Source organism: Branchiostoma belcheri, unplaced genomic scaffold, assembly GCF_001625305.1.
Source record: "Branchiostoma belcheri isolate BF01 breed outbred unplaced genomic scaffold, Haploidv18h27 scaffold130, whole genome shotgun sequence".
NCBI lineage: Eukaryota > Metazoa > Chordata > Leptocardii > Amphioxiformes > Branchiostomatidae > Branchiostoma > Branchiostoma belcheri.
Window position 1 is genome coordinate 1 of NW_017802714.1, and position 63,520 is coordinate 63,520.

At 39.7% G+C, this 63,520-nt stretch overlaps 2 protein-coding genes across 3 annotated transcripts; both read left to right on the plus strand.

Moving 5' to 3' along the window:
* Positions 1-755: 755 nt before the first annotated feature.
* LOC109463997 lies at positions 756-34,824 on the plus strand. The gene is made up of 39 exons (XM_019760920.1): positions 756-847; positions 1,226-1,341; positions 2,220-2,405; positions 6,213-6,423; positions 6,638-6,753; positions 6,903-7,088; positions 14,627-15,977; positions 16,314-16,999; positions 17,525-17,701; positions 17,980-18,096; positions 18,266-18,412; positions 18,861-18,977; positions 19,251-19,361; positions 19,738-19,851; positions 20,377-20,493; positions 21,121-21,234; positions 21,767-21,898; positions 22,505-22,647; positions 23,134-23,316; positions 24,615-24,779; positions 25,110-25,530; positions 26,012-26,155; positions 26,553-26,672; positions 26,993-27,201; positions 27,521-27,608; positions 27,919-28,092; positions 28,384-28,497; positions 28,848-29,105; positions 29,323-29,478; positions 29,868-30,058; positions 30,316-30,496; positions 30,853-30,978; positions 31,507-31,629; positions 31,962-32,081; positions 32,516-32,761; positions 33,432-33,560; positions 33,976-34,098; positions 34,492-34,620; positions 34,805-34,824. The coding sequence occupies exons 2-39, from the start codon at positions 1,278-1,280 to the stop codon at positions 34,822-34,824; spliced, it is 7,509 nt and encodes a 2,502-aa protein (XP_019616479.1). The 5' UTR covers positions 756-847; positions 1,226-1,277.
* A 51-nt stretch (positions 34,825-34,875) lies between these two features.
* LOC109464019 (latent-transforming growth factor beta-binding protein 4-like) lies at positions 34,876-46,720 on the plus strand. Of its 2 annotated transcripts, XM_019760938.1 has the most exons (22): positions 34,876-34,970; positions 35,492-35,608; positions 35,927-36,046; positions 36,316-36,441; positions 36,694-36,819; positions 37,356-37,484; positions 37,928-38,050; positions 38,455-38,577; positions 38,933-39,055; positions 39,567-39,806; positions 40,165-40,287; positions 41,468-41,590; positions 42,300-42,371; positions 42,602-42,717; positions 42,966-43,024; positions 43,245-43,426; positions 43,733-43,904; positions 44,160-44,327; positions 44,654-44,781; positions 45,747-45,812; positions 46,026-46,097; positions 46,250-46,720. In XM_019760938.1, exons 1-20 carry the CDS (start codon positions 34,886-34,888, stop codon positions 45,779-45,781), a joined length of 2,490 nt encoding a protein of 829 aa, XP_019616497.1. In that variant the 5' UTR covers positions 34,876-34,885; the 3' UTR covers positions 45,782-45,812; positions 46,026-46,097; positions 46,250-46,720. The 2 variants fall into 2 exon arrangements, with proteins under 2 accessions (XP_019616497.1, XP_019616498.1); XM_019760939.1 differs by lacking the exons at positions 40,165-40,287; positions 41,468-41,590 and having other exon boundaries at positions 46,250-46,719.
* Positions 46,721-63,520: the final 16,800 nt, after the last annotated feature.

Consider the following 63,520-nt stretch of genomic DNA (forward strand, 5'->3'; position numbering starts at 1 on the left):
AGCACATACATACATAATGAAAAATTATACAAAATAATACAAAAGAAATGTGCAAGGGTAGGACGAAAAGCCGCAATGTTTTATTTAAAGTCCCTCCCCTTTATGTTTTACAATCTCTACAGTTTGTTGAATGAAATATAAATAACAATGAAGAAGTAATAAAAGGATAATAAACAAGCACAATGAAAATAAGAATCAAATTAACAAAATAATTATGTTTAGCATAAGCAATGAAGCAATACGGTGGGCCAAACTAGATAAGTAGGGGAGGGTACAAAAAGATGAAAATGTAACAACTCATTAGGTTTGTCAATACATATATCAAACAATATGATGAGAAAAATATAAAAACGCTGTATAGAAGGATATAATTTGAATATTAACCAGACCTAGGGAAGTGTGGGTTATTTATAAAATCAACTTTGGCGTGAGTTTAAATATTAACTTTCACTTTCCCATGTTAGGTTGACAAAATTCACCTAAAGAAATTCAAACGGCTTTCTTTGTTAACCTTGACCAATGTTTCAAAAGGCACTGGATAAAAGGTTTAGATTTTGGTAACGCTCAATAAACCATGACGTTACCTGCCCCCTGTTGATGTTATTTCTCATTCCTCAGTAACCAGTGTGACCGGATGTGGAGGTAGCCTGACTGGTCCCTCTGGGGGCCCTGTGACGTCACCCAACTACCCTAGTAACTATGGCAATTATGAAAACTGCACGTGGTTGGTCACTGTACCAGAGGGAAGCATCATTCGTCTCGCGTTCGACAGTTTCGACATTGAGTACAGTTACGACTTTCTAACCATCTACGACGGAAGCAGTGATAGTGCTCCAGTGTTACAGAGGTAATACCATAGACCCAAATTGCAGTTTACTGTGCACGTATCATAACAATAAGATCAATGGATGTGGCTTCAAATCCACATACATGTATAAGGGTATGTAGTGTTCAACCTTACTGGATATTTAGACACGATGATGATGATGATGATTTAGACACGGAGAATTTGGCATCATCATCAGCACATGCACAATAACGATTATTGCACAAAAATAGCTATTACAATTAAAGGAATTTAATAGATGTAATGGTGAGGACCAATCGTTGTTAGATATTCAAGGTACCAGTCTAAAATGTTAAACTCATTTAGGATAACGGAACGAAAGTAGGCTACAAGTCGTGAATAACACAATAACCTGTGTGATAATTTCTAAATGTCCAGGTTATCAGGTTACCAGAGATCAATCAGCCCCATTATCAGCACATCCAACACGATGTTTCTGAGGTTTACATCTGACGGAAGTGTCACCCGTCAGGGGTTCCAGTTCTCCTACACAAGTAAGGTCTTTCATTACACGTCTAACAGTCTCATGTGGGTAGATCTTACAAAAGAACAGGGTCAAAGTTAAATATGGTTCTCCTTGTGGCTGATCTTCGAACTGCATGCAATAGAACTTGCAGTGTTTGCATATTTCATCCTGTATATGCTATTGTCTTGATTTTGCGATCATTATTAGGGCAGATTAACTTTTTTTAAAGTCAGAAACAAGTGGTATGGGCTTGTTCTCTAGCAGCTTGTTATGGAACTGCTTGAGGGATTTTCAAGTTCAGAAAGAATCAATGCATTATTAAGTTAAATTGAAATTATGCAAACGAAGACTTAAATGTCATTTAGCCACCAACACATGGGACAATACAATACGCATTCTCACCTGAGCGAAGTGAGGAAAGTCGTGTAAAGTGCCTTTCCCAAGGGCATGAGATCGATGGCACGTCAGGAATCGAACTCTGGACCTCTTGATTCCAAGTCGAGCACTCTGCTACTACGCCACACGACCCCACAAAAATGCATTTGTAATGACGAAGATCTTTAATTCCAGTATTTTACATAATTAGATATTAGAGGTTACTTTCATAATCAACGATTAAATGTTGAAATGAAAAAAAATGCCAATGGGAAGGTATTTCACTTCTGAATATTTGTAATTTCAGTTGAAAAATAATGAATTCGAATGGTTAATTCTAATAACAACACCGATTCCATGATAAATTATGCAAATTAAAAAAAAATACAAAACCTTTACGTATTTCCTCGATGTAGTAGGTTTTCAAATTGTTATTTTGGTCGGTACTCAGGATTTGCACGTGTTTTATTTAAATGATTCAGCATTATCTGCAAGGGAGGACATTGACACAGTCGTCTTTCGTTTATTCAGGTCGTACACCAGACGAATGCTGGGATCCCGGTGTGCCGACCAATGGGACAAGAGATAACAACAGTAACTTTACATCAGGACAGACAGTCAGGTACACCTGTATGGCCGGGTATCATCTGTGGGGAACTGCCAATATAACCTGCCAGTCTAACTTGACATGGAGTGATGCTACACCAACTTGTGAAGGTATTAAAACACATTATTGACGTCAAGGTTGGATTGTCTGGTTTACTGTATGTTTCCATCACCTTTCCAGGCAATATTCTTATCTAATCATAAGAAAATCAGCTTTAAATCGCATGGTGTCACAGGAAGTATAGGAAAGTCATGTGTTATGTGAAGCTGTCTTACCTTAACCCTAAACAGTACACCTGGGGTCCGCGCGGACCCCAGCACTATATATTCTGTAGTATCTTTTTTGTTTCTAAAGATTTTTTTCTGAAATTCTAGGTAATTGTCACCCACAAAGTTTTTCTCAATACAGTGCAGAAAACTCCGTTTCTACCATTTATAAAAAAAATTATATCTGATTTTCTTTTGGGGTCCGCGCGGACCCTAGCCGGCTTTCGATCATAATGGATACATTGGCGTTCTTATACATTACCTTATTTCCGTTTTTATATGTTTTTAAGTTTTCATCCTATGTCTACCAAATTTTCAGAGAATGGTGTAGTAATAGAATTAAATTTTAATAACTTTGGTGTAATTATGACGTCATATGACGTCAGAGCTAATAATATAGTCCGCCATATTGGATTTTGACCAATGACGTCATCAAATTAGCATATTCTATGCATATTAAATTATTTAACTTATATTTAATTATGTAAGATGTTATTAATGTTGGAAAAGAAGTGTAATTTAATATAAAACTCAGAAAATTTTTATGTTTAAACCAAAATTACTTCTATTTTGAAAAATAGAAACCCGTTGCCATGGCAACACAAAAAAACATCAACCTACTAGTATCAAACTAATATGAACTTTTTTCCAGAGACAGTTAAGGAAAGGTCTCCAAATTTGATACTTCTAACGCAAGCCGTTTAGCCGCTCTCTGAGATCAAAGTTGGGCCTCAAAAGCCCCTTCAGTCTGAAATGGATTTAAAAATAGGGTATTTCTTCTTGTCTTCTTTTCTTCACCAAAAAATAGAAAAAGTTCAAAATGTATGATATTTGTTTGTAATGTGGACACAGAGGTTCCCACATCAGTTTGCAAAACAATTGAGCTGGTAGCATGTTAATAATTTCTAAAAATTAGCAAAAAACTGCTCTGGGGTCCGCGCGGACCCCAGGTGTACAGATTAATCAGTCCGGGAAGGTGTACTGTTGAGGGTTAATGTTATAAAAGGCCAAACAAATTTGTCACCACATTGTCTACGATTGAAAAAAAAGGGCAGTTTTCAATCTCAATGTAGAGCGCTTATATTGCTGAAGTGTGAACAATAAAAGTAAAGTGTTATAAAATGTGCTTCATGCACACAATTAGGCTAACCTTAGCTTGTCACCAAAGAAAAAAGTACCTGTTAAAATCCACAAGTTTTGCAGCAGTAGCAAGGACAGTTGTAGGTGGTAACTTTCTTTTGTGCACAATGTCACTGACGATACGTGTAAATTTACGTTAAATTCAACCAAAAGAATTAATCTCCGGGTTTATTGAGGTATAGTATTAAAAAAAAACTGTTTACGATATGATATCCTTATATAGTAGAAAACACCGTTAGTTGAATTTTAACATTATCATTAAAACAAAAACATCATATACATCCCTTTCACCAGTAAGATTATAACATAAACAACACTGTCAGTTGAATGTTAACCCTATCTAGACGGGGGTGGGAGGTGGAGGTGCTAAAAGTGCCCGCGCCAACTTTGATGTTGGATAGCGCTAATAACACCAAAATTTGTGACCTTTCCAAGAATATACCCGACAACAATTTCAAATCAGTAAGGTATGTAAAAAAAATTCCGTGTTGCCAGGGCAACGGATTTCTTCTGACAGGCATTTTTTTGCGAAATTCAGAAATTTGGGGCCAAAATCCAATTCCAAGAAGGCGGGCCATATCATTAAATCAGGTATATTCTGCCTGTGTTTTCTTCATCACTACTTCGATTTTCGTACATAAAAAGTTAATTTGAAGTTATAGTCTATTTCCATTGTATCTTAGGCTTTACCTTGAAAAAAGAGATATTCAAAATTTCAAAATTAATGATCAAAGCTGGAGGATACTTTAAATAATAAAATTATGCATGACATCATTTTATGACGTCATTGGTGTTGCTCTGGGCAACATACGTTATAGTAGACATTAATATTCTGTCATTAACACTTTTTGTTAAACACGTGTTGAACATTAAATATTTAACATTTAAAAGTCAAACGAGGATAACCTATCTAGACGGTTTTTAGGCAATGACATTACATGAATGGCGCCATAGAAACGTCATATTACGTCATAATGATATAAAAATGAGCGCCCGTCCAACGTATCCACCAAAAGCCCAGTTTAGATAGGGTTAAAAGCCGTCAGCTGGATAACTTTACAACGACAAAGCCGTTATAAACAAAACATCAGCTGAATATTAAAAGCAGTCCGCTGGATAATTTGACCCCAGCAAGACCATAACATACACAACATCGTCGGCTGAAGGGTAAAAATGTTAGCAGCATGACTATACACCAGCTGGAACATTCAAATTCTAAAGCCCCGGTCACACTGGCCGAACTTTGCCGGAGCGTTCCTTTAACGGTAGGGACGGGGGCCGAATTTCGACAACGCTCGTCACCGCGCCCAATATGTGGGGGAAAAATGAAAACACGGGCGTTGGCTTAGCGGTGCACCGCTAAAGCCGGCGTTGCTTTAGCGTTGGTTTAGCGGTAGCGAGCGTTGGTTTAGCGATGACGCGAGCGTTGGTATAGCGGCGTTCTGCGCATGCGGTTTAAGGCCCGGTCATACTGGCCGAACTTTGCTGGAGCGTTCCTTTAACGGTAGGGACGGGGTCCGAATTTCGACAACGCTCTTCACCGCTCAGACACCTCTATACCAACGCAAAACCAAAGTTCATTGCCGACATGGATCGCTGCTTGAACGCCTGACACCGTTCCAGCAACCCCGTGTCCGCTCGTAAAACGCTTGCAACCACTCCAGCGAAGTTTGTGCAACGCTTAATCGCCGCCCCGGCAACGCTGGCGAAGCAGCGGTGGTCCAGCGTTCAAGATTTCTGCGTTGGCCTAGCGGCCCCAAGCGTCCACGAACTTGCGTCTAGCGATGCCAAAGTTTGACTGGGCGTTGGTGGAGCGGGTGTGAACTTTGCCGGGGCGGAAAATTGCCCCCTCCTCACCGCTCGTAATATTTTGTGCAGCTCAAAACTTTCGGAGCGGTAGGAGGGCCCCTCCAGAAACATCAGCGGTGGCCGGGCGTACACGGCGTTGCTTTAACGGGGGCCAACTTCTGTTTAACGGTGGTGAGCGGTTTTGAGCGGTGATGAATTTTATTCACCGTTCAAGGAACGCTCCAGCAAAGTTTGGCCAGTGTGACCGGGGCTTAACACCACCTGTAACAAACCTCTAAAGTCAGACGGGCGTATTAAAGCAAATATTACATCGGCCGTAAAGTTGACGTTTACAGTTTGATTACAAATAAAAACAACATATTTTAGCAGAAACGACACATGTCCAATTAGGACGATCTATTCTTACTTAAGTCACCATGTTACATAACACGATTAACCTGTCATCTCCATGTTCGGAATTAAACATGTCCTAGATTTAAGTTTTCAACCAGGAACGGTCAATTTTAAATTTTACCAGTAATTATCTTTTTCTTCAAAAGCCAATCGTAAAAAAACAGGTCAATGACACCTTCGCCAGTAGTGTGATTTTTTTTTATTTTTTTAAATCATCGTCAAACGTCACTAATAAGCCAAAGAGTACAAGCAACATCATGCAGGCAAAATCTTTGATAGAAGCTACACATTGCGTTTACCTTTCTGCAGTAGGAAGTATCATGACGGGTCCTTCCGGAGGCCCTGTGACGTCACCGAACTATCCCAGTAACTATGGCAACAATGAAAGCGTCAGGTGGTTGATTACTGCACCAGAAGGAAGCATCATTCGTCTCACGTTCGACAGTTTCGACACTCAGGGATATAATGACATTCTGACCATCTACGATGGAGCCAGCGATGATGCTGCAGAGTTACAAAGGTGATGCACTTAGCACATATCAACACTTTCCAAATGACTCTACTTTCTGATTTTCAACTATGTACATGTGGTAATGATAATGATGGATCATTGTGTGTTAGTCTAGGCACTAGTTACAAAGCTTTAATTGATTATGGATAACAAAAACATGTAGGCCCTAACATCACAATATGTTCTGCCAAATCTTGATCGTTTATTGATTATACATGTTCAGGTTATTAGGTTACCATCAGCAAATCAGCCCTATCATCAGCACATCTAACGCGATGTTCCTGAGGTTTACATCTGACGGAAGTGTCACGCGTCAGGGGTTTAACTACTCCTACATAAGTAAGGTCTTTCATTATACTTCTTACAATAACCATTTATGCTGTTCAATATAAACTACTTTGACTGTTAAATACCTGTATGAACAATGTAACATTAGCTTAAAGAAAGTAAATTCATTACCTTACATTGTTCTTTCTTAATTATTCCAGGCAGTACTGCAGGCCATTGCTGGGATCCCGGTTTGCCTTCCAATGGGACAAGAGATAACAACAGTAACTTTACATCAGGACAGACAGTCAGGTACACCTGTATGGCCGGGTATCATCTGTGGGGAACTGCCAACATAACCTGCCAGTCTAACGGGACATGGACTGATGCTACACCAACTTGTGAAGGTAAAACAAATATCAACAGGTTTGAGAATAGAGCATTTGCTTGACAGTTTACAAGTTCGCACGTCAGGTAAATTAAAGAGCTTGGGTATGTAAAGTGTCTATGAAACCTGGACTTCTCATGTAAGAAAGTATTATTTGGTATACCAACCGAGTGGTATTGAGTATGCACGGCTTTCCTGCTACATGTACATGTATATCATTTTCATGAACTAGAATGGCCTGCTATGTACAGAAGTACTCGCAGCCGAGGCCTAAAAATAGCACTTCCTGGATACGTACTTGCTCTGTTAAGAAGTCATTGCAGGCCAAAAGAGCACATCCTGGATAGTATTACGTACTTGTTCTGTCCAGAAGTAATTGCAGGCCAAAAGAGCATATCCTGGATAGTATTACGTACTTGTTCTGTCCAGAAGTAATTGCAGGCCAAAAGAGCACATCCTGGATAGTATTACGTACTTGGTCTGTTAAGAAGTCATTGCAGGCCAAAAGAGCACATCCTGGATAGTATTACGTACTTGTTCTGTCCAGAAGTAATTGCAGGCCAAAAGAGCATATCCTGGATACGTATTTGCTCTATCCAGAGAGCCAAAAGAGCACGAAATGAAGTTTGCCACCGCTTGACCTAGAATTCTGCCGATAACTCAAAGCGCACGGAGACCCTAAAATAGTTTACTTTGTGCAAACTCTGTTGATTTTAATGTACATGTAGTCTTCTAAGATAACAGTCTTACTCGGAAGTCAGTTGATAAAGTCGGTGGTTGATAGAAAAAATCGTGACGTGTGAACACAGAATTATTGCATGGTTTTTAGGCAACATGTGTTAGCGTAAGCTGGGCACAAAATGTTTTATTCTATTACTAACAAAGAACCACCATCACCAAACTACGAATCAGCTGTCATAATCTCAGCATCGAAACAGGAAGGCACAACCGCACACCTCTGGAGCAAAGGATTTGCCAATTTTGTAGCTCAAAAAAGTAGAAGATGAAGCCCACTTTGTTATTGATTGTAGTTTATATAGTAATGAAAGAAATGATCTTTTTAGATATATTACTAGTACGTTTCCATATTTCCAACACTTGCCTAATATTGAAAAATTTATCTTTCTCATGCGCTTTGATCATTCTGTACTATACAAACCCATCTCAAATTATATTTTCAACATCACAAAGAAACGAGAAGAAGCCGAACCCCTGTTTTAGAGTAGTTTTAGAACTGTTTATACTACAAACATGTATATTACCTATTTCATCTGTTGACCTGTACTTAGCCCGATAGGGCATGGATGTACAATAAAGGTTATTACTATAACCGAGGAACAAATAAATAAATTAATACCGAGGCGACATTGACTTCGCACTAAAGCTATACGGAGGGATTTTAGCACTCATACTGAAGGCCGGCCTAGCGTAGTTGAACCAAATATGGTAACGTAAGCTTATAATTTTCAATGATAACTGTACCAATCAGCGCACATGACTGCACGGGAAACAGCACGTCCGTTAGCCGACAATGCTGGATAGAGAACGTTCTGGATACACTACTTCCCATCTCGAATATATACGGGCTCCGCACACAAGACACGTACCCGGGACTCGAAGCTTAAGGGTTTTTAAACAGTATTTTTTCTTTACATGTATGGAAGGAGACTACTGCACAAAGTTCGCCACATTACTAGTCTAGGTTACGTCACTCAGATGGCTACCTTTAAGCCGGGTGAATCACAAGACAGGAAACTTAAATACCCGCACAACCTTGATCAGGTTAAATGTCAAATCTCGCGTTTTATGCATATGTTTTGTGCATGGCATTACCATATTGTGTACAACTGCTGAATATCATGTGAACATAGAATCCGATGTAGCACTTTCCTAAGAAAGTGAATATAAAACATTTTTATCATCCTCTAAACAGCGATTTTGCTGCATTGTATTCCTTTTTTTTACACACACCTGAAGTTCTAAATATTAAATCATAACTGTATGCAGAATACTCGATCAGAGTTAAGCGTCTTAGGGACTACGACCCTCACCTACTCTTCTGTCCACCAGCAAGAGTCACGCAGTGTGTGGTACTATGGACCTTACCCTTGGAATACTCTTCCGCCAAAGAAACGACAGCTCCTTCCAAACGACAGTCTCAGGACTTTTAAACAGGTCATTAAGAACAGGACTTGATTTACGCCAAAATAGCAGTTACTCAAGCAACTGGGTATGATGTTAAAAACGTCAGACGTTTCAGCTGGGCCCACTACTGTTCTGCATACATGTATATACAAACGATCCACCCACAGTTGTAAAACGCTGCGACATTGTATTGTATGCAGACGATACAACCCCGTCAGCTACTGGCCCTAGTACCGCGGATATTCAGACCATTCTTCAGACTGAATTGACGCACATCAGCGACTGGGTTCAAGCCAACAGACTAATATTAAATGTCGACAAAACCTTAGTCCATAGTCTTTGGAAGTAGACACAAATTAAAACACAAACCAACCATACAGCTTTCAATGCACATTAAGCCGATTGAACAGGTATCACTTTGGTCTTCAACTTGGCTTATGGAACTTAACCCTTTAAAGACTGAAGAAATGTGTTTTTCTTAGAAATCAAACCCTCCTGACCATCATATTCTTTTACTTCATAACTGTGTTATTAAATCTGTTAAATTCCATAAGCATATAGGCACTTTTCTCACCTCCACCATGTCATGGGAAACTCAAATTTCAAACATGATTGCCAAGGTATCAGATCGTGTGTCCTCACTTAACAAACTGAAATTCAGATTACCACGAGCTGTACTCGACACCATTTATAAATCTTTTATTCGTCCTCTTCTCGAGTATGCTGACATTATATGGCACGGATGCACTCCACATGATTCCCAAAGGCTTGAACGTGTCCAATACGAATGTGCGCTTACAGTTTCAGGAGCAGTAAGAGGTTCTTCTTACTCTTCGCTCCTTACCGAACTTCGCTGGGAGAGACTTTCGGATCGCCGCCATGTTCATTCACTGGTTATGTTTTATAAAATTGTCCGCGGCCACACTAGCCAGTATCTTAGGGACCTGATCCCTCCCGAAATCTCTGCTTCTACTTCTTATAATCTTTGCAATAAATCCAACTTACGGCTCCCGTCTTGTACCACAACTAGATACCGTAGGTCTTTTATTCCATATGCAACGCAACACTGGAATAGTCTTGATGTAGATGTTTGTTCTCTTAATCTTTCACTTTTTACAAAATATTTAGTCAAGTTAGTACGTCCTCCCCTTTATCCGCATTTTAGTCACGGCCCCCGGTACCCCTGCTCCCTCCTTACTCGACTCCGCATTGGGACCTGCAGCTTAAATCAAAGTTTATATCAACGTAATTTAGTTCTTAGCTCTGCCTGTACCTGTGGGTCTAAATGTGAAGACATTGCACATTTCCTTTTGCACTGCCCTGTACACAACTTGCATAGAGTGACCCTTCTCAGCAACCTACAGGGCCTAGTAGGCTCTACTTTTGACTTGCGCAACTTGTCTGACCAAGCCAGTATTAATCTTTTACTGAGGGGTTCGCCCCTTTTACGTCTTGATGTTAACAAGAAAAATCTGATTCTTACTCAAACCTTTATACTTAATACCCAACGGTTTACAGTTGTCTAATGATTTATATTGCCGTTAGTCTTGTATATACGAACGCTAATTTGTTGTTTTGTCATCTTCATACTTGTAATTTGTATTTTATGTCAGGGGTGTGATTAATATTAGTTTCGGCTAGAGTTTTCACCTCTGTGTCTTGTGTCATGTCTTGTACTTTGTTGTTTCAATAAATAAATTAAAAAAGGTAGAGCAGGCGAAACTGCTAGGATTATTTTTAGACCAGCAGTTAACCTTAGCCCAACACCTTGACAAGGTTAAATCCAAAATGACAAGTGCTCTAGCAGCAATTGCTAGATCACGTGACTTTCTCACGGGTGACACGTTAAATATGGCAACTCAAACACTTGTCCTGAGTCATCTGGACTACTGCTCCTGCCTTCTATCGTCCAGTTCTCAATCTAACCTCAACGGGTTACAGATTCTACAAAATAAGGCGGCTAGGCTTGTGTTAAATGCGGAGATAACTGCAGGATCGACGAACTGCACAGTAGATTGCACTGGCCCAGCGTTAACGAAAGACTTTACACAAACACACTATCCACGTTCCACAAACTCCTGACTACTGGCAAACCTGTTACTATCTACAATAAACTACGCAGAATCAACAACACACACCAACACAACACACGACTTTCACAGGCGGGAGGCTTCAGACTACCAAAACCCAGAACTTCCTCTGCTACTAGGACACTCCTGTACAGGTGCACAGAATCCTACAACACTTTTCCTCAACACATCAAATCATCCGCACCATCAGCTTTACAAAAACACGTCAAGGACAGGTTAAAAACACAAACATACACAAACAGACCCCTGCAGCATTGGTGGTAGCATAGTAATTTTTAAAATGTAAATATATACTTGTATGTATTAATGTAAATGTAAACATATAACTTGTATCCATTGACCTCTTACATCTCTAACAATCCCTTACCTCATTACTTGGTGTATATAGAATAGGATAGGTTAAACAAGTAATTAGTTACACGTTGTTGTATTTTATGTATAGCATTAAGCAAGTGTACGTCTGTGTTATAAGTCTGTAACGCGTGTTTAAGACTCCAGGAAGAATAGTGAGTATAAGTGTATACTCACCAATGGAGATCATTCAAATAAACAAATTAGTCTGAAGGCTCCTGTTATGCAGAACAGGAGCTTACGTGTTGTCTGTCCTCGGGGCTGGGAGTGCCAAATCACAAGTGCCAGAAAGATCCACCCGTAGCCCACCTTCCCTGTTGAGGGTGGGGTTGTACATTCTTTCATATATTGCCTCTTTGACACCCCGTTCCCACCAGCGTGTTTCGCGGTCTAAGATATCCGTGGACTCGAGTTTGGAAGAGTGACCCTGGTTGTGTTGTAGGTGGTGGAAAATAGCTGAGGAGTAGCCGTTGGCACTAGGTCGGCACAGTGGCGTCGGGTGGTGTAGTGGTTAGAGCAATCGACTATGAAACGAAGAGACCCGGGTTCGATTCCGAGTCGTACCCTGGACATGTCTGAACATGCGCCCGACGTTGTGCCCTTGGGAAAGGCACTTTTCACGACTTTCCTCACTCCACCCAGGTGTGAATGGGTACCTAATTTCGATTGGGGAAAGTCGTTTTGAGGTCACCTTGTGGCGCCGAATGGCAGCCGCACAGACCCTTGCGACAGTTTCACAAAAAATAATTGTGGAACAAATATGTATATCATGTGTATTATTTGATTGTTGTAATTGTTGTGATTTGTATTGATTATTATGTGATACCCTGCATCAATTCAGCCGTATAAAGGCTGCGACTGCACGGGTACTGTTTGGACAATACAAACTATAATGTTCTTTGTTTCTTACTTTGAGCGGTCGACTTGTCTCTCCGATGTAGGTGTTGTTACAATTGGGCTCCTCACATTTGAGTCTGTAAATAACATTCGCCTTGGTACCTTTGTGAGGTCGGTCCTTAGGGTGTACCAGTCTTTGTCTGAGGGTTGAGTGAGGTTTGAAGTTAGTGGCTATGTTGAAGTTTTGGAAGATCCGTCGGAGTTTCTCAGATACTCCTTGGGCATACGGAATAGTGATGTTGACCTTGTTTTTGTTGGTCAATGGTTTGCACTTCTGGGTTTTCTTAGACTGATCCGAAGGTTTGATCGCTTTGTTGAAAGTCCAGTTTTGGTAGCCACAATTAGCTAGGGCACCTCGGAGGTGTCTATGTTCGTCCGTTTTGACTTTGTCTGAAGTGATAATGTTGTCTATCAATCAATAGTTTGTGCTTATAAACGAAAGTTACCGTCTTCCTTTACGATAGTTTTGGTGTCTAGGAAAGGGAGCATGTTGTCATGGCTTGGCTCCTGTGTGAACTTGATATTGCCATCTATCTGGTTGATGTGGTCAAATAAATCAGCAGCAACCCTCTTTTTCAATCTGCACCAAGTGTCATCTACATTATCAAAACCAGTTGGCCGGGATAGTGTCATTGAAAGTGCCGAGGGCTTTGTTTTCAAACTTCTCCATGTACAGGTTGACAACAATTGGTGAAACTGGTGATCCCATAGCACAGCCGTGCATTTGTTGGTAGAACTGTCCTTTGTAGGTAAAGTATGTGCATCCTAAGCAGAGTTCTAGTAGCTCACATACCTGGTCAACGGATAGGTTTGTTCTATCTGCAAGTGTATCGTCGGCTTCCAAGGCTTCCCTGACTACTGACACTGCTTCCTTAGGTGGTATGGAGGTGAAAAGTGAGCACACGTCATACGAAATGATGGTTTCATCATCCTCTACATAAATTTCTTTGATTTTGTTGACAAAGTCGGCACTATTCTGTACATGGTGCTGAGATTTCCCCACTAGTGGTCCCAAAATCTTGGCTAGAAAACCTGCTAACTCATAGGTGACAGAGCCTATACTGGAGACTATGGGTCGTAGAGGGACACTTCGTGGATTTTGGGAAGACCGTAGAAAGCAGGGAGTTGTTCCGTTGTGGGATTGAGTTTTAGGTAGGTAGCGAAATCCAGAACTCCTTCAGTTTGCAATTTCTTGAGGGCTGTCCTAATTTTTCCTTTAAATTTGTCAGTGGGATCCTTTATCAAGAGCGTGTAGGTGTCTGGGTCTCCAAAAATTTGTCTTCACTTTATTTGCATATCAATCAATAGCTTGTGCTTATAAACCTGCATTTCCCCTCTGGTCTTTCAGTCACTGACGAAAGCTAGTGGATACTACTAGTACCTGATACGTCTGACGTTTTCAAAATCATATCCAGTTGCTTGAGTAACTGCTTTTTGGCGTATCGTATTACCTGGATGTATAACCTTCATCGATGTAGGACTTGATTTAGTTGATGTTGAATATATTGCATTTTACTAATTGTTTAATATTATGTACTGTGTATTTTTTGTGTGTATTTTTATGTGTATCCAGGATTACCTGAAAAGCAGACCAAAATGGCCTGAGCTGTAATTAGGCCACACCAAGTAAATTTTATGGATGACGTCCGCGCGCGCATTGATTTTGGCCTGTGCCTAGAAAAAAAAAAAGAATTTCCACTTCCTGTAACTATGACCAAGGAGTCACGTCAGTGCCACAAATCGTCAGATTGACGTGAAACCCGTAACGCGAAAACAGGACAGGACGACAACTGCTTGTCCACCTGATTTATTGCTGTTTTGATGATGAATAAAAGACTTCTTGCTTGTTACACTGTGTCACCTCATTCAATTTGTGTCCTTACATTTGTCATCTCTTAGTATATTTCTAATCTAGGCATCTTGTTTTTTAGGGCCTTTCTTGTTTTTTTTCGCCCTCTCGCATTAGATTTAGGGTCTCCAAAGGACGTCATCCATAAAATTTACTTGGTGTGGCCTTACCGGTAAAACAAATAAACTGAACCTGAAATTAAAATGTGACGTTGTCTCTTGTCAGTGCTGACGCCTCCGGACAACAGAGGAACAGAGTTTGTGGTCGGCTTCCTGCAGAACTATAGAGTCAGCCAAACCGAACTCGAGCTGCTCCTCACCAGCGCGAGTTCAGAACCCGCCATAGTCACCATCACTGCCCCAGGTGCCAACTACATGGAGCAGCTGGTCGTGACTGACTCAGCTGTGCGGGTGATAACCCTGCCGATTTCCGTCATGCTCAGGGGACACGAGCGGGCTCAGAAAGGCGTCCTCGTCACCGCCGACCGCGAAATCATCCTGTACGGCGTGAACAAAGGGGACAGCACCACAGACGGTTTCCTGGGTCTTCCTGTGGACGTTCTCGGCAGAGAGTATTTTGTAGCTTCCTACACTCCTCCGTATCGGGAGTATCCGTCCGAATTCGCCATCTTCGGTGTTGAAAACGACACCTTGATCAACGTCACTTTGAAGGGTACCGTTTACCATAATGGCAGGTACCACTATTCTGGAAGCGGCATCACGTTCTCGCTAGACCGTCTGGAGGCTATACAGTTTGAGGGCCAGAACCTGTCGGACCTTACAGGTACCCACATCGTATCCGATAAGCCGGTTTCCGTCATGTCTGGCGTGCGGTGTGCAAAGGTACCAAACCAGTATGCGGCATGTGATCACCTTGTCGAGCACGTCCCGCCCGTCAACACCTGGGGACGTCGCTTCGTCACCGTCCCGCTAGCCGGGCGTCGAGCAGGGGACATCTTCCGCCTCGTGGCTGCCAGAGACGGCACCACTGTCAACGTCACTGGTGTATCGCCTCGTACGCTGGACGCAGGCGAGTTCTGGGAGCTGGATTTTTCGTCCAGCACCTACAAGTCCATCACGTCATCTCAGCCGATCATGGTACTCCAGTACAGCAAGGGGCTGAATGCGGACTACACTACTGGGGATCCCTTTATGATGTACATACCGCCAGTGGAGCAGTTTGCCACCGACTACATTTTTTCCACTGTCGACTCACTGTCCTCGGCCTTCACAAGCTACGTTAACATCGTCATAAAGACGTCACAGACGTCCGGTCTGACGTATGACGGCAACCCGCTACCTTCCAACACGATCTGGTCTCCCATCCCTGACTCTAATCTGTCCGCGACGCAGCTTTACATCGGCACTGAGGGAACACACACGATCAAGCACGAATCTGCGACTATCACATTCTCTCTAATTTACTACGGCTTCTCTCGCGCTGACTCCGTCGGTTTTCCCCTGGGTCTCCGACTGGCCAACATGCCAGGTGGATGTGACGTCACAGAACCAATAGTCGGCGACGGCGTCGACAACGACTGTGACCTACTGGTGGACGAGGAGCAACTGAACGGAATGTAAGGGTTGTGTTTCACCTTTCTGATATCACAGATTTTGTCTGAAAATTCGAATTCTAATCTTTTCATCTAACGATATCTATCAATAATGTTTTTTACACTGTGCCCTTTTCCAGTCTTATTAAACATGGCGTATCAATGAACCATTTTTTCTTTCTTTTCGGAGATTCTGTTTGTGAAAACCACATTGTCCTTTCACTAGCATAGGCTCGGGGTAAACATCGGTTATTAAACACACAAATCTATAATATCTTATTACTTGTCTTGAGACGAGTTGCAGTGTCAATCAGAAACTAGACTCAGTGGTATCAACATAAGCATCATTTGAATTCCCAGAGATGATGACAGTGACGGTCTCATTGACGAAGATTTGGCTGACACTATAACAGAGACGACTAGTCTTAGTCTAGTCGACGCAACAACAAAGACGACCACTGTATCATCCAACACGACATTGGAGTCGAACACTTCATTTAATACGACAGCAGACCTGACCACTTCACTGCTCAACACGACCACAACAACAGTCACAACAACAGAGCCGACCACAACAACAGTCACAACAACAGAGCCGACCACAACAACAGTTACAACAACAGAACCGACCACAACAGTTAAAACAACAGAGCCGACCACAACAACAGTTACAACAACAGAGCCGACCACAACAACAGTTACAACAGTGCCGACCACAACAGTCACAACAACATATCCGACCACAACAACAGTCACAACAACAGAGCCGACCACAACAACAGTCACAACAACAGAGCCGACCACCACAACAGTCACAACAACAGAGCCGACCACAACAACAGTCACAACAACAGAGCCGACCACAACAACAGTCACAACAACAACAACAGTCACAACAAGGGAGCCGACAACAGTCACAACAACAGAGCTGACTACAACAACAGTCAAACCAACAGAGCCGACCACAACAACATTGTCAATAAATATCACGACAACTCAGCTTTCAACTTCACCAGACGAAAGTGGGACGATGGCTACAACAGCTGGTATGTTTGTTTTATCAATTTTGCATCAAACTATCAGATTATTTGACTGAATTGGTGAACGATTAAAAGAGTTTGTATATATATGCATTTGGGGCGATGGAGCAACTCGAATAATTTTTGTTGGCAATGCAAATATGATACACTTCGCACAAGTTGCCGACGATAATGTCAATAGGTTAATCTTGGGTTTTCGCAAAGCAGGTGTTGGGAGGATAAAATATGACATTTTCCTAGCTAATGTCACAGAGATGGAAAAACGATTTTTCTCTCCTTGTAAGCTTATAGATAACATCCATTCTAAGATAGAATGGCTTGTTTGTCCTCTGAACTGCTTTCAACAAAGAAAGGTTTGCGACTGAACTGCTCTGTCTTAGTCACGCACAACACGTGACTCATACACGTGCAATACCAGCAAAGGCCATTTAAAGTGGATATCGCCCTCGTCTCTGCAGAGAGAAGGTTGAGTTGGAGAACAGTTTAATTGTTCCGCCATGTACATCGCGTGTATTCAAAATTTCTCCTTAGTTGCGGACTGCGGATGTCCATTGCTGCCCTCCCATACTGAGGTTAGTCTGACCGCAACGACCACTGGCTCCGTGGCCACTTACCGCTGCAAGACGGGATTTCAGTCTGCGAACGGGACCACAACGCTTACCTGTGGCAGCGATGGGGAATGGAAGGGCACACTGCTGACTTGTGAAGGTATACAATGATATATAATTCATGAAAAATTGATTTTACGGGCAGTGTTTTATATCTTTTTTTTAGCATTGTATACCTTAGACCTGATGTTAGCCTTTCTTTGTTATTATTGTTGTAATTTCTTTCTAGTACACTGTACTTTGTACATCCGTGCATTTATCCCCCCGGGAATGAACATGCATTAAAGTTTCAGTATAATGAAAAAGTTTGCACAGTTTCGCTAACAATCAAATCATAGGTATTAACTTACCGGTATATCTTTTGGTCTTAATTTTCAGCCATAACCCCCTGTATCCGATTCTGTGGGTTTGGAAGCTGTTTTGTTGATGGCGACATTCAGAAGTGTGACTGCAACACAGGATACGGATTTTTTGGTCTTTCCCAGTTTTGCCGAGGTAAGCATGTGCATTTATATACATGTACTACCTTAAGTTTAAAGCAACTTACCAGTTTGTAAAATCGTATGATTTCTTTGAATATTAGGTATTTGAAGCCAAGCATCATGCCTTTTACTTTATGTCAGTTTATCAAGTTACGTACGTTACATAATCATATTCTTCTCAGATATCAATGAATGCGAAGACGGTTTGGACTATTGCTTGGGCCGGCCAGCCTGTGTGCCTAACGCGAGGTGCATCAACTCTCCGTACGGCTCGTACACGTGCCGGTGTCCCAGTGGTTATACTGGTGACGGGAGGACATCATGTGAAGGTTTGTTACATCGTCATCATCTTACACTGCAGTAAACTTGCCGGAACGTGGATGGCAGATAAATATGAAGAGAGGAAACAAGCCAAGGGTCTGATTTAATGTTTTACTTTGATGCGGCAGTGTCTTTTGTTCCTTTTATATGTGATGTTACCACTGAATCAAAACCATTTGTACAATGATGCAAAGCTTTTTTTTCCAGTGACAATTGGATGTTATAATAGTTGGCAGTAAATTAAGCACAATCACAGCAAGGTTTATGATGTCAAAATTCTAAAATGTACGTGTGAATCTTGTTTTTTTGGGGCCCGCTTTTTTGTTTTTGCCTTATCTCATTAGATTTAAAGTCTGTGGAGGATGGCATCCATAAAGCTTGCTTACTGTAGCCTAAAGTTTCTTCAGTAATGAGGATATTTTTTATTGCTGATGAAAAACTCGTTTTATTTTCCAGATGAAGACGAGTGTTTGTCGGCTCCATGTTCCGAGTTTGCCAACTGCACCAACACAGCAGGCAGCTACACCTGTCAGTGTCTGGACGGATATGTGGGGTCTGGCACGGTTTGCACAGGTCTGCATTGAGGCCTTTTAAGAATAATTATGACCATTTTGATAATTGAGATCATGCAAGGTGAAGTGCATTAAAATGCGGTCATTAGCAGTTTAATGAAGGACTGAATCATATTTCTGCTATGTTGCTGTTCGTGAATGTTCACAAATGTACATAGTATTCATAAAACCTGTCTAATGTCAGACTCAGAACCGTTGGTATCAATAATAGCAAATTGAATGTAAGGTTTTCACATGGCTAAAATTAACATTTTTTTTTTGTTTCTTGATCTAGAAATCAACGAGTGCAGCTCCAGCCCATGTATCGGTGGAACGTGTGTGGATAGGATAAATGGGTACACCTGTACCTGTCGTGAGGGGTTTGCTGGAGAGAGGTGTGAAATAAGTGAGTGTTTTTGGTATCAAATATCTTGAACGTTTCCTACAGACAAGCAAATGCACAGCGACTTTTACTAGGTCTTCTATAACTAATCTACGAATAAAAATTCAAGTTTAAGGACAAACTAGTATGAAATGTCTTTATCAGCAATATCGTAGTTTGTTTCTTAGAACATAAAATAATTCACGATATTTTGTAAAGAAGCAGTGTATCTAAATACCTTTGACACATAACGACCATGATTATTATCAGTTACGAAAAAGGTTTTATTAACATATGACGTGCAAACAACTTTTAAAGGAATTCCATGATTATACATATCGCTGAAATAAAGCAGTATCTGTTGGATTTAGAAGTATTCAGAATTCTTTTTTTTTTCTAGATGTCAACGATTGTGAACCTCCACCCTGCCTCCACAATGGGACCTGTAGTGACAGGATCAACACCTACAGCTGTGACTGTGTGGATGGGTGGGAGGGAATCAACTGTGAAGAGGGTAAGGTATTTTTCCTGTCATTAAGCGCGATATAAACTCCAGGACTGCATTCTCCGCATTGTAGCAGCGCCACCTTGCAGCAGTATACAGTAGAGTACTGCCCTGAGGAAGCTCCAAAAGGTCACAGAAATGTTGGTTACAAAGAACTTCTGTGTACAAAGAACTTTGTTATAATCAAATACATCTTGTAACATCAGGACATTTGGAGCAATATTGTCTTACATATTTCTTTGATTCGAAAGTTACATTATTAACTTATAATGTGGTATAGGACGATAACTTCAAAGTGTGACGAGCACGATGAGAAATCACTACAATCGTAATCTTTTCAATAGCCAATTTGGCAAAATTTACGGTACAGTAATCAAGTTAATTAAGTGATCAATTAATTGTCATTACTATTTTATTCACTCTCCACTTATAATAAACTGCCTCTTACAAGAAAAGCGGACAGAAGTTCAAGACTAATGCCACCCGTAGTGATGTATGACAAGGTCATGTTATTTGTCCCCTTGTTTTTTACAGACATGAATGAGTGCACGTCTGATCCTTGTCAACGGCATGCTGACTGTGGAAACACAAACGGCTCTTTCATCTGCACCTGTAAACAGGGTTTCCATGGAGACGGATTTGAATGCACCGGTAAAATAGATACTGCATTAGGCAATGTTGATTTGATTATATGGATGACATCCTCCGGGAGCCCAAAAAACTGATGCGCGCGTGCGAATAAGAAAAAAAGTTTTGCAAAAAAAAAAGTTGTTTTCATTATGAAATCTACGTGGTCATGAGGGTTGAGCAAATGGCACAGAATATGGTTTGGCGAATAATCTAGTCTTCAAGTTCATTTCTTTACAATTTCGTCTTTTTTTTCGTTTGATTTTGGCATTCTACGACATTAATATAGTTTTTATTAATTTTTTTGTAACTTATGGTATATTTTTGCTCATTTTCAACTGTTTTGTACGATTTACAGTATGGTTGAAAACTTTTTTTTTTTGGAAACGGCCTAAAATTCATGCGCGCGTGGATGTCATCCATGTAATCAAATCAACATGGCCTTATTGACACAAACTGTTGAATACTTTTGTAGGATACAATCATAAATGAAAAAAATGTGTTTTTAAAATGTGTTACAGCTTTGTTGTGTTCCATATTTTGCTATATATTGATGTTGTAGTTATTTCGCTAAGCATTCACATTCACACAGCTGTTTGTTTTATAAGTAATTGGTGTCTCTTCTTGACTTTGTGTTCTTTGCCCCAACAGAAACTGATGAGTGTGCGTCCGATCCCTGCCAAAATGGAGGAACCTGCATAGATGGACTTAATAGATATTCGTGTGACTGTCCAAGTGAATGGCAGGGCGTTAACTGTGAAAGAGGTGAGTCATTTACATTGTACCATGTGGACACAAAACCAAGGACAATGGTAACTTTTGTATGGTTATATTGAATTCAACATTCAACAAAGAGAGTCATCGAAAATCCCCCAGTAGTATGCAAAGTATGAAAAAACAACTTATGTTTTGTGCGTGCGTGCGTACGTGTGTGTGTGTGTGTGTGTGTGTGCGTACATTTATTTCTCAATAAACTTCTTTTTTATATACAATTAAGCCCCAAAATTACTAACGCCTTTGAAAAAAATCGCTTCTTTCTTTGTAGCAATATAATACTTCATAGCTATATAATTACCATTCTTGTTGTAGCGGTCGGCATGAACATTGATTTCAAATAACAAAGTCGTGTGCATCGTTTCTGCAATATACAGTTAATAAAAAAAAGCCATATGAGGTCACATCCCCCGTGAATGAGCACACTGACAGTCTTCTTCGACGACGGAGGACTACGAAGATCTAAGAATTGCATAAATATCTGCGCAGTCGATGACATGCTCCTTTATTTGTTTGCCTGCAGATGTTGATGAGTGCCTCCGAGAAAAATGCCATCAGAACTCAGCCTGTAACAACTCACCGGGAAGCTACAGCTGCACATGCAGGGAAGGTTTCTATGGAAATGGCCTCACACATGATAAACTCGTGTGTAGAGGTAACATAAGTTATGATAATCTAATTAACATTGAGACTTTAGAATTATACAAGATATGTAAGAAAGTGCCAAAGCAGGACACCTTCATCTGCATTTTGATACCATTCAGGAATAAACATTTTGTGGACAAAATAAAAAGTTATTTTTATGCGTTTCAAAAAGAAAGAAGAAGTGGTGTTTATCAGTAGATGATAAATAGGCTGTAGTATTCCTGGAATATATAACGTACTTAGTGCTAGAATGTAACGTTTCAGTGCCAATGTTTTATATCCTCTAGACCACATATGGTCACATGTGCATTTAGCCTATCTGGGCATGAATATGCAATAAACATCATTCAATCATAATTAGCTGCGAATTGGTGCTTAGCAATATTAATATTGATCTTAGGGCAAGGGGTTTGAATCATCTCAGTTTACCTGTTAAAACGGAAAATTTTGCTGATAAAGATAGAAGGCAAAAGCAGTCATCACAGCAAATTCATAGTCATGGTGTAAAAAATGATGTTAAATGGCAAACTGTCTTTAAAAAGTTAGACAAATGCCTTTTAATAAAGTAAGTTACCATATCAGTGATATAAATATTAGAATTTGTGTTTTGTTTCAGAAACCATCCTTTTCCCTTACGGTGAAGAACAAGGGGACATGTTTCTGCCTGACACAGACGACCGTAAAGACATTTCTCTACCGTCTCTGATTGACATCAGTCTAGGGTTCCCTTTCTTTGGACAGTTCTACTACAGCCTTTATGTAAGATCACTTTTCTTCTCCTAGCCTCACACCACTTAGATCTATAGAACCTTGAGTATAAATTCCTTTGCTAAATTGTTTAGTAGATTTTTAAGTTGTTATGATTATCGCGAGTTTTGTGTGTCTCTTCCATAATTCAAACGTATTTACGGTAATCTGATTAAATTTTTTAAGAAATTATTGAAATAAAGTTCAATAGTCACTATGTTCCTTAATGAGGAATAAATATATGTAAAAATGTGTATAAATTTACTAGGACTGCAAATTATGTGAACTTTGAAGACCTTGCCTTATCTTTCCATTAAGAGAAAAATTGTTTCCACACGTCCGGCCTGAGGGCAGATTTGAGCTTCACATGAATAAAGAATAGTTCAAAGAAAAACAAAAACACATGTACATGAAAGCTAGATAGAGTTGGATATAGATATAGACATAAGGATGTCCTGACATAAGGTTGTGGCAATTATTCGATCCCTTTCTTTGCAGTTCTCCGATAACGGGTTGATAATATTCCCGCCGACGGCGCAGTCCCGTGCGCGGAGAGAACCCTACCCGAACCCCAGTCTGTTCAGGAGGAACCAGACCGTACAGGCAGGATTCCCTCCTATGGTAGCAGCGTCATGGGGAGATGTGGATCTCACAACGGACGTGGGGAAAGTCTGGTATCAGGTAAATGACAAACTTAAAAAACTCTCACTGCACAAAAGTCTATCTTTAAACACATCTTAAAGCATGCGTAAAGGTACTTGTAGGAGAAGAAACGGCACCTCTACGCATTATTTATGGTGTGTTTAAAGAATGGATTAAGTGTAGTGTCTGCAGTATTGATGTAATAATAATCGTTTCATCTTACTCTTATTATTATGATATTCTTAAGATATTGGACGTGTAAATCACTAACAAACTTAAGTTTAACCCTTTCTAGACGGGGGGGGGGGCTAAAAGTGCCCGCGCCAACTTTGATGTCACATAGCATCTGAACGGCTAGAGCTAGAATGACCAAACTTGGTGACTTTTCCTAAAATATTGTTGGCAACAATTTCCTATCATTGGAATAAGATAATGATTTTTTGTGTTGCCATCGCAACGGGTTTCTGACAGGCATTTTTTGCTAAATTTAGTAATTTTTGTTTCAACAATAGAATTTTATGGGTTTTATGTCAAGTTACTCATGGTTTCTAATATTGATAACATCCCATGTAATCTTATGTAAATTTTATCATTAAATATGCATGATTTATGCTAATTTGATGACGTCATTGGCCAAAATCCAAGATGGCGGACCATATCATTAGAACAGGTATATACAGGTTATTTTCCTTAAAATTTCATCAATACTTTCATTTCTTTTTCCCAAAAAGGGTTAAATGAAGGTCTTTAGTATGTTTACAATGTATTTTAGGCTTTATCCTGAAAAAAAAACTATTTTTGAAAATTCAACATTGATGATCCAAGATGGCGGATATCTTAAATATGTATGACGTCATTTTATGAAGTCACCGGTGTTGCTATAGGCAACATAAGACTTAGTACACCTTAGTATTCTGTCATAAACACATTTGGTAAAGTTATGTTGCATACCATTTAGTTTTCAGGGAATAGCCGATCTAGATGGTTTTGGCCAATAAAATCACATTAATGACGTCATAATGACGTCATTAATGTGATTTTACTAGTACACCATCCTCTGATAATTTGGTGGTCATACGACATACCGTTAGCGAGTTCTGAGGGGGGGGGGTCAAAGACCCCCCCCGTCAAATCTTGCTCAAAAAAGCCCGGTCTGGATAGGGTTAACGTAGATATTTATCACTATACCATAGAACTATATAGACATGCTACATGTATCAATCATAGATGACCAACATTTATCATAAATATAAACTGTTGCGAGTCAAAAGATTTTTGAAAAACAGGAAACTATTGTATGTTCACCTACCATGACTGATCCTCTCTTTTTCTACCAGGTGTATTCTGATGACAACTCAGTAGACAATGCCACACAGACAGTGTTTGACATGGTTACTACGAGGATGTACCAGTCCTTCAGCGACACGTTTGTGCCCACCTGGGTACTGGTGGTGACCTGGGACGGTGTACCCTCTGTCGAGGCAATGTACACAAAACAAAACGTAAATCTAGCACCAGCAGTCTATAGTATTTTGAGCAAATTATAGAAAACAGCCCAAATTAAAAAACGGTTAAATTGACCAAGATGTTACGAATATTTGTTTTTATTTTAAACTAAAGCATGTCTTTGAGTAAAGAAATTGATTTGTTCTCTGAGACATTAGCTTTATTTAAACGTCTAAAGAGATACTTCTTATATGAGTTGTCAGTTCGCTTTTAAGTCTTGCACACCTATATCAATGTTTTAAAATTCATGTTATAATTGCATACGCAACGAAGCCAATAACATGTTCTATCACAGAATTAGATCAATGTCATGTTTCTTCTTTTAGCCAAACACATTTCAAGCCGTCCTGGCCACCGATGGATCAGAATCCGTCGCTTTCCTGACCTATAAGGAAGACGAGATGCTGTGGACCAATGAAACCCAGGACGTTCTTCTCGGGTACAACAGCGCTAACGGTGTCAACTTCGAAAACATCCGGCTGGCAGATCCGTACAGACCCGACCGAGTCAACGGGAACACGGGGCTGAAAGGACGATGGGCGTTTAAGTTGGAGAGCGATGCCACACGGAAAACGAACTACAAGAAGCTGTGTCGTGACTGGTACAAGACAGAGCCAGACCCTTCAGAGTGGATTGTAGGAGAAGGCCTGTGTCCCTGCACGCTACTTCAAGCACTAAAGGACCAACGCTTCGCCCCTGTTACATTGTCACCCTTTAACATCTCCCTATTTCTTCTGGGCAATCAAGGTGCATAAAATGTTATTTTTACATTCAGTACTGCTTAAAGGAAGAAAAAGGAAAACATAGCATACCAGACTCTCAGACCTTAGTCACTGATTTCGTAATATAATGAGTGCGCTATGCTATTGTCAAATTAAACGTATTTGTTTGATGTTGGGCATAACACAGTCGAAAATATACTGTACAGAATGGAAACTATACAAGGTATATAGGTTTATGCTGTGTGAGGACTTTTAGGTTATGTTCATATCCTTACCCGCAAAATAAGAAGTTCACACGATGTCAATGATAGCTTGGTAATTAGTGGTTAGAGTCGTTAGACCAATGAGAGTTTGGCTGAATGCTCGTTGAATCTTCAAATTTTTATGTTAAAAAATTTCCATTTTTTTCGTTTTCGTGGAGGTAAGTGGCCTATGGTATTGTGTAGCATCTGTTTAATATATGAAGGTTATCACTGCATCTTCATGATAATTGCTTTCATTCTTAGATCAGGAAGTTTGCTTCAGTCCTCTGTTTGCCAGCCCGACTGGTTCCAGTGTAGACTGTTGTTACAAGTTCCTGGCCCTGAACACTGAGATACCCCTGGCTGGAAGTCATCACAGATATCAACGGTTCTCCCAACTGCACACTGGTAATTATAAACATTTTGTTTGACTAAACTCCAATGACGGCATAATACACTGAGGAGATTTCCTGTTTGTTTGTTTGTTTGTTGCATCAACAAGATTCTATCAAATTTGATGTATAAATCTATGACAACACTGGTGCACAAAGGAACGACACCACGAGTTCTAATTAAGGAAAGGTAAAAGCTGACATCTATTACATCGGGACTGTGATTGGCTAGTGCGCAAGTATAAACCACGTGGGCATTTCGAGTCACAAAATTTCCATTAGCAATATGTTTCCACCAATGCCGGACAGCGTTTAGATCAGCCTAAACTCCCTCAAATCTGTTTCTTGTTTTTACGTGAATTCGATAGAATTGAGCAATATACGTTGACTTGAAAATAATCGTTTTCTTTCAGACTTTGACGTGAATCCCGAGTCCTGGTGCTGTAGCCTGTCTGATGATAAAGACTTCTGTAACCTGTACTATGAAAAGAGGCCTCCAAACAGCTGTTCTTTCTACAGGCCACCACGTTTAGGTATGCCTTACAGGAGCAATTGTATTTTTATAACCAGTTTTATGATGGTGTATGGTAGCTAATATTTAAGCAATCAGAACAATTGATATTTCTTTATCATAAATCTGTTCTGTTTTCCAGAACGTTTCCTATATTAATATGTTTTCAACTTTGAATCTATACATAATTAGACATAATTTTTTCTCTGCTCTTGCTTATGTGGTATTGTTATAATTATTATTATTATCTTTGTTTCACAAGGAAGGAAGCAGACAGGATTTTACATGATATTTTAGCACGTTTACCAGGTAATGTTGATGTATGACTGTTGCCTTTTTTAGCCATAACGTGGGGAGATCCTCACATGAAGACACTAGACGGTCTCGCCTACACGTTTAACGGGTTAGGAGAGTTCACCCTTGTCAAGACGAGTGGGGCCAGTGTTGAGTTCAGGCTGCAGGGGCGCACAGAGAAAGCGATCGGTACCCAGGGAGCAGCTGAGGCTACAGTCTTCACGGCATTCGCGTCAAAACAAGATGGCTCCTCGACGGTAACTCCTATACTTGTTCATACTGGTTTACGAAGGACCCGGTCTATTACGTAGTATGATCGGTATAAAACTGAAAGCATTCTTGTTATGGTCATGCTGCCTTGTTGCGAAAAGTCTGTCTTAGATTGTTTTTGGTGTTTCTTTTGGCGAAAACATTGAGCATGTACGCAACAATTCTTTGTAAATGTTGAAACGCTAACGACACGGAAATAAAGTCTCATTCATTCATTCATTCATTCACCATTCATTCATTCATACACAGTTTTAATCTTCGTTTCATCGTTCATGAATATTTACTGACTATTCTTTTTTCACTTAGGTTGAAATGGGTATGAACAAAGACCGGACAAATATGACACTAATGGTGGATAAACGGCCCATCAACATCACTGACCTACAGCAGAACGGTAAGGTGTGAGGATGGATGTATTAGAATTAGATTGGAAAGAAAAGTAGTCCATTTGTCATTAAGCCAATGACATGTTTGGTTGTTCTTACTATTGCTATGTTTTTAATTCACATTTTAATTGAAAATGGTACAATTTGAAAAGTTCTTGTAAAATTGCTCCCCTAAAGATCATAAAAAGGAAAACAATTACCTTGGAAAGGAACAAAGTTCCAAACACATTAGAAATGCAAGATGGATAATGGAAACCATCCACAAAACCTAATCAGATGGTTAATGACAATCTGTAACAATTTCTGTGTTTCATGCAGGTGCGCAGCGTTTTGCCAATCTGACTCTTCAGTACAATTTCAACTCGAACCAGACCAGTGTGGTCGCCTCCTTCTCTTCGGGAATTACAGTGACCGTCACGCTCCAGAAACTCATGCTGAATGTACAGTTCGGAGCACCGGATTCTTTCGAGAACACTACCCGAGGCATGCTGGGTATGTTGGTTACTTTCTGGTAAATATCTATATAAAGCAGTGACCTGCTGTTTTAAAGCAGATGCAATTTTTATCAGAAAGATTTCATAACAAGCAGACAAAATATATTTGCATGTTTTTGTAATGAAAAATGTAAATTGATAACTTCGGTCCAGCAAACTGACAAAAGGACAGGTCACCTTATTGTGTCCTACGAGTTACAAGTAGAAACGAAGCTATCTAATCAATGTAGGGCTCAATTAATTGTATAGTTAGTAATGAACAGTTATGTCTATTACATTACATCCACAGGTGTTTGGAACGACAACATTTTGGACGACTTCACCTATCCTAACGGCACGGTACTGCAGGCACCAGAGGACAGAAATCTAACAGAGGAAGAAATATTTCCATGGGGATTATCATGTAAGAAACATGGTCATGGCATTTATTATGTATGTTTACACTTTTGATGCGTACGGGTAATTGTCTAGTATTAGATAACAAACAGCAGAGTATAATAAGTCTTTACTACATTTCATCTTAAGTTGACCTTTATACCAGCATGCAATATCCAATACAGTCTAAGGCACTTGGTTACATACCACGCAAAGAACTGTCATACTCCCCTTGTTTTAGCTTTACCAAAGTTGGTGTGAAATTATCTTTTGAGTATATGTGGGCAGAGTCATTTCAATACAGGGCCTTCAAGGAAAGTATTTTGTGTCTTCTGTAACAATATCAATAACAACAATAATGCAGTGTTATTTTTTCAGGGCAAATCAGACAAGACGAAAGTCTATTCACCTACGAGGATGGGAAAAACGCAACTTCCTTTGCCAAACCAAATTTCAGGCCAAAGTTTCTCAACCAACTTCTAGCTGCTGTCTCCGCCGAAAAACGAAGCAAGGCTGATGTTCTGTGTGGCACAAATGTAGAATGTCTCTTTGACTTTCTCAGCACAAACGACGCAGAAGTGGGAGAACAAACCAGATCAAGTATTGTGACTTTCGATTCAGACGCAGAGACACTGGGTTAGTCTACGGTGCACTTTTTAGATACGGTTATTCTTTTACAATTTTATAGTGGACTTCTTCAAGTTTGATACAAGCAAATGCATGTATCACTAGTCAGTTGCACTGTAAAAGAAAACTAGCATAATTTGTACGGATATAGAAATATGAATAGAAATAGAAATCCTTGTAGACACCGTATTCACTAGTGACATAATCATGTTTTTTTTTCTTGCAGCCAACTTTCCACCCAACATCACAACCAACGCCACAGTCAATGGAATAGTTGGACAGCAGGTGGAACTACAGGTCATTGCTGTTGACCCTGAGGACAATCCTTTGAGGTATTCCATTGGCAACGTCAACAACATTCCTGGGGCAACCATCAACTCCGGTATGTATGTTGTCCGATGTGTGGTAACTTTTTTTTTTCATTCAGTCGCTCTCTGACGTTTTCATGGAGATCTGTCAAACTGTCTAAACGCTTTGATGTCATCATGAAGCATCCCTTTGTATTTTCTTTTCCTTAAAACCACATCTGTGTTACCGTATTACAAAGTAGTACTTCCGTGTACAGAAGAACTGTTTTATGTCAGGAATACATATAAGTTGACAGCATATTGGCGAGTGTAAGATTGACAGGCAGGATAAAAGCAGACCGAAAGTTAAGACACAGGAAATGGCTGTGTACAGGAGGTGGCAGAAAGGTATACGTAGCAAGCTTATCATTTCATGAGGGAGACACTAATACTACAAAGTCTGAAAAACCCAACTTTTTTTTAGTTAACGGTATCCTAAGGTGGACTCCCAGAAGCCTACTACCAGTGCAACTAGAGATTATTGCCCAAGACAACAAAGGAGCCTCTTCGTCGACCTACCCCATGGTGAAACTCTGCAATTGTCAACACGGTGGAATCTGTAACTTTGTCACTGTGGACTTCACTGGAGAGATCAACCCTGTGGGACAGTTCCAGGTCTGTCTTGAAATAAGTTTAGCACGTCAAGACATTTTTTTATATTATTTACTTTATCCTTTCACCTTTCTTCTATTGTAAAGGAGAATCTTTACTTTTTATTTTTATACACATGTACAAGTATAGTACAAGTGGAACATATGCAGCGATTCTACTGTACAGAGTACATTTAACACAGTGTATGAAGAACCTATCAGTTACTCCATGAAGTACCAGATTCTGTATGATATATACCTCGTCTTGTTGTTGTTAAACAGGTTGTTTCTTGCTCGTGTCCTGAAGCCTGGACAGGAGAGTTCTGTGAGACTGATAAGAATGAATGTGAGGAGGACCCGTGTTATCCAGGAGCGGCGTGTACAGATATGGTAGCACCTAAACATGGCTTCGAATGCGGACCATGTCCCAATGGTCTGGATGGGACTGGGGAGAAGTGTTATGGTCAGTAGGACCACCTTTTTACGTTTTTCCTAAGTATAATAAACACATATTGTATTATATTAGGTCTTTATGAGTGTTGAATGTGCCGAGTCTTTTTTTTTTTGTCAAGCAGCTTAGGCCAAGGACATTACAAAGCGGTAGGAAGTCAAAGAAACGTGAATGTGCACATTACTAATATCGTGATGTCGATGATTTTACGGACTATCACCAGACCAGATAAAACAAAAATGTAGTCCCCGTCCGCAAAGCTCAACCACACTAGCCATTTGCGTTCCAAAAAAATATCCGTTGACTCTTAAATGCAATGGTGTTTGCAAGTGTCTTTCTAATATTATGTGTTTTGTTTCATTTTGCAGATATCAATGAGTGTGTGCAAGGTCAGAAATGTGAACAGCCCCATAACTGTGTGAATATCCTGGGCAGCTACACCTGTGGCTGCGACCTTGGTTACACCCTAGACAGCAATGGCCTCAACTGTACTGGTAAGCTACGGAGTTGTATCTTATCTATTTATTTATTTATTTATTTCAACTTTGCCACAAGGACAGGACAGGGGGAAAAGGCGGTGCCTTTTCGAGGCCCCCTGTCCAGATAAAAACATACATAAATCTGAAATACAACTAATAAAAATACAAATAATCACTAACAAAATTCTTAAAGGTAAGTAATAAAACAAAAACAAATGTAATAACTACGATAACATAGGTATAAATAGTACAATATAGGTAGAGACAGTAATAATAATAGTAATGATAGCAGTAGTAAAATATAAATGAGATCTAAGAACCGAGGGTGTGCCAACTGTTGATGTTTTGCTGATCAAAAGAGTTGAGAGATATCATTATATCGCAATTTAGAAATTGCACCTTTGGTAGCCAGTAGAACAATGAGGTCAAAAATACTATTTACCAGATCTTTGTGGTGAGCTGAACTTTGTTTTCACTGTAAATACATTTCATTCGTTTTTCACCGGCAGAAATACCATATTAAATTGTATATTTTTTCTCTAGATATAAATGAGTGCGACATTAGCACAGCTGATTGTGCAGTTGAGGCAACATGCACCAACACAGAGGGAAGCTTTACCTGTACCTGTGCTACCGGATATACTGGCAATGGGACCTACTGCGCAGGTGATTACTTTACCTTATACTTTTCTATAAAACATTTCCTCGATGCATGATTTGACTGTGTTTGCAAGAGACTGTTGAAAGACTGTATACGATCCAGAACCAGTGATTGTTGTCTAGAAGAAGGTGACAGACTGTCACCGAAACGTTGGATGCAAAAACGTTTACTCGGTTGTTGAATACTGAACCCTTTTACACACTCAATATGAGAAATTTATTTCATTTTGACCTTTAATAAGGTCAGAATAACTCGAATGTTGGAAATGTTGGAAACAGAAACAAGCGAATACTATGTTATTTATTGTATACATCATTTCCTTTTTATCCCTTTTCAGATGTTGATGAATGTGCGACTAGTGCCTCCTGTGATCGCAATGCAGTATGTGACAACACTGTTGGATCCTACACATGCACATGTAAGGCTGGCTATGAAGGCAGTGGACGCAGATGTGAGGGTAAGTTGTATCTACTCGTTGTTACTGTCCTTCTGAAGCTGAATGTCTTACGATGCAATTTTAGGTAGAAAGCAGGCCAGTTGTGACATGATCCAACATTATTCCTTTTGACAATCTTAATAAGAATGCCGATCAACGTTGGAATATTGTGCTAGTAAAGGTAACTTATGTTAAATATTTTGACGCTAAAGTTTAATTTTGGCGGTATTTTATAATCCCTGTGTACACTATCACACATCGCCCCTTTCTTAGTATTTCAAGAAAAGGAAAGTGAGATGTACATTAAAGGTAAAGGTAATTTAGATTTAGACTCCGTCGGAGTTGGATAACCGCTATGCTTTAGGCCTCCATGTGGGAATGAATATGCAATAAAGGACCATCTCTGTAGTATTGCTAACCAGTTGTCTCCAATTCGTCTATCTTATCCTTTAAAGACAAAGACGAGTGTGTTGATCCGGACATCTGCCACACAAATGCAAGATGTACCAACTCCATCGGCTCCTACAGCTGCAGCTGCAACTCTGGTTACCGCCGCAAGGGGGCAGTGTGCACCAACGTGGATGAATGTGAAGAGCTGCTGGACAACTGTAGCCCGGGGCAGGGGATCTGTTCAGATAACCCTGGGTCCTATAGCTGTGCGTGTAGGGGTGGATATGAAGGAGACGGGATCACATGTCAAGGTATGTTACGGTTTTGGGGTTTTCTTTTAGGTACACCTGGTGCGATTTCCCTAATGATTTAATTCTCATCCCGACTGAATTAGTGTTTTGTAAGGTAGGTTAGCCTCGTGGTATATGTTTATGGTTATATAGCTGTAGGTACCAGACGCTGTAACTTGTACACATGTTGCGCAGTAACGTTGTTGCCTAATGTACCTTGTTTAGTAAACACTGTTATACATACATGTAATATGGCCATTGCGATAGACCTTCTATCTTATACCATTTCAGATTTGTTTGTGAACAGTTCACCATTAGTGGCAACAGGACATTTACTTACTTCACCTTACCTTAGACTTTATTTTCTAAAGTGCCTGATGGCATATCGAGGAGTAAACTTCAACTTCCTTTTTTTTTTAGCTCATTGACTACAAAACCCCAGAATCATCGAATAACGGGCATTATTAGTTGATATCGAGAGTATTTTTGCAATAAAAAATATCCAATATGCAACTTTATTGCTTCGACTAAATACCAGTGCTGTAGTCATATAGTTGGCATATCATGTGTTGCCATATCACTTGGTTAGTTATACAATATACAATAATCGTGTGATGAAGACAAGATGCTTTGGTAAGTGAAATTGATACCAATATTTAGATATCTAATTTACATGACGGTGCCTCTTCAGATGTTGACGAGTGTTCAGATGCTGCTCTGAACAACTGCACTGAGAACGCGGATTGCACCAATACGGAGGGCTCTTATAACTGCCTGTGTACAGATGGGTATGAAGGGATCGGTACATTCACTTGCACTGGTAAGTTTGAAAGATTTTACTCTTAAGTCAAATTTTTAAAAGAAAGAATACTTGTGATATTTGTATTGTGTCCATGTGGTGGCGCCAATCGCCAAGAGCCTAGGCTACCGGTCAGGAGATCGAGAGGTCACGGGTTCAATTACTGGCAGGACGCCGTGTCCTTGAAAAGGGTATTTCGATCTACACTACTTTCGTCACTCCACCCAGGTGTAAAAAAATTTGTACCGACTTTAGCTGGGGAGGTTGAAGGCAATGGAAGGAGAGGGATGGGCTCCACTTCCTAATATCGTGGCTTAGTCGATAAACAACCTACTGTCTCTGCGGCCTGAATAATGTGATGGTTCTACCTTTATTGTGTCCAGTCTACCGTGTGAATTATATATACATTTTTTTTTCTTTTAATTGTCTAATATAGATATAAACGAGTGTGTGAGTGCTATAGATAACTGTGCTCAGGAGGCAACCTGCACAAACTCTCCGGGATCTTACACGTGTTCGTGTAACGCGGGATTTGTCGGGAACGGAATTCAGTGTGAAGGTAAGCAGTTTACATTTCTCTTAATGGAGGAAAACAATGAACAGTGAACAATCATCATCATCTTGAGTAGATTGCAGTTACATTCTTTTAAGCAATCGTTTCATTACTTATAATTCTCTTTCATATGAAAGAAGACATCCCATGTGGCAATACCGCTAGTGATCACCTTGTATACTTATAGTAGACACTGCTTACTTATACGTTTCATTGAAAAACAGAAAGGAGTCATAGTTCCACCTGCCATTTTGCACAATATTTTTTGTAATACATAAGAAAATGTAGATAACCCTGCATATCATATGAAGCTAGATTGATTACTATGAATGATACAACAGAGATGATTTGTTGGTTAATTGGTAAACTAGTACATATAATTACATTTCGTTGCCGCAGATATTGATGAATGTGTAAGGGGAGAAGCTGACTGTGACATCGACACAAAAGCCGTCTGTACCAACCTGATTGGAGGCTACAGTTGTACATGTTATAATGGTTACGAAGGAGACGGTAGGCACTGTACAGGTAGGAACACACCAATCTTTCATCATTGGTCGCTCGAGTATAATTCAATGCCTTATGTAGCTTGTGTGTTGTGGCAGCGACAGAAAAAGATGTAATATTACAAAAAAAAATGAATTGACAAAGCCGTGTTAAAAAGGGTTAAAAGGATTGTTAAGAAAATAAAAACTATGGCCGTTTTTTTAAGAATCAGTGAGGAGGAACTGATGGGCATATCTCATTCTCCACAGATGTGAATGAGTGTATGACTGTCAACGGTAAATGCTCTATGAACTGCTCCAACACTGATGGAAGTTATACCTGTAGCTGTGAGGATGGATACAGGCTAGCGGTCGATGGTTTCAAGTGTGATGGTAAAAACATATGTTTGTACATTTTACCCTTTTACCATTTGATTGAACACGTAGATCAATGACATCCGAAATGATTTTGCGATTGTTTTAAATGCAAAATTAAAATAACATTCAGCACTTTACTTTATATTCAGATTAATTCAATTGCAAGCACGGTATCAAATTTGGCAACTTGACAAGTTGACAAATTTGATACTGTGATACTTTTCGACCTCCTTCACTATTCCTATGCAAAATTAGCTTTATCTAGCATTATTTTGGCGTTCTGTTTAACCATCTATCATTATGATTTGTTGTCTGGACAACCATTTTTCTTCCATCGCAATATTTGTTCTTCAAGATCTCTACCTATTCACTTTGCCTCAGCTTTTTCGATTGGCCTTTCTTTCGACTCCTTATTACTTTGATAAGGTTATGTACTATCATTTTAAGGTTTTGTCCCAAAAATATTGCCAAACCACCAATAGGCAATATGTTTTTTTCTGGGTAAATGAATTAACAACAGCGACGTATTGCTATAGATATTGACGAGTGTGCAGAACAGCTGGATGACTGTGAACAAGCCTGTACAAACACAGACGGCGGGTTTAACTGCTCGTGCGTCCCGGGATTCATTCAAGTCGGGGATTCCTGTGAAGGTAACGAACTTTTTCACTTTTTCTTTGACATTCAGCCTGCTAAGGTAGCTTTTTGGTAAAATGGGTAGATTAGTGGATTAGCAAAAAAAGCATTATATGTTTTCGGGTCATATATATTATTGTATTAGTTCTCCGAGTGCTTTGTATGGTTGTATGGTTGAAATGTATGTATGGTAAACGCTCCAAGTAGCATCTGCATCCACTACTGACCAACCTTAGCGGATGCTACTTGAAACGTTTGGCAGTTTTCACAAATTTTGCAATTACTTAAATAAAAAGTTTCTGTAAAAGAAAGATTCAACAAATTTTTCTTTTCAGCCTCTGTAAATTGCACCAGAACCGTCTGCACAAATGCGGATTGCTTTGTGGAGAATGGAATCGAGAGTTGCCTGTGTTTTTCTGGCTACAACTTCACCTACAATGCCACAGTTTGCACTGGTAAGCCTGATGATAGCAGAGTATAACATCTTTGCTGGGCTACGAATTCATGTCAAACATTAACCAAAACAATAATTTATGTTTACTCTCATACAAAAAGAAAAAGAAGCAAGCCCTCAAGTGTACAGTTAGTAGATGTGATTAGCAATGTTAATGTGACTATTTACTAGATTTGATTCGAATGATCATGATGATGGCAAATTTTGATTGGAAAATGATTTAGTATTAGAAAATTATACTGAGGTACATGAAGTGAAATTGTATTACAGACATCAACGAATGTTCAAGTGACACCCTGAATGCCTGCGACCAGTTGTGTAACAACACAAACGGAGGTTACACGTGTGGTTGCGACAGTGGCTACATGATTGGTACTGATGGTCGAGCATGCACTGGTGAGATATCATACTTGTATTTGTTTTCTCCAACATGCAGCTGACAATAACAGGGAGATTGATTTTTTATCTGTTTTACTGCGTGTTTTCAATGTTAGTCGTATAAAAGTTAACTACATTTTCCATATCAATAATCTTTTTCAAGGTTTAGGAGAGGTTTCTGTCTCTGATTTTTTGGCATGAGTATGATCCATTGTTGCCATATTCTGATTGCTCAGTTTTAAAAAAAAACGTTTTTCAACATTTTGATAGATATTGATGAGTGTTCAGAGAGCAGCCTGAACGATTGTGATCCCAATGCCTTCTGCAACAACAACCAGGGAGGGTACACCTGTAGCTGCAGACAGGGCTACATCGGCAATGGGACATCCTGTGAAGGTACGTTAACATTCTCTGAGCATTACGAGCAAACTCAAGATACCTTACTATGTACCATGACAATGGCGTCTGTCGGATGTTCTGATCCCTACTGTATCACAGATATATTGAATCCAACCAAAACGGTTCTAAAAACGTTTAAATTACAAAAATGAGGTACGGCCCCAGGCTGACTTTTTGACTTACCGATGCTCTCAAGCCCAACGAATTTAGCACAGCAAAATTCTAGAAGCACCACTTTAAAGGTAGATCATCGAATCGAACATTAAATAACTAAGTATCTCAGGAAAAATAAGTACTTGTACATCAGCATCAGATAGCAAAGATACAGTTGTGATATAACTGTTTTAAGCTTTGCATGATATAAACATTGAAGAAGATTTGATGCGCTCGGTGTTTCTATGAAAAGTAAAGGCGCACGGCTCAAATCTTGGAGTTACATCGCTCCAAAAATAAAAGCTGTCTTGGAGGCTGTTAAGTCATATAAATTGCTCAAGACGATGATGTATTTTGTTCTGTGTCAATTTTTTACGCAGATTACGATGAGTGTACATTCGGCAGTCGTATTGAGAATTGCAGTGCGAATGCTCAGTGTTTCAACTTCAACGGTGGTTTCAACTGCACCTGTCGGGACGGGTATACAGGAGACGGCTTCTTCTGTGCCGGTAAGGTCCTCTTTGCTTCCACCATTCATTTGTCACAAAGTGTACATTTTAAAATTCAAAAATAAGGTATATATGTATGATGTGAATGTATGTCATTTTGGCTTAAACATATATATAACAATTATCAAAAGATTTTCTAAAACCACAGCACGAAAACTTAGATTTACCGGAGCAGTATAGTTGGGTAATGTTTATTTTGTTTTTTCTTAATAAACACTTCTGAACTTTACAATGGCAGTAAATAAAGGTCAAGTACGATAATACCGGACTTTTAACGGTTGTAAAGGAAATTGCTGCAATTGACCTTTATTTACTACCATTGTAAAGCCAGATACTGTGTACATAGTAAACATTACCTGAGTTTACAACCTTTGGTAAATCCAATTTTTGGTGCGGTGAACATTTCAGACAATTGGTATAATTTTTGATGGTATTGTCCATAGATGTGGATGAGTGTACCGGTGATTCATCACATTGCCATGAGCAAGCAGTATGCACAAACGTCCTGGGCAGCTTTGAATGTACCTGCAAAGATGGGTACAACGGCACCGGAACAGCATGTGAAGGTACATAAAATAGATTAACCTCGTCCGGTACAAATACCAGGCGATCTTTAATGGTGTCGTTTAAAAACACCATGGGGGAATATAATGAGGGAACTCCAAGTGATTTCTCAGCAATCAGCTGTAACATTGTAACACCGCTGAATGATAACATTGAAAAAAACATTTGGTGTGATTTGGATGAATTCCCTTATCAAAGATCCATGTTATCCATGTAACGATATACACACACATGTATACACAGTATAGTATAGTATGTAAATGGTGATGCTGTACAGACAATGCCTAGCTGTAATGACTATCAATTTGCATCACTGAAGAATTTCCAGAATCCTTCTGTAAGGATTACCAACATGATGAGGATTATTATGTTTCAATGACTGACTATCTTGTGAATTTCGTTCAAGACATTGATGAATGTGAAGACGGAATTAGTCAGTGTGATGAAAATGCAACTTGCACCAACACTGCTGGCTCCTACACCTGCACATGTGATGATGGGTACATTGGTACGGGGAGAACCTGTACAGGTAAGCTCTCGTGGCTTGTGTGACCTTCACTCCCAGACCACGATTCAACTCTTTATAGTTGAAGAAAAAAGCGAATGCCTTTAGAAATCTTCTAAAAGCTTAAAGCGTTTTGTATTAAAAGTCAATTCTCTATCTTTAATCCTTACATCATCCCCACATCATATACTCTATTTGTCCATACTACTTGTATATGAGTCGTTACTTGAATGTAATTATAAAGTAACAGTGGAAACCTTGATCGTGTTAATATGTGTGATCTGTATGGAAAAGGGTAATTTTGTGTTATCTATAATATATTTTAACACGTTTTCAACATACATTCCGAATGCTCAAATTTATACATATTTTCTGCCAGATGTGGACGAGTGTTTAAGTGGGCAAAATAACTGCCATGAACAGGCATCATGTCTAAACACGGAGGGCAGCTATGTATGCTCCTGCAATACTGGTTTTACAGGCATCGGGACGTCTTGTGAAGGTAAGCTGGGGCAATTTTTCTGCCACACAGACGAATACTGTCTGTTGAATAACTTATACCAGTTAACATTTTTTCTCTTCTTTCATCAAGGCGTTTTTTTAGCTTTAAAATTCTAGAACACCTCACGTCTTCTCCATTCTTGTAAAACATTTTTCCAGGAGACTCATTACATAATGTTTCCCTTAACTTTTTTTATATTGACGTATGTCATTTCAATGTATAAACAATGAGAATTTTCTATGATGAATGTAATTTCCATTGTAATATTCTGTAGTAATTTTATCAGTCATAAGTTAAGTGGTGTCACAATAAAAATCAAAATGATGTTATCCTTATCTTTGCCGAAATACAACTGAATATACGTTTACTAATCCTTTAAAGATTAATATTTGCAAGTAAATATATCAATATTTGCAAGTAAATATATTATATAGGAACATGTTTTATTGACACAGAAGATATTGTATTTTTGATGACGCTGATGCTAATGAGTTGGTTTACCATATTTCAGATGAAGATGAATGTAAAAAAGGCACAGATACCTGCACAGAAAACTCGGTGTGTACGAACACTGTCGGTTCCTTTACTTGTCCCTGTAAGCCTGGTTACTTCGGGAGTAACTGTGTGGATGTCCATGAGTGTGAGGACGGCATTGACAACTGCCATGACCACGCAGACTGTACAAACACCCCTGGTTCCTACAGCTGCACGTGTCACTCTGGTTACTTTGGAGATGGAACGGTCTGTACAGGTGAGAGAATTTTCACAGTTTGATACAATATTTGCTTGGCATGACCTGAGAAGCTGTATGTCAGAAATTTCTGTGAATCACCAATTGGCACAATTTGTGTAGGGCACAGAGTTTAGGCAAGTATACATGATAACTAAAGATGTGTAAACTGTTTGAATTTACCCTATGTAGACCCCACCAGTATAGGCAGACTTTAATGACACTAACATGTAGTTGGTTCTGTAGTCATGGGAACAAAATGTAATTGTTGTAGGTTTTGCAATTGAGTCTAAAAGTTTCATGACTAGTGACTTCTTTATCCACATGGCAAGGTTGTTTAGTTTTAGTAGCTAAATACGTGATTTCTTTCTTGCATCAGATATTGATGAATGTGAAAACGGAACGACTCAGTGTGATGGAAACGCAACGTGCACCAACACTGTCGGCTCCTATACCTGTACATGCAATACTGGGTATACAGGCACAGGGAGAACATGTACGGGTAAGTAATAATCCTTGTTTTATCATCATATCATATCATAACTGATTCCTTCGTTGGTACATTTACATGCACATACTTCCAGCTTAGCCCCCGGTTATCTACTCAATACATGCATTTGCAACAACCAAATACACAACTATCACACTAGACAATCACAGTTATTACACAGATCCAACTACACATCTAAAGCAGGCCAACGTACATTTGCATATAGAGCGGCAGTAACTTACAATTCACTAAACACTTACACAAAACAAGCACCCACCCTTAAATCATTTAAAGAGAGACTGAAATATGACAAGTACTGACCTTCTGACACTTCACTCCTTTCAAACAATGACCGATTATGATTTAAGTATTTTTTTTGTTATTTACTTGATTTGTATATATGTTTTTTTACTACTATGTTCAAGTACTTTATTGCTTATGATCTACTATTCCTAAGTTGGTATTATTTGAACTTGACCTCTGATATCTCACCTTCGACTGTATTTTAATTCATGATTTCACTGCTATATTCAATTTTTATCATTTTATATTGCTTTAATTCCTGTATGGGCTCCCTATGAAATCAGTCCCAAGGGGACTGAAGGGACCACCCATGTGTCTTGAAGATTAATAAATAAATAAATAAATGTGCAACAACTACTGGGAGACGAGTACAACCAACTGACAGAGATCTCGAAGTAGATCGCCAACCTTGCTCGCGACAAGGGGCAGTGGAGGGATCTAGCAGCCGACCGATTATGATAAACAAAGACGGTTTCTGGAACATTGAGTCTGTTACAGACATTGTTGGTTTATACATTAGCAAAGTTATTTTCTCACAACCATTTTGTCAACGTGTGCCGAACTTTGGATGCCCGTCTGTCATTTTCTAATATGAAAAATTTACTTACTTATTTTACTTTGGCCGAGCTCCCGCTAGAACTAATCCCGAAGGCACTTGCCATCCCTTTCTGTCTATCATCATGGACCGGAGCTCCCTCACCTCAGTAAGGCCGGCATCTGGCTTGAGGTTGTCAATGTAGGTTATCCAGGGACTGCCCAGATTTCTTTAGTCTCTTGTAGGCTCCCAAAGAACACGTTTGGAAGCCACAGTATCGGGATGTCTGACACAGCGCGCGGCCAGCTTCATCCTGCAAGTTTTGTTGACAAATTTACCCAACTTTTTTTCTAGATGTTGATGAGTGTGCAACACAGTCTGCCAACTGCGATGACAACGCAAACTGTACGAACACTCCCGGCTCCTACAGCTGCATGTGTAATTCTGGTTACACTGGAAATGGTACTGTCTGTACGGGTGAGAAAAGATTCCAACGTCTTAATAAAATATTTGACAATGACTGTGAATGTATAAGAAAATATGTATTGCATGATTTGTCATTTTAAGTACATTCTTATCTACTTGTTCATTTTCTATTAGGCCATAGCAAGTAATTTCTACGGATGACATCAGAGCACGCATTTATTTTCGCCTGACTTTGGAAAATAAAAGCCCCGTGACAGTGATTAAAATATGACCTCAGGAGACAAGAAAAGCCTTTGATGCAGTGATGTACTTCATTATTTTGTGTGATGTTCCCACTAAATCAAAACCAGGGGTTCAGTGACAATGCATGTGATAATAGTCGGCAGTAAGCTTAGCACAATATAACAAGGTTCATGAAGTAAAAATTTGTAAAATGTAGGAATCTTGTTTTTGCCCCGCCTTGTATGATTCACCTATCGCATTAGTCTACGGAGGATATCATCCATAAAATTTACTTGCTGTGGCCTTACATTTGTACTTTGCTGACGGTCAGCCGTCTCCAGCTGCCTGCGCTGACACAAGTAATGTCATGTAGCATTGCCACTAAATACGAAAACCGAATACAAAAACAATGTCAAAGTTCTGTGAATAAACATTTAACACGAATCGTACCTTAGATACATTGTAGAAAATTGCAAATATAGTAAATAAAAATAGAAAATAATATCAAAATTATTCTTAATATAAACAACAATTAAAGCAGTGACAACAGAAATCACCCGAACTCCAACAACACCAAAACCAACATCAATGGCTGTCACTCCAGAGCCGCGTAAGTTCCAAAAAATATTTCATTTTATATCATCTCCTTATTGTGTACTTCAGTTGCTTTGATTTGGTAGGAATGGTCGGTACCTTTCATTATCATAGACATTGATAAGTTTTTTTTAATTCTTAAATTCTATATTTTCACATGAAAACCACGACATCAATTCATGTTATTATTTGTTTTATGTTTTTTTCTAAGTAACTAACGGACGTCTGAATGTTGGCATTTCATAGCAAAACCACGAAAGTTTGTACCAGCCCAAATAACAATGGAGAGGGACTTTAGGGATGAATACACTGACAGGACATCAGCAGTGTATATGAAATTATCATCACAGTTGAAAACATCAGTAAGTGAACAGGATTACTTGTTTGTGTGTCCAGCATACAACTTTCCACAAACTCTTTCAATCTGTATTGCATGTTGATTTCGTGGTACTAAATGTCGTCATATAATCGTAACGCTCTGAATTAAGGTGGTATTGTTGGCACGGCCCATTTTCAATTTATAGGTTATTTTATATAACCATAGGTCGTTTGGTTTTGATATATTTAGTATATTCATAATAACAGGTTGATCTTTTTTCATGACCGCTAGCTCTCTGCCATCTACGCCAGAATTCCTGGGTTCATCGAGATTATCATCCTTCAATTAGTGTAAGTAGGGGCAATGTTACTTTCCATTCCATTATATTGTAGTATGCAACTTTTAATTCATAGAAATTTCAGATACTAGAAACCATGCTAACTTTAGACACCTAGACCAGTTACCAGATCCAAAACATTTCTGGGCTATTATTGCATACAGTTACTCGCATGGGATGCTATGTTGCCATTTGGCAAAGTATGTTGTTACATCTTTGTTTTTAACCTTTAGCGAGGGAAGTGTAAAGGCCCGATATGCCGCTGTTTTCGCCGTGGAAGAATCTCAACCTGACAGCATCATCCAGGATATGGCTAGGACGAACCTTCAGCAGGCGATCACTAGCGGCAGGTTTGACCCCGCGCTCCAGGTCACCAGCAGTAACAGCCTGCAGCCGATTGTACTTACGGAAGAAGGTAGGTATTAATGGTAGACACCGTGAAACACAAACAGCAGCATATGGTCACGCTTATTGACAGTTTAAGTTGTTAAAAGGAGTCACGTTTCTTTATATCTCCCCATGACATTTCTAAAAGAAAATCTCTTACGGTATGTTGACAGCACATGGGTAGGAAAGATTGACAGAAGGTCAAAGGTTCTCAGAAATTGGCAATGAGCCCGTAAAAATGGGGGGGGGATAGGGGAAGTCAGAAAAACGAGGATTGCATGCTTTCATGGTGTCTGAAATCTCCGATTTCTTATTCAATTACAATCTACTGTAGAGTTGGAGCAAGTGGTTGGAGGATTCTGCCAGGATGTGCAGTGTGGGGAGGGGGGCGTGTGTTCACGGAATGAGCCGTACCCCGGAGCTGTCATAGCGGAGTGCCAATGTCAGGAAAACTTCTGCAACACGGGGACCTGTGAGTACAACGTTCAAGAGGGACCGAAATGCACGTAAGTATCAAAACTACCCTCTTTCGGATAAAATATAATAGTCGAGTTGACTTTTACGTCCAACACAACAGATGCCTGAAAATTTGTGAATTTTTAACTGATACCAGAAAGTCATAGTTTGGTCAAAGGTTGTAATGTTTTGTTGTGTTTTGCTGTAGAGAACGGAAAGTTCGAGGCTTATTTTTTTAGGCCGAACTGTTAAATTTCTGATAGTGCAACGTTTGATGATCAATTGCCGCTTGCTACAATGTACAGCTGCCCGGCAGTAGAGGGTTCTTGGTACGGAGGGGAGCGATGTCAGATCCGTTTGACCCAAGCGGACGTGATCGGTATTGCAGCAGGTTGTTTGTGTGCGTTGCTGGTGGTCGCCCTGCTGGTGGCTGTCTGTATGGCCAAGAGGTCCAGACATTCGGCAAAAATGAAGTAACGTTAACTTGGCTTCTCCGATCTGTTTTCCCGCCACGACGTACATTTCTTTAAAGCCTTTGCATATAGACTTTCTATGGGGATTGAGATTTTTTTAGATCTTTCCCTGCATATTGTATATGCCAGAAAAGCATGAATTACATAATCAAGATCAAACAAGCTGATTCCGACCTGCTCTTCTACCATGATGTAGGCATTCTTGTATCAGTCCGTATTTAGTGTTTATAGCTATGTGGCTGATTCTCTAACGACCGTTACCTTTGTTGCTGTTATTGACTGTTCATTATTACAGGGTTTACGTAAAGCGTGAACATCTATTGTAGTTACAGGATTAGCTCACCTCCCGTCACCCTACCCAACTACTACACCGCCTCAGAGTCGTGGCAACCGTTTCGTGGCCTTCCGGTCACTGACCTGAGTGAAGACCAGGACGACTACCTTTTCACCTGTGGTAAATGAACATTTTCATAAATCAAAGAGCTTCGTGAGTTAACGTTAAAAGCAGCCTCAAAGCAGCCTCCCCTCTCTCTTGATACAGAGAACTGTGAAAAGTATGTACGTATGGGCATAAACTTACAATACGTCGATGAAGGTTAGACATCCAGGTAATACGATACGCCAAAAAACAGTTACTCAAGCAACTGGATATGGTTTTGAAAACGTCAGACGTTGTACTTATAAACCTGCTTTCCCCTCTGGTCTCTCAGTCACTGACGAAAGCTAGTGGATACTAGCTGAAACGTCTGACGTTTTCAAAATCATATCCAGTTGCTTGAGTAACTGTTTTTTGGCATGAACTTACAATGTTTACAACTTTATACACACAAAACCTGATTTTTATTTTACTTGACGAAAATCAAACTTGTGTTTTTCCTTGATGTTTCTGAATTTGTGACGGTCTTATCTTCTGGTGATGTTGTCAAAGAGGATGATGATGGGAGCAGCCATGAGACTACATTGATAAACCAAACTATAAAATACAGCGGCTTCGCACTCTTGGTGTATCTTTTCGTCCCTCTGGCCTGGGAGTACTGGAGCGAGTTCCTCAGCTGCCGACCGTGCAGATCTCCCCGCGTAGGAGGAAGCCAACATCAGAAGCGAGGCGACTGTCTAACCTTTTTTTTTGCGAAGTTCAGGCAAAGATTGTGTCTGCGGTCAGAAGGAAATTCAAGTTCCAAAGTTTTCAAGGCTTCTGGGTATGAAGTGTATTGCTGTCTGTTACCAAGGCAGCAGTCCAAAATGTAACAACTATGATACTTGTTTATTTTATAATACACATGTATATTGTTTTTATTGTTTTCCGTGTTGACATCCTCGATGCCCCCTATCAAGGTGTAAGGTTATTTTAAGAAGTACTTTTGATGTTTTCCTTAGTATGTAGAATCTGATGCTGTTATGTTTCCTCCCATTGACAAGGAATCCCTGGGAACCAGAGGAGGTCCTTTCTTTAACCCAAGTGTGGAGAATATACCAACTGGAGAGGTAGGTTTTCTCATGCCTTAGTTCAGGTGGGCTAATTCAGGGACCTAGACTAAGGGACCATCGATTAAAAAATACATTTGTTTCCTATCCCTCTCATTTTCTTTAAATTATTCTTTTTCGTTCTCTCTTTGGTAGTACTTTTGTATGTTTTTATTTGCTTCGTTATCATTCTTTGACTATTCTACATTTTGAAAGTCTCTTCTCCCACTTCAGTTGAAGATCCCTCGCCCATCGGTGATGAAACCAGTTTCTCCTAAACACGATGAAGATGAAGGCTGTTTCCAGGTAGGTTATGTCATTTTACACTACAAAGTCACTACATACACACTACAAGTGGCACTATTCTTGTATTTGAAACTAACTTTGTTGACAAGTTTTCTTACATTTACTCTTTTTCATCACTGTTGTTAATTATGGTTACTTTTTTTTCTTTCAAGACCTTTGAGTTCAAGTTCTGAACATGAGAAACCGGCAGCGAGAAGCCAGTTACAAATGAACATCACGATGACTATGCATAGTTAGTCTTGCAACAAATGAAGAATTAAAAACAGCTGAGGAAACGGTAAATTTGACAAGCATAATAACACCTGTTACGTGGTGTTCCCTACACAGTCTATTTAGAAAGATTATATTTGATATCATTCTTACAGAATACGGTTACTTTTATGTATGTTTATGAATACAGCACGTTTCAAACAGCAAGGTTCCAACCATACCGGTAAAAAGAATTCGAAACTCTTTTCTCCCGCCAAGCCGTTTAAGGCAAGATGGCGGACCGAATCAATGTTACAACAACGAGGACTACTGAGTGCCGTACGGTCTGGTGAATAGGTCGGAAGATGGTAGTATTCAAATTAAACTAGATCATTCCTGCGTAGAACTGTAACCAAAGTCTTCGTGATCATTTTTTATATCGTCAGGGAAAAATTCTATCCAGGATTTCTGGAGTTACAGTCTTTATTCAGAGGTCATACCCCACAACTCTAGCCCCAGGTCATGACGGCCGATCATTCCATACCGTCGTAAGAAAACACTCACGACATGAAAACAGCTTTTAGAAGGATTGAAACGTGGCCGGGGACAGATAGCAGGGATTTCCCGGTCCCTACGTGGTACATGGTATTGGATGTGATTTAGCAAGTTTTGTTTTTGACGTTACATAAATAATTTCGTCCGTACTGAAGGATTTTGCCTGTTGCGTTAGCCAGGCTACTAGTATCTCCTTAAATATATGATATTCAAAGCTCAGCTCTATATACAAGTTATGAATGCTTTTTGTATGCGAAATTTTGTCCTGCAAGCTGTGCTGTATTTAGTTAAGTCGGGCATTCTATATGTTCTATTCGTTCGAGTCTGTGGGTACGCTCGTATATACATGTACCTTGTACAGTTTTCCACACAGGACGGACGTCCCACCCGACTATAGACTCCACTCAAGGACATTTTCTGTCTAATGTCCTTGCTCCACTGTACATGTACTTTAAAAAAGATTTTCTCATTGGAATAAAACTGTTTGTTATAGAATGAATTATACTTCGTTTGTCATTCCTGTTTTATCTTTTATTATCAGCTGTATATGATATCACACTTTACTAAGCGAAAGGTCAGCTTTTTTAAACTTTAAATGCACGTTTCTTTGATGGTCGTACTTTTTCACAACTATGAAAATATAGTACAACGTAAAGGACAAAACTGAGAACACGTACGTAAAGTTGGTAAAATGTAAAACTATGACAAACATTACGACCTAACCAATAAGTAACCACTAAAACTGACCAAGACAAAATTCATACCTGTGTAGCCTGATAAATCCGCAGCTTTACAACTAATAAAAATAAGGCTCCAAGCTTGCAAACCCGAGTCTAGTGGTACCAGTTTAGTTTAGCTGAAATCCCATTGTNTATAGAATGAATTATACTTCGTTTGTCATTCCTGTTTTATCTTTATTATCAGCTGTATATGATATCACACTTTACTAAGCGAAAGGTCAGCTTTTTAAACTTTAAATAGCACGTTTCTTTGTATGGTCGTCTTTTTCACAACTATGAAAATATGTACAACGTAAAGGACAAAACTGAGAACACGTACGTAAAGTTGGTAAAAATGTAAAACTATGACAAACATTACGACCTAACCAATAAGTAACCACTAAAACTGACCAAGACAAAATTCATACCTGTGTAGCCTGATAAATCCGCAGCTTTACAACTAATAAAAATAAGGCTCCAAGCTTGCAAACCCGAGTCTAGTGGTACCAGTTTAGTTTAGCTGAAATCCCATTGTTGTAAAGTATTAATTTTAAGTGACGAGGGCTAACTTGATATACATATGTGAGCAGGTAACTAAATCTTAACTCCTATCAGAATACGTTGGACTTTGATAAGATGAAGGTTGGAGTTTACCAAATCTACAACAGAGTCTGGAAGCAATCTCGCAAGACTCCAATCTTAGCTTTAGGCCCTCAAATATGACGTACAGCAACAACATGACAACACCCGTTGCTCCACCGGAGACAGAACAGGGATCCGAGACCTCCGCCTCTGCTGTGTATGTGGTGTGGGGAGAAGGTGATTTCCACCACCACGCGCCCAGATGAGCCTACAAACGGCAGTCCCAAAGGTTGCTCAATCGTCAACACCCGGTCGTCGTCCCAGTACCCTTGACGAGAATGAGGACCTGAGAACTGTTTCTAAACGACGACGGGGCAAAGTCATTGTAGGTACGTACATGTATTCTACCAGTTGTAGCCTGCGTTCAGCAAAACATAGAACTGTCTTTTGGAGCTCAATTTCTGCCAATTACAGACGAAAATACACCATTTACAAAAGAATCCTGTCAAAAGTGCAACATTTTCTGTTATTGACAGCGTGATCCTGTTAATAGTTATTCCATAGGCCAACTGTCACGTGCTATCATCGTCCTTTCTTCTGTGCTGTCTTTGATGCCATAGTGACTATTCATGTCACCCGTCTTTATTGTCTGCTGTTAGGACTTCCTTGACGACATGGAAATTGAAGGACGACCGATGACGTATGTAACCGGGCCCTAATAGTGACACGATGCCTCGCAACAGGCTACATAAGGCCATCTAACTATTAATTTTTATATGACTTAAAAAAAAACATATCCATAATTGATTGACAAACCGTATACAGCAGACCAAGGACTTTATTTTGAGTTTTTTTTCAAACATTCGCGGTTAAGTGCATAGTTACAGACCCACGTCAGTAAAAGACCACGCCAATCAATTCTCGTTACACTGTTACGAGCATGAAAAGGCGTTTTCATTTTTCCAGAGTAAGGCCATCTATTGTCACCTGTAGGCAATAATAATAATAATATGATATAATAAATGGTTTATTGGCCAAACATCACCCGTGTAATTGCAGCCTTATAGTGCTGAATTGATGCAGGGTTTACAATGGTACAATGATACAAATGGTAATAATACACATAATGGTACATGGTACATATTTGTTCCACATTTTTGTGGAACTGCCGTAACTGTCTGTGCGGCGCTGGCTGCCATTCGGCGCCACAAGGTGACTTCAATACGGCTTTCCCCAACCGAAGTTAGCTATAGGTACCCACTCCACCTCACACCTGGGTGGAGTGAGGAAAGTCGTGTAAAGTGCCTTTCCCAAGGACACAACGTCGGGCGCATATCGAGGCATGTCCCGGGTACGACTCGGGATCGAACCCGGGTCTCCCGGTTCACAGTGGAATAATCTACCACTACGCCACCCGAAGGCACCAGACAATATCACTAATATTTCAAATTTAATTACTTAACTTCTGCCAGGCAATGTCCCATGTCATTTGGCGTCGCCATGGTCGCAGAGCAGACTAAAAAAACTTTACCGGAACGAGGACGTGTGTCTCCCATCTATTGCTACATACACTTTGTAAATAGGATACATGTCTTGGCATTTTTGTTGTACTACAGATACAGATACTACAGATACTTTAGTTTTTTTTACTTGTGCATATGTTATACACTAAAGATGTTTGTTCTCGCTATTCACTCCTCCCCTGGTGATTGGATGACTGAAGGACGTACGTCTGATACAAACAGGAATGGGCTGGAAATGACAACAATAACAACCAATTGTGGCATAACAGTTTGGTTGTCATCATCCATATTCAGCCAGAGACAGTAGAGAGTCGGTGGTAACTACGGCGGACGGTATCCAGGCAAATATTATAAAAGTCTTGAAGCAAAATTTGACTGAGAGAAAGAGCAACAGGTTAGAATAGCCCATGAACAGTTTGTAGACGGCATAGTACTATATTTTCCCAAAATCCAATTCATGGCCAGAATTGCTTGGCCAAAAAAGTTAATTTCGACGTAGAACGGGAAAAGATAGGTTCTTGGAAACGCCATTTCATTAATGGTGAAAATAAATACCCTTTAATATTTGATGCTATGTTGCTCCGGCATTTCACCGCTTGTTTGTAACAACATCGCACATTGTACCAACTGTACCATTGTGCCCAGGTAGTTCCCTGTATTCCTCGTGACCGTTGCAAGACGAATTTTACTCTAAGATTCTGTTAGAGTGACGTAGCCTGCTTGTATGTCACCCACCAACCACGAAAAAATAGTCAGAATTCAAGTTGATCATATCGGTGACTTTTATTTGGCTTTTTGTTACGATACCCCCCTCAATTAATACTTCAATGGTTTCACCCTGATTGACAGGATAAGGACTGTCATTTTTCTGCGCTACTCCTGACTGAGTTGAGGTGTTGCTGACGTGGTTCCGCTTCTACCGAAAATATACTGTTAGGAACAGTGGGTTCGTGTTGACTCGGAACTGTATTTCCACCCATTCTTTTCTAACTGTCGGGACAACCATAATCAAACTATAAGGGCAGGCAAAGTGGTACAGTAGCGTTCGGGGAGTATTCTATGTGCCCCTTTTCTTAGTTTTCTTTTGACCTGTTTGGAAGCAAGCGAGAAAAAAACATGACAGGATTTCAACTGTGTTGTGCCGTCACGATCTGCTGCATCTTTGGCATCGCTGCACAGCCAGGTGAGTAAAAGCAACAATACTCAGAATTCCTGTTTTTTCCGAAAAGAAGTGTTATGTTTTGTTTCAGTGAGCTAGACTGGTTGTGTAGATCCCGATTACTTGGCGTCATACATATGTTTACCCTCTATTCCCAATGATTCGGACGTACATGTACTGACGCCAGATGAAAATGTAGACGTTTGATAGGTTACAGTTGGACAGTATGTCGTTTAGTATAATTCTTCAAATGGACGAAAGAAAGAGATAATAGTTCATATTTTAAACGAATTATTAGCTTTCAGAAGAGCTGGAGAAATACTCAAGGTTTAAAGGAAATAGGGGATTTTTTTTTACATAATGGCAGATTCATAGAGACCTGTTAGTCTCACCACAGAAGGCATACTGTGTTATACCTGTCACTTGTTACTCAGAACTTATTTGCTCTTTGTTTCAAAAGCCTCTGCTGGGCCTAATTTATTCATTCGATTTCTCAAGAATACCATGTCTCCATGCACGTGCTACCTGCGTCATTTCTTTTGTCCTTGTTGTCATAGTGACTACTCATGTCACTCGTCCTTATTGTTGGCATGTGTTTTTGTGACAGCCTGTTCGGAACATTTGACGACATTAGAATTGCAGGACGACCCATTGTGTATGACCAGGCCCTAACTTAGTGACGCGATAAGGCCACCAAACCATTCTATTTCATGACTTAAACAACAAATTTCTACAATGGACAATCAATTAGAAAATTGTACAACAACCTTTTCGTTCATGTTTTTGTAAGATTAAGAACGACACAGACCAGGGAAGCTATTTTTTTTTCAAAGAGTCGAGGCTATTTGCATAGTTACAGACCTACGTCAGCGGAAGACCACGCCAATCTATTCTCGTCACGCTGTTACTGGCATGAAAAGACGTTCTCATCATTCTATTGTCACCTGCAGGAAATGTCATTAATATTTAAAATCTAATGACTTAATTGCTGCCAGTGTCGTATGTTTTTCTCGTCACCATGGTGACAGAGAACCACACCGGAACGAGGACGTGTGCCTCTCATCTAATACTACATACACTTTGTAAAGTAGATGTATGATAGACAGCATAAATATAGCCATATTTTTACCTTGTACTATTGCTGTACAATACAGTCTATTGTCATTACTATTCTCTCCTCCCCTGGTGATCGGATGACTAATGTAAGTCGAAAACAAACAGGACTGGGCCGGCCAGAAATAACAAAAATAACAACCGATTGTGTCATAATAGTCTAGGTGTCATCCTCAACAGTCATTCAGTGACAGTAGGGAGTCGGCAGTAGATACAGAGGACGGTATCCTGGCTAATATCATGAAAGCCATGGAACAAACTGTGGCTGACAGACAGAGCAACAGGTTAGAACATTTTGCAGACGGCATAGTACTACATTTTCCTACAATCCGATCCGTGACCAAAAACGTTTGAAATAAATTCTGTTCTACATAGAACAGCTATAGATATGTTTTTTTGGAATGCCCCTTTTATGCCATCTAGTTCTCAGGTAAGAAAAGTAAAGACACGACAGTTGAGCAATCCTATAGACGTGTTTGACGTGCCTGCAATTAATGACCGTTTTTTTTGGCTAGTAATAATTTATCACCACTGGCATTGTTGAAAGCGGGTGTAGTCATGAATATGTCACTTTCTTTACTCATTAACAGCAAAACATCCAACATCATATTGTCACATGTCTTTTATAGGAACTGTGCACAGAAATGGGTGAGGGGCACTTTTCTCCAATTTTTGAGCGAATGTATGTTTTTTTTTACAACGGTGAACACAATCAGACCCGTTCCATAGTAGAAAACCGGTAGGGGTCATTCATTAAAAATTAATTATCGGGCGTTGTCACTGCATCCGCTGTCATGAATAATACAAACAACACATTGCCACAGGTGTCTATGTGATGTTTCGGTAGAAGTCACGTTACCACAAACCCAGTTGTATAAGTGCTTCCATCAACTCATGAGAGGTGGGGGGTTGGTTAACTCAAAACGTTTTTAGCTAAAAAGCGATGATCTTAGTTGGCTCCCGCATGCCTCACAGGCATACTTGTATGTTCCCCTCCTACCACTGAAAAAATTAGACAGAATTCAAATTGACCATATCGGTGACTTTTTCTAGGTTTTGTTACGATGTCCCCCCTCATTAATATTACAATGGTTTCACCCTACATGACATGATAATGACTGTAATTGTCTGACTGAGTTGTGTTGTTGTCGACGAGGTCTCGCTTCTACCCTGTTAGAAACAGCGGGTTCGTGTTGAATCGAAACTGCATTTTCTCCCATCTTTTTTAATTGCCAGGACAACCATAATCAAACCATAAAGGCAGGCAAGTGGTACAGTAGCGTTAGGGGAGCATTTAATGTGCCCCTTTTCTTAATTTCTTCTGACGTGTTTGAAAACAAGTAAGAGACAAACATGACAGGATTTCAACTGTGTTGTGCGTCGCAATCTGCTCCATCTATGGCATCGCTGCACAACCAGGTGAGTAAAAGCAGCAATACTCTATTTAAAAAAACAGATTTCCTGTTATTTTCCACGAAGATACTGTTTCTTTTGTTTCAGTGAGCTAGCGTGGTTGTTTAGATCCCGATGACTTGGCGTCATACATATGTTTACCCTCCATTCCCGATGATTCGGGCTGAAACTAGATGACCTCTTAGACGTTAAAAGGTTACAGGTGGATAGTACATACGTCGTTTGGTATAATTCTTCAAATGGAAGAACGAAAGAAATTCTAAGAATATCTCAAGGTTTAAAGGCAATAGGGGATATTTTTTTACATAATACCAGATTCACAGGGACCTGTTAGTCTCACCATAGAAGACATGCTGTCCTATACATAGCATTTGTTACTCAGTTCACGTGTACCACATACATGTATGTCATAAAACCATCCATACCCGGCACCTGTTTCGGTATTACATCCTTAAATAAGTACAACAGGGACTCATGATGTCAGTTTTACTAGCTCTTAAGGATGAATGCTTTCTTGATCTGGATTGTAGTAAAAAAAATTAGCCGATGATATGGCATATTTTTCTATATTTTACAGCTGTTTGATATTGTGGTCTTTGGAAGGAGCAGGAATGCCCAGAAAGCGCAATTTCCGGCAAATCATTGCATTCAACATTCTTATCATAACCGTGTGATGTACGCTTAGCCATCATTTTTATCTAAATTTAAAAGTTACAATTTTCATCACTGGGCAGCGGTAAAACATTTAACATCATTTTCTCTGTCTCTGTAAAATTGACTGAGCACTAAAATGGTTGAGGGTGCTNGAGGCATGTCCCGGGTACGACTCGGGATCGAACCCGGGTCTCCCGGTTCACAGTGGAATAATCTACCACTACGCCACCCGAAGGCACCAGACGAATATCACTAATATTTCAAATTTAATTACTTAACTTCTGCCAGGCAATGTCCCATGTCATTTGGCGTCGCCATGGTCGCAGAGCAGACTAAAAAACTTTACCGGAACGAGGACGTGTGTCTCCCATCTATTGCTACATACACTTTGTAAATAGGATACATGTCTTGGCATTTTTGTTGTACTACAGATACAGATACTACAGATACAGTTTTTTTTTTACCTTGTGCATATGTTATACACTAAAGATGTTTGTTCTCGCTATTCACTCCTCCCCTGGTGATTGGATGACTGAAGGACGTAAGTCTGATACAAACAGGAATGGGCTGGAAATGACAACAATAACAACCAATTGTGGCATAACAGTTTGGTTGTCATCATCCATATTCAGCCAGAGACAGTAGAGAGTCGGTGGTAACTACGGCGGACGGTATCCAGGCAAATATTATAAAAGTCTTGAAGCAAAATTTGACTGAGAGAAAGAGCAACAGGTTAGAATAGCCCATGAACAGTTTGTAGACGGCATAGTACTATATTTTCCCAAAATCCAATTCATGGCCAGAATTGCTTGGCCAAAAAAGTTAATTTCGACGTAGAACGGGAAAAGATAGGTTCTTGGAAACGCCATTTCATTAATGGTGAAAATAAATACCCTTTAATATTTGATGCTATGTTGCTCCGGCATTTCACCGCTTGTTTGTAACAACATCGCACATTGTACCAACTGTACCATTGTGCCCAGGTAGTTCCCTGTATTCCTCGTGACCGTTGCAAGACGAATTTTACTCTAAGATTCTGTTAGAGTGACGTAGCCTGCTTGTATGTCTCCCACCAACCACGAAAAAAAATAGTCAGAATTCAAGTTGATCATATCGGTGACTTTTATTTGGCTTTTTGTTACGATACCCCCCTCAATTAATACTTCAATGGTTTCACCCTGATTGACAGGATAAGGACTGTCACTTTTCTGCGCTACTCCTGACTGAGTTGAGGTGTTGCTGACGTGGTTTCGCTTCTACCGAAAATATATTGTTAGGAACAGTGGGTTCGTGTTGACTCGGAACTGTATTTCCACCCATTCTTTTCTAACTGTCGGGACAACCATAATCAAACTATAAGGGCAGGCAAAGTGGTACAGTAGCGTTCGGGGAGTATTCTATGTGCCCTTTTTTTAGTTTCTTTTGACCTGTTTGGAAGTCAAGCGAGAAAAAACACATGACAGGATTTCAACTGTGTTGTGCCGTCACGATCTGCTGCATCTTTGGCATCGCTGCACAGCCAGGTGAGTAAAAGCAACAATACTTAGAATTCCTGTTTTTTTCCGAAAATAAAGTGTTATGTTTTGTTTCAGTGAGATAGACTGGTTGTGTAGATCCCGATTACTTGGCGTCATACATATGTTTACCCTCTATTCCCAATGATTCGGACGTACATGTACTGACGCCAGATGAAAATGTAGACGTTTGATAGGTTACAGTTGGACAGTATGTCGTTTAGTATAATTCTTCAAATGGACGAAAAAAAGAAATAATAGTTCAAATTTTAAACGAATTATTAGCTTTCAGAAGAGCTGGAGAAATACTCAAGGTTTAGAGGAAATAGGGGATTTTTTTTACATAATGGCAGATTCATAGAGACCTGTTAGTCTCACCACAGAAGGCATACTGTGTTATACCTGTCACTTGTTACTCAGAACTTATTTGCTCTTTGTTTCAAAAGCCTCTGCTGGGCCTCATTTATTCATTCGATTTCTCAAGAATACCATGCCTACATGCACGTGCTACCTGCGTCATTTTTTTGTCCTTGTTGTCTTAGTGACTACTCATGTCACTCGTCCTTATTGTTGGCATGTGTTTTTGTGACAGCCTGTTTAAAAATGCGACAACATTAAAATTGTAGGACGGCCCATTGTGTATATGACCAGGCACTAACTTAGTGACGCGATAAGGCCACCAAACCATTCTATTTCATGACTTAAACGACACAGACCAGGGAAGCTATTTTGAGTTTTTTTTTCAAAGAGTCGAGGCTATTTGCATAGTTACAGACCCACGTCAGCGGAAGACCACGCCAATATATTCTCGTCACGCTGCTACTGGCATGAAAAGACGTTCTCATCATTCTATTGTCACCTGCAGGAAATGTCATTAATATTTAAAATTTAATGACTTAATTGCTGCCAATGTCGTATGTTTTTCTCGTCACCATGGTGACAGAGAACCACACCGGAACGAGGACGTGTGCCTCTCATCTGATACTACGTACACTTTGTAAAGTAGATGTCTCAGCATAGATATAGCCATATTTTTACCTTGTACTATTGCTGTACAATAAAGTCTATTGTCATTACTATTCTCTCCTCCCCTGGTGATCGGATGACTAATGTAAGTCGAAAACAAACAGGACTGGGCCGGCCGGAAATAACAAAAATAACAACTGATTGTGTCATAATAGTCTAGGTGTCATCCTCAACAGTCATTCAGTGACAGTAGGGAGTCGGCAGTAGATACAGAGGACGGTATCCTGGCTAATGTCATGAAAGCCAATGACACAAAAATGTGGCTGAGAGACAGAGCAACAGGTTAGAACATTTTGCAGACGGCATAGTACTACATTTTCCTACAACCCAATCCGTGACCACAAACGTTTGGAATAAATTCTGTTCTACATAGAACAGCTATAGATATATTCTTTGGAACGCCCCTTTTATGACATCTAGTTCTCAGGTAAGAAAAGTAAAGACACGACAGTTGAGCAATCCTATAGACGTGTTTGACGTGCCTGCAATTAATGACCTTTTTTTGGCTAGTAATAATTTATCACCACTGGCATTGTTGAAAGCGGGTGTAGTCATGAATATGTCACTTTCTTCACTCATTAACAGCAAAACATCCAACATCATATTGTCACATGTCTTTCATAGGAACTGTGCACAGAAATAGGTGAGGGGCACTTTTCTCCAATTTTTGAGCGAATGTATGTTTTTTTACAACGGTGACACAATCAGACCCGTTCCATAGTAGAAAACAGGTAAGGGTCATTCATTAAAAATTAATTATCGGGCGTTGTCACTGCATCCGCTGTCATGAACAACACATTACCACAGGTGTCTATGTGATGTTTCGGTACAAGTCACGTTACCACAAACCCAGTTGTATAAGTGCTTCCATCAACTCATGAGAGGTGGGGGGTTGGTTAACTCAAAACGTTTTTAGCTAAAAAGCGATGATCTTAGTTGGCTCCCGCATGCCTCACAGGCATACTTGTATGTTCCCCTCCTACCACTGAAAAAATTAGACAGAATTCAAATTGACCATATCGGTGACTTTTTCTAGGTTTTGTTACGATGTCCCCCCTCATTAATATTACAATGGTTTCACCCTACATGACATGATAATGACTGTAATTGTTCTGCGCACCTCCTGACTGAGTTGTGTTGTTGTCGACGAGGTCTCGCTTCTACCCAAAAAATACTGTTAGAAACAGCGGGTTCGTGTTGAATCGAAACTGCATTTTCTCCCATCTTTTTTAATTGCCAGGACAACCATAATCAAACCATAAAGGCAGGCAAGTGGTACAGTAGCGTTAGGGGATCATTTAATGTGCCCCTTTTCTTAATTTCTTCTGACGTGTTTGAAAACAAGTAAGAGACAAACATGACAGGATTTCAACTGTGTTGTGCGTCGCAATCTGCTCCATCTTTGGCATCGCTGCACAACCAGGTGAGTAAAAGCAACAATACTCTATTTAAAAAAAACACAGATTTCCTGTTATTTTCCACGAAGATACTGTTTCTTTTGTTTCAGTGAGCTAGCGTGGTTGTTTAGATCCCGATGACTTGGTGTCATACATATGTTTACCCTCCATTCCCGATGATTCGGGCTTATCCTAGATGACCTCTTAGACGTTAAAAGGTTACAGGTGGATAGTACATAGGTCGTTTGGTATAATTATTCAAATGGAAGAACGAAAGAAATTCTAAGAATATCTCAAGGTTTAAAGGCAATAGGGGATATTTCTTTACATAATACCAGATTCATAGGGACCTGTTAGTCTCACCATAGAAGACATGATGTCCTATACATAGCATTTGTTACTCAGTACACGTGTACCACATACATGTATGTCATAAAATCTTACATACCCGGCACCTGTTTCGGTATTACATCCTTAAATAAGTACAACAGGGACTCATGATGTCAGTTTTACTAGCTCTTACGGATGAATGCTTTCTTGATCTGGATTGTAGCAAAAAAATTAGCCGATGATATGGCATATTTTTCTATATTTTACAGCTGTTTGATATTGTGGTCTTTGGAAGGAGCAGGAATGCCCAGAAAGCGCAATTTCCGGCAAATCATTGCATTCAACATTCTTATCATTACCGTGTGATGCACGCTTAGCCATCATTTTTATCTAATTTTAAAAGTTACAATTTTCATCACTCGGCAGCGGTAAAACATTTAACATCATTTTCTCTGTCTCTGTAAAATTGACTGAGCACTAAAATAGTTGAGAGTGCTTTCCTTCCCCTTTCAGGCAGGGGTATAACAAAATCGAACCGTAGAAAATTGTTACTCCAATATTTTCTGTCGTATACCATTTCTGTTAAGACGTACATATAGCCAATATAGTTTTCTATTCTCCGTGTGTGTATGACTCAGTGTGTTTGTCCCACGTTGATAGAATTGCTCTGGTGGCGCTATCCAATTTCTCAATAGAAAATTGGTAGGCGTAATTATATTTATTTCCAGGCATTGTTAACTGAAGGCCTAAGTGAATGAATCACGATGGTCAGATTTGGGCCCAAAAGTCCCACTCTGCTACTATGGAGATCGAATCCCCCGAACCCGCGAATCTTGTTCGATATGACGTCATTCGAATAGAACGGGCGTTCGATCTGGGGTTACCCGCGGTCATTTACAGTAAAGCCGCTACAACCGGCTACTTCAAGCCCTTTTTTACTTGGGAACCACGGAACAGGAAAAATCCACCTTTCCACAAATATGAACCGTTTTTAAAACATTACATCTCTGCCGTGATTTTATTGTGGATATGTAACATGTAACGAAGCTACTGCCGTCATCGTGGGTGACCTTGAAGGTCAGAATTCTTGTTGGCGCTGTTATAAAATCCAGGTCCCCATATCCAAGTGGCACAGCATGCGTGCAAACATGGTATTTTAACCATTCCCAAAAATCGCTCAAATTACCACATTGAGGGCTTGTTTGGAAGAGGAACGATTTCCGCAGATTTCTGTCTTAGGGATTTTTTTAAATATGGCCGCGATTATGAATTATCGGTATTTAAAGTTAAAACACTGCGTTTTTAGCTCTCCTTTTGACTGTAAGTCGAGTTTTAGTTAAAAAATAAAAAAAATCCTAAGACAGAAAGTTTAAATTTACTGTAATATTTCTAAAAATCCAAAAATCTAACCTTATTTTTAATTTTCGGGGCCTTTTAAAATCAGTTGTTTGGTTGTCGTGCACCCTTTTTGAAATCCGAAATTGATCTCATTTGGAAGGAAATGTACACAAAGTGGAGCAAAGGCAGTGCAAGAATAACATTTGAGGTAAACAAAATCACTTATTACATTTTATTTTGACGAGTATTTACTCTCCAATTACTTTTGTTTATCTTCAAATTTTACCCGTTGCCCCCGGGCCGGCCTGGGACTCCCGCGCGGCCACGTTCGAACACGTTCTGTAACCCGATACCTCCCTAGTAATGCGACTTTTAGCCTAGCAACCGACCGCCGTGAATACAAGATAGCAATCATATTAATGGTGAAAATAATTACCCTTTAATATTTGATGCTATGTTGCTCCGGCATTTCACCGCTTGTTTGTAACAACATTGCACATTGTACCAGCACTGTGCCCAGGTAGTTCCCTGTATTCTTCGTGACCTTTGCAAGACGAATGTTACTCTAAAATTCTGTTAGAGTGACGTAGCATTTGAGAAGACCCACTGTGTGCAGTAGATGTTTGTGGAATAAACATTTCTGTAACCGTTACGACGTACGGGAACATATTCATTGGCGATTTCCACTTGACCCAGATCAATTATATCCCATCTAATCGGCATGGTAATTTACTCGACCTGGTTTTTTTGTAATTTCCCAGATAAATTCTCGGATGTATCTGAAATAGAAATTGAATTTGACACAGATCATTCCATATTATATTTCAAGGTCGACTTCCAACATCATCCCAAGGCCAAGATGCCACGACTTGTTTACGACTTCAAGAATGGTGACTTTGTCGGCCTGGCCAATTATTTGAGGACATTACCTCTGACTGAAATAATTGATGACAATTTCTGTACAGATACTATCTGGGAAAGGTGGTTATGTGAAGTTAAATCTGCTGTGGACAAATTCGTTCCAAAAATAGTCGTAAAAGATTCAACTTCTCCACCATGGTTCGATTCTGAATTGAGGCACTTAATAAAAAGGAAGCGTACTGCATGGGCTAAAGCAAAAAGGACAAACAAACCATGTCACTGGGCCAGATTTAGACGTCTCAGAAACATCTTGAAGAAAACACTGAACACCAAGTATTCAAAGTATGTTAATGATTTAGGTAATGTAGTTGTTGAAAATCCAAAACGATTTTGGTCATTTTTTCGTGTCAAAACCAAGTCTAAATGTCTTCCTAATAAACTGCAATTTCAAGATGTTTATGCTGAGTCTCCCCAGGACAAGGCGGATATGTTTAATAAGTTCTTTTTTCCGTTTTTAACCACACGGATGAAGAAACCACGTTGCCTGACTTAAATGTAAACACTACAGTTCCAGATATTTCCTCTGTTCAGTTTTCAGTCAAGAGTATTGAACTAATTTTGTCCAACCTGAATGTTAATAAGGCCACAGGGCCTGATGACTTGCCTGCTATTGTTTTAAATAGATGTGCAAGCAAGTTAGCTCCATCATTGGAAAAACTTTTTAAACTATGTCTAAGTAATGCACAAATTCCAAGTATGTGGAAAAGGGCTAATGTTACTCCCGTGTTTAAGAAGGGGGACAAGAGTGTCGTATCGAACTACAGACCAGGTTTCTTTATTATGTATCACTAGCAAAGTATTCGAAAGATGTGGTCTTCAACTCTCTTTATCCATTATTATCTGACGCCCTATACCCCCTTCAACCATGGTTTTTATGAAAGGTAAATCCACCACTACTCAACTTCTGGAAGTTTATGACGAAATCGGTGAAGTACTGGACAGATCTGGGCAAGTCGACGTTATATATTTGGACTTTTGTAAAGCGTTCGACAGTGTTTCTCATAAACTGTTAGTGCATAAATTAAGATCTTTTGGGTTTTCCGGCCAACTTCTTGCACTATTTGGCGACTACCTGTCTGGACGATTCCAGAGAACTGTTGTAGAAGGTCACGTGTCCGAGTACTTACCGGTGGTGTCAGGGGTCCCTCAGGGATCTATATTAGGCCCGTTTTTATTTTTGTTATTTGTTAACGACTTACCTGATTGTGTTCAGTTTGGGCGCATGGCCATGTTTGCAGATGACGCAAAATGTTTTAGAAGAATCACTTCAGTTTTTGATTGTATTAGATTCCAATCTGACTTAGATCGCCTTGTAGCCTGGGGGAAAGCATGGAAAATGACATTTCATCCTTCTAAATGTACAGTTGTTAGCATTACACGTAAACTATCACCAGTTCAATACTCTTATAGCATTGCTGATTCTGTACTAAACCGATCTGACTGTTATAACGACTTAGGCATTCATGTACAACACAACCTTATATGGAACACACATGTATTTAAGGAGGTATCCACATGTAACTCAATTCTTGCTATGATCAAGAGATCAGTTGGTTATAATGCCCCCCCTCACTGTTAAACTAAATCTGTACCGTTCACTTGTAATTCCACATTTAGACTACTGTTCTCAGGTTTGGGCTCCACATACAAGGTTACACCTGCGTAAACTAGAAAGTGTTCAAAGACTTGCCAGCAAATATATCTGCAATAATTATGAAGTTAGTTATAAGGACAGATTAGTGATTACTGAACTTTTACCATTGTGTTATAGAAGAGAAATTTTTGACATTTTATTTTTGTTCAAATGTTTTAGAAACTTCTACTGTATCAACATATCTCGTGTGCTCACTGTATCCATACCAATTAGGTCTCTCCGCTCAACAGACCAATTTCTACTTGTACCGCGACCATGTAAAACCGAAACCTTTTCTCATTCCTATTTTAGTCGAATTGCTGTAATCTGGAACATGTTACCATTATCCATACGTCAACACATGTATTCAAATCTAAGCTTGCCGTCTGTTAAAAAAACTGTTAATTTCGTTCTACAGATCTCGCCTAAATGACACATTTTCAACCGACAACTTATGCACCTGGACCACTACCTGTCGATGTCATAATTGTTTGGTGATTTGATTTGATTACTCTTTTTAATTGTTGTTTGTTTGTTTGTTTTGTGTCTATGTTTCTAGAGGAGTCGGCCTAGTAGAGGAACTCTATGTTCCTGTTGCCGGCTCCTCTCAGAATTTTATTTCTGTGAAGTTGAATAAATAAAATAAATAAAATAAAATAAAATTCTCAGTCCTATCGGCGGAAAGCGACAGACTATCCGCCCAGTCGCGCGCATGTGTGGTGAAATGGCGGCACATTTTTTCACGGCTACGATCATCTGCTGGGTGATGTTCACTGCAGGTGAGGGCTAGATTAACTTCTAGGGCTGTACATAAACCAGCACGACAAGTGACATTAAGAGGAGGATAGCGCTTGCTGCCTCAGCATTTGGTAGACTCAGAAAAACAGTCTGGAACTGTAGGGACATTAGTAAACATCTCAAGATCCGGTTATTCCAGGCACCAACCCTGCCAATTGCTAAAATATGCATGTGCCACTGAAAAAATCGGATCAACTACTCTGTACTGATACGGAATCTATCCTTCTCTCTTTCTTTCCTTGGTTGGTAGTTTTGTTACTCTGCAGGCCATGCAATACCTGTTTACTTCTTTCCGGTTTGTGGTGTATGCAATAGACTTGCTGCCATTTTAATCCATGTTCTTTACAAAAATAAACTTTATGTAGTAACAGTCTCATCTAGTGACATACCATTGATCGAAGTATGGTTACATAAGTTTTTAGGCGCTAATTTATTGATCGTACTACAAATCTAAAGATGGTTGCATAAATTATGTTAGTGCAATAATGCCGCCTGTCGCTAGATGTCGTTGTTGCATGTCCTTGGGGTTTGGACATTGAGAGTTCAATCCCTGGAGAAG

Coding starts and splice junctions, on each gene's coding strand:
- LOC109463997 (XM_019760920.1), top strand. CDS start 1,278: ATGTTTCTGAGGTTTACATCTGACGGAAGTGTCACCCGTCAGGGGTTC. Junction 18,978..19,250: donor GTCTGGCACGGTTTGCACAG/GTCTGCATTGAG, acceptor TTCTTGATCTAG/AAATCAACGAGTGCAGCTCC. Junction 21,899..22,504: donor TGATAAACTCGTGTGTAGAG/GTAACATAAGTT, acceptor GTTTTGTTTCAG/AAACCATCCTTTTCCCTTAC.
- LOC109464019 (XM_019760938.1), top strand. CDS start 34,886: ATGAACTGCTCCAACACTGATGGAAGTTATACCTGTAGCTGTGAGGAT. Junction 38,051..38,454: donor CACCGGAACAGCATGTGAAG/GTACATAAAATA, acceptor ATTTCGTTCAAG/ACATTGATGAATGTGAAGAC. Junction 39,056..39,566: donor CATCGGGACGTCTTGTGAAG/GTAAGCTGGGGC, acceptor ACCATATTTCAG/ATGAAGATGAATGTAAAAAA.